Below are 60,948 nucleotides of genomic sequence, written 5' to 3'. Positions count from 1 at the left end.
AGTCAAAGCCAAAGTAAAAGCAAAGCAGAGAGCATACAAGGAAGCAAAAAATAGTGGGAAGACAGAGGATTGGGAAGTTTTTAAAAGCTTACAAAAGGAAAATAAGAAGGTCATTAAGAGGGAAAAGATGAACTATGAAAGGAAGCTAGCAAATAATATCAAAGAGGATACTAAAAGCTTTTTCAAGTATATAAAGAGCAAAAGACAGGTGAGAGTAGATATAGGACCAATAGAAAATGATGCTGGAGAAGTTGTAATGGGAGATAAGGAGATGGCGGAGGAACTGAATGAGTATTTTGCATCAGTCTTCACTGAGGAAGACATCAGCAATATACCGGACATTCAAGGGTGTCAGGGAAGAGAAATATGCGCAGTCACAATTATGACAGGAAAAATGTTTAATTTTCTGAGATCTACCTTCTTTACACAGAGGGAAGAGAGTACCTGGAATGAGCTGCGAGAGGAATCAGAGTCAGAATTAGGTTTAATATCACCAGTGTATGTCTTGAATGCAGCAAAATGCAGGTAAATCCTGGAGGGAAACCTGATGCAATCTGCAAGAAAGCTGCAACTTGGGAGAAGATTTGGGTTTCCAGTGAGACAATGGCCCCAAGCATAAATGGCTTAAAAACAACAAAGTTAATGTCCTGGACTGGTGAAGTCAGAGTCCAGACTAGAATCCAATTGAGAATTTATGGCTGGACTTGAAATGAGCTGTTCACTCACAATCACCATGCAATCTTACAGAGCATGACCGGTTTGTAAACAGTAATGTGGAAAAACTGCAGTCTCCAGATGTGCAAAGCTGATAAGAGACCTATCCACACAGACTCAAGGCTGTAATTGCTGCCAAAGGTGCATCTTCTAAATACTGACTTGAAGGGGGTGAATCCTTGTGCAATCAATTATAGAAACATAGAAAAACCTTAGCACAATACAGGCCCTTCGGTCCACCAAGTTGTGCCGAACATGTCCCTACCTCAGAAATTACTAGGCTTACCTATAGCCCTCTATTTTACTAAGCTCCATGTACCTATCTAAAAGTCTCTTAAAAGACCCTATCATATCCGCCTCCATCACCATTGCCGGAAGCCCATTCCACACACTCACCACTCTCTGAGTAAAACACTTACCCCTGACATCTCCTCTGTACCTACTCCCCAGCACCTTAAAACTGTGTCCTCTTGTGGCAACCATTTCAGCCCTGGGAAAAAGCCTCTGACTATCCACACGATCAATGCCTCTCATCATCTTATACACCTCTATCAGGTCACCTCTCATCCTCCCTCACTCCAAGGAGAAAAGGTGAAAATTAATTTGTGTTTTATATTTGTAATTAATTTAGATCACTTTGTAGAGATCTATTTTCACTTTTCTATTGATCAGCATTTAAAAAAAGCCAAATTAAATCCAATGTGACTCTATGTTGTAAAACAATAAAACATGACAACTTCTGGGGGAGGGGAATGAATAATTTTTATAAGCCCTGTACATGGAGGGGATGGGCTTGGCCTTGGAGGGTTGTGGGCCAAAAGTGGGCAACAGGGACTAACAGGGAAGAAGTTGTGGTTAGCAGGGACCAGTTAGGCTGAAGGATCTGTTTCTGTGCCTTATTACTCTATGACTCTAAGTTGTTTAAGATGAACAATTGAGGCCTCCCAAACTATCTACATTTCATCTTTCTGCAGAACCTCTGGCACCCGAAGGTGTTCAGGCCCTCAATTCCAAATGACATCAGAAAATACAATATTGGATAGTTAGGAGCCAAATGCAGGCAACTGGGGTGAGTAGGGAGGATGCTGTGGTCAGTATGGATCATTTGGGCCGAAAGGTTCCGTGATATCTGACTCTGTATCCAAAGAACAGTGAACATTCGAACAGTAAAGAGGTTTGAGGCTTTATGCACTGCACTGCTGCCGCAAAACAACAAACTTCACATCACACGCCAATAATAATAAAGCTGAATCTGATTCTGAAAAGTTGCAGTTGGGCTCCCAGCGATATCCTCCTGACCTTGCCTCAGAATCTAATCCAGTCCCGGTGGACTAAGTTAAGTTTTCTAATACCTCCATATTACAAATGTTCTTGTCAATAGGGGCATCACAGTAGCATATCAATTGGCTTAATGCTTCACAGCACCAGCTGTATGATCGGGATTCAATTTCTGCCACTGGCTGTAAAGAGGTTGTTTGTTGGCCCTGTGATCATGTAGCTTTCTTCCTAAATTCTCCTGTTTCCTCCCACAGCCCAAGGATCTACAGATCAGGGTCAGTAAATTGTGGGCGTGCTACGTTGCTGTCAGAAGCATAGCAACACATGTAGGCTAACCACAGCACAATCCTCAGACTGTGTTGTTTCAATGTATCTGTGACAAATAAAGCTAATCTTTTTTATCTTTAATCTAATTTTTAATGTATCGCGTATCTCAGTTATCTTCTTCTTTGCTATTATTTAAAACAGGGTTCCCAACCTGGGTCCACAGACCCCTTATTGGTCCATGGCATTAAAAAAGATTGGGAACCCCTGGTTTACGAGGGGTGATTGATAAGTTTTTGGCCTAAGGTAGAATCTCTTTTCTCTTCCTTGGTGAAGACAGATGCATAAAATCATTTAGGACCTAACTGTTGACTTTATCATCTGTGAACAAATTTTCAGTTTTGTCATTAATCAGCCCCAATTCTCCTTTGATTATCCTTTTACTATTTAAACACCCAATTAAATGAAACAATACTGCTGATGGCATAGTGGTTAATGTAACTCTATTGTTGCAGCAATGACCCAGGTTCAATTCTGCCACTGTGTGTAAGGAGTTTGTATGTTCACCCTGTGACCGTGCAGGATTTCTCTGGTTGTTCCGATTTCCTCCCGCATTCCAGAGATGCACGGTTACTGCCAATTACGCCACTGGTATTTAGGGCAGCAATGAAGGTCCTCCATCTCTGGCAGTGTTCAGGGCTTCCTTCATCATGTCAGTAGTTTCCTCTCAGTTTTTACTCTTGTCAGTTACGCAAGTTCCAGGTGCAGACTCAGGAATACCATCACACTCAGATGTAGAAGGATCCTTCACTGCTGTTTCCGTAGTAATTTTATTTGACCAGTCAGAGTTGTTAGCCCTGAGCTGAGCCCCTGAACCTGGAGGAAGGGTAGACCACTCTTAGCCTGTCCTCTACCCTTTGACCTGTTCAGCATGGCTGACCCTACCAAGAGTCAAAGCATAAACCCCTGACTCCAGCCAATGTAGCTCTCCAGATCATTGAGGCATGCAAGCCTCCAAACCCAATGACAAGGTTGTGGTCCTTCTGGAGGAAAGGTGCATGGGTTAGCAGGTTAATTGGTCACATGGATGTAATTAGCCAACGTGGGCTCATTGGGTCAGAAGGGACTGTGAAAGGTACTGTATCTGTAAGTAAAAATATAAATAAAAATGAAGCTTATGAAGACTGGGCAACTACACGGTATCTTCTTCATTTTCACATGTAAATGTACTTCTGCAGACTCAGGAAGTTGATAATTGCATCACTTAATCATGTAACTCATCCCTAATATTCTCAGTGTCACTATAAATGTACTTGTGATTCATATGAATACATTCTTATTTAACACAAGGCAGCTGTTTTTTCACAAAACAATCTGCATTTCCAACCCTGCTCCTCCTCTTCAACAATCATCACTAATCATACCTCTGCCTCCTTAGCTATAACTGTCAGTCCCTTAGACTTTGATCTGTTCTCCCACTATGACTTTGTTGGAATGTATGCACCAGTAGTAAAAATTTGGCAGAGAAAGGGATTAGTCATGAGGACTATATTGCATGCAGTTATGTAATAACACATGTTAAAAAAGGTTGATCAAGTAGGTAGGTTTTAAGCAGTGTGTTGTAGCAAAGAAGCAAAGAGGTCTGGGAAGGGAAATCAAAGATATGATTACCAGAGGTCTAGCAGAGAAAATTAGGGCAACACAGTGGTGTGGCATTAGTGCAGCTGTCACACAGTTCCAGCCAGATGGATGTTCTCCCCACGACCATTGAGTTTTATCCAGATTCTTTGCTTTCCTCCCATATTTGAAAGTCATGCTCACAGATTATTTGACTACTGGTAATATGTCCATAGTGTACAGCAAAAGAATCAAAGGAAAGTTGATGAGCATATGGTAGAAAATAGGTAAAATTAGTGGGAAGGGGAAGAATGCTGAGAATGCTCTGACAGCTATCATTGATTTTGATGGGCAGAAAGTCTTTCTTCACCGTTGTAAGGAATCAAGTGTGCAGAACTGGATGTACACAGAGTTCTCACAGAAGTGCAGAACTGAAGACATTTTGAGATGGAAAAGGGCATTACACCAGGGAACCAGGAGACTGAATAAACAAAAAAGTGGACTGACTGGGTAATGTTCATGTTTGAAACGACTGAGGGGAACTTGAACAGAAGGCATTGAAAGACAACATGTAGGAGTAGCTCCTAATTCAGAGGGTATATTATTGTGCAAGGTTGTGAGATGTCTTCATGAAATTACATTGGATATTGGTGCCTTCATACAATTATTTAGGACATTGGTGTGTTTTTTCTTAAGTCTCTAGTCTTGGTCCCTGAAAGGTAACCATTGGAGAATAACAGCAAAAAAAAATCAAATGACTGATTCCAGTGGTGATGCATTTGTAGTATGAGAAGAAACTCAGAAGATGAGGCATGTTGGTCCATGGCCTCCTCTTGTGCCAAGATTCTGTCTAGATAGCTTCCAACCTGATGTCATGAATATTGATAGATAGATAGATACTTTATTCATCCCCATGGGGAAATTCAACATTTTTTCCAATGTCCCATACACTTGTTGTAGCAAAACTAATTACATACAATACTTACATACAATACATACAAAACTAATTACATACAATACTTAACTCAGTAAAAATATGATATGCATCTAAATCACTCTCTCAAAAAGCATTAATAATAGCTTTAAAAAAGTTCTTAAGTAGTTCACTTAAATACATTAAATACAATCAACCCCGGCACTTTAACATATCTTACTCCTGGCGGTTGAATTGTAAAGCCTAATGGCATTGGGGAGTATTGACCTCTTCATCCTGTCTGAGGAGCATTGCATAGATAGCAACCTGTCACTGAAACTGCTTCTCTGTCTCTGGATGGTGCTATGTAGGGGATGTTCAGGGTTTTCCATAATTGACCGTAGCCTACTCAGCGCCCTTCGCTCAGCTACCGATGTTATACTCTCCAGTACTTTGCCCACGACAGAGCCCGCCTTCCTTACCAGCTTATTAAGACGTGAGGTGTCCCTCTTCTTAATGCTGCCTCCCCAACACGCCACCACAAAGAAGAGGGCGCTCTCCACAACTGACCTATAGAACATCTTCAGCATCTCACTACAGACATTGAATGACGCCAACCTTCTAAGGAAGTACAGTCGACTCTGTGCCTTCCTGCACAAGGCATCTGTGTTGGCAGTCCAGTCTAGCTTCTCGTCTAACTGTACTCCCAGATACTTGTAGGTCTTAACCTGCTCCACACATTCTCCATTAATGATCACTGGCTCCATATGAGGCCTAGATCTCCTAAAGTCCACCACCATCTCCTTGGTCTTGGTGATATTGAGACGCAGGTAGTTTGAGTTGCACCATATCACAAAGTCCTGTATCAGTTTCCTATACTCCTCCTCCTGTCCATTCCTGACACACCCCACTATGGCCGTGTCGTCAGCGAACTTCTGCACATGGCAGGACTCCGAGTTATATTGGAAGTCTGATGTGTACAGGGTGAACAGGACCGGAGAGAGCACGGTCCCCTGCGGCGCTCCTGTGCTGCTGACCACCGTGTCAGACCTACAGTCTCCCAACCGCACATACTGAGGTCTATCTGTCAAGTAGTCCACTATCCAATCCACCATGTGAGAGTCTACTCCCATCTCCGTTAGTTAGTGCCTTAAGATCTTGGGCTGGATGGTGTTAAAGGCACTAGAGAAGTCCAGGAATGTAATCCTCACAGCACCACTGACCCCATCTAGGTGAGAGAGGGATTTGTGCAGCAAATACGTGATAGCATCCTCCACTCCCACCTTCTCCTTATACGCAAACTGAAGAGGATCCCGGGCGTGCCTGGTTTGTGGCCTCAGATTCTGTATTATCAGCCGCTCCATGGTCTTCATCACGTGCGAAGTCATTCAACTCCTTTGGTTGTGGTTTCTTCGGTACCGGGACAATACAGGATGTTTTCCACTGTCTGGGTACTCTTCTCTGCTCCAGGCTCATGTTGAAGATGCGCTGTAGTGGTTCTCCCAGCTCAGTCGCACAGGCCCTCAGTAATCGTGGGGAAACTCCATCCGGTCCCGCCGCCTTGCTGGTACAGATCTTCCTCAGTTGACCTTCCACCTGTGCAGCTGTAATCCTGGGCGTGGGCAAGGTCTCCTGTGAGTGGCTATTTTCCTGTGAGGGAAGTAAGCCTGGTGTGGAGTTCTGCGGTGAGGATGAGATTGTGCTGTCGAACCTATTGAAGAAGTTGTTCAGCTGGTTCGCTTTCTCCACATCTCCACTTATGTTTGCCCCCCGCTTTGCACCGCATCCGGTGATGATCTTCATCCCATCCCACACCTCCTTCATGCTTTTTTCTGCAGCTTTTGTTCTAGCTTCCTCCTATACTGCTCCTTTGCCCCCCTTATCTGTACTCTGAGTTCCTTCTGAACTCTTTTAAGCTCCAACCGATCACCATCTTTACAGGCCCTCTTCTTCTGGTTTAGGAGGCCTTTGATGTGACTAGTGATCCAGGGCTTATTATTGGGATAGCAGCGAACAGCTCTAACAGGAACAACGGCATCCACACAAAAGTTAATATAGTCCGTTGTGCATTCAGTGACCTCCTCAACGCTCCCACAGAGCCCCCCTTGCAGTACATCCCAGTTAGTAGTACCGAAGCAGTCTCTCAGGGCCTGTTCAGCTTCAGGAGTCCACTTTCTAAAAGAGTGTGTGGTAGTGGGATGCCTCATCACAATTGATTTATATCTGGGCTGTAACAAAACCAGGTTGTGATCAGCTTTCCCCAGTGAAGGCAGCGGGGATGCACTATATGCATCCTCTACGTTTGCATACAGCAGGTCAATAGTCCTATTACCCCTGGTGTAACAATCCACGTACTGGGAGAAAGCAGGTAGTGTCTTGTCCAAAGTCACATGGTTGAAGTCCCCTGTAATTATCACCAGTGCCTCAGGGTGCTGTGTCTGAAGCCTAGCAACAGCGGAGCTGATGATTTCTTCTTCCTTTAATTCCCCCCTCCCCCTCAAACCCACCTTCTATCTTCTTCTATTCTCCACTTAGTACGTTTACCTGCCTAATCACTTCTCCGGGTCCCCTTCTCCTTCCCTTTCTCCTATGGTCCACACTCCTCTCCGATCAGATTCCATCTCCTTCAGCCCTTTACCTTTCCCACTCACATGGCTTCACCTATCACTTTCCAGCTGGCCTCCTTCCCCTCCCCCCTCCTTTTTATTCTGCCATCTTCCCCCTTCCATTTCAGTCCTGGGTCTCGGCCCGAAACACTGACTGTTTATTTATTTCCGCTGATGCTGCCTGACCTGCTGAAATTTTCCAGCATTCTTTGTGTGTTGCTTTGGATTTCCACCAGCTGCAGACTTTCTCATGTTTATGAGTATACAAGACCTTTATACACTAGACTTTAGAATAATGAGAGGAAACTGCATTAAAGCTTACGTGTTTCAAAAAGTTGGAAACAAGAAGTATGTTCCCCTTGGCTAAGGAGTCTGGGCCATGCCTTTTTCTAGCAGCTACCATTGAGCAGAAAGTACAAAAGCCTGACGTCCCACACCATCAACTTCAACAACAGCTACTTCCCATCAACCATTTAGTTCTTAAACCAACTTGCAAATTCTAATCACAGCACACTGCAATGGACTTTGTTTTCAGTTCTAATTGTTCAAAGTTCGAAGTATATTTTTTATCAAATTGCATATGTCAGCATATACAACCCTGAGACTCATTTTCTTGTGGGCATACTCAATAAATCCAAAACCATAATAGAATCAATGAAAGATCATACCAATAGGACACACAACCATTGTGCAAAAGACAACTGTGCAAATACAGAAAGAAAGAAATAATAATGACAATAAAAAATAAGCAATAAATATTAAGAGCATGAGATGAAGAGTCCTTGAAAATGAGTCCAAATGTTGTGGGAATATTTCAGTGATGGAGCAAGCGAAGTTGAGTGAAATTATTCTCCTTCATTCAAAAGCCTGATGGTTGAGGGGTAATAAGTGTTCCTGATCCTGGTGGTGTGGGTCCTGAGGCTCTTGTACCTTCTTTCTGATGGCAGCAGCGAGAGCAGAGCATGACCTGGGTGGTGGGGGTGCTGCTTTCCTGTGACAATGCTCCGTGTAGATGTGCTCAATGGCGGGGGAAGATGTACCCGTGATGTACTGGGCCGTATCAACTTCTTTTTGTAGGCCTTTCTGTGCAAGGGCATTGGAGTTTCCATATCAGCTGTGATGCAGCCAGTCAATATACTCTCCTATGAAGGTTTGTCAAAGTTTTAGATGTCATTACAATACTTTGCAAACGCCTAAAGAAGTAGAGGCGCTGCTGTTCTTTCTTTGTAATTGCATTTACGTGGTGGGCCCAGGACAGGTCCTCTGAAATTATAACACTGAGGAATTTAAAGTTTCTGACTTCCTCCTCCTGAAGTCAATAATTAGCTCCTTGGTCTTGTTGACAATGAGTAAGGGGTTGTTGTGGCACCATTCAGCCAGATCCCTCCTATTTGTTGATTTATCACCAGCTTTGATTCAACCTACGACAGTTGTGTCATCAACAAACTTGAATATGGCATTGGAGCTGTGCTTAGCCACACAGTCATAAATATAAAGCGACTAGAGCAGGGGCTAAGCACACCTGTCCTGATGGAGATTATGGAGACGATGATATTGCCAATTCAAACTGACTGGGATCTACAAGTGAAGAAATCAAGGATCCAGTTGCACAAGAATGTATTGAGGCCAAGATCTTGAAGCTTATTAATTAGTTTTGAGGAGATAATAGTATTGAATGCCAAGCTGTAGTCGATATGGAGCATCCTGATGTATGCATCTTTGCTGTCCAAATACTCCAGGGTTGAGTGAAAAGCCAATCAGATAGCTCAAATCTGCACAAACCTGTTGTGACGGTAGGCAAAATGGAGTAGATTCTCAAGTCACTTCTCAGGCAGGAGTTGATACGTTTCATAATCAACCTCTCAAAACTCTGTGGATGTAAGCGCAACTGGACAATAGTCATTCAGGCAGGTTACCACATTCTTCTTAGGCCTGGTATAAATGAAGCTTGCTTGAAGTTGGTGGACTGCTGAAGCAAGAGATTAAAGATCTTAGTGAATCCTGAGATGGGAAAATCTGCAGATACTAGAAATCCAAGCATCACACGCAAAATTCCTGGAGGAACTCAGCAGGCCAGGCAGCATCTATATGTCACCAGATTCAGATGTGGCCCAAATGTGGAGTAAGAGACACTGAAGCAGGTCGATAGTTCGCAAAACTTTAATGCGAACCGTGTTAAAGGGAAAATAAAACAATAAACACTAGGCCAAACAGGGCTGTTAACTAAAACTCTCAAAACAGGAAACGAAGCCTACGCTGCAGCTGAAAAGGATATCTAAAGATGGCACCTGCAGACAACACAATCGCATACAACATCCTCTGGATGGTTCATCAAACTACTTTCACTTCTTTCAAATGTGTTTCTGCTACCGCTGGAGCCAGTGATCTACACTTTGGTGGTGTATTTTCAGGTCGGTTGAGCAATCTGGTACTTCGCTGTCACCCAAGGGTGTTCAGTGAGGTTTCCAGTGAAGCATGCAGCCTCAAGGCCAAGAAGTATAGAGCAAACCCATAACTGACTCCATTTATCGCCAATCTCAGTGTCAATGAAGGTTGAAATCATCGAAGTGTGTGGGTATTCAGTGTTGTCTACCAGCCTCTTGCTCACTGCTGCCAGAGGAAGATGTCTGCATGTGATGGTCTTTCTCACTCTCACTCAATGCTACCAGAGTCCTGAGTATTGAGTAAGGTTTACTTGACACAGTTTGTGAATTGGACGCTGCAGTTCCTGGTTTCCAGTCACTCCCTTTTTTGTTGCTGTTTTGGGCAATTTTTATTAGGGCAGCCTGAAGATAACAAATGACGCAATGCTAGTTTGAACTGAGCTGAGCTGAACTGAATATGCCTGGACTCTTTTGATTTTGTGTTTTATAATCTGTGTTTACGTTTTTTTGCCATTTGCATTATTTGATTTTTTTTTGCACATGGGAGGGTGGTGTTTCATGTTTTTCTTTGAATGGTTTTCTTTGTTTTCTTTCTGTCTGTGGGAAGATAAATCATATGATTGTACACCACATACATACTCTGATGATAAACGTTCTTAGAATCTTTGACTAGAATAAGGGATCAGAATAAGGTGCAGGTTACTTGGGACTAAGATGAACAGAAATTTCTTTATGTTGGGGTTGGTGAATCTTTGGAATATTTTATATATGTCAGAGAGTTGTGGAGGCTCAGTTATTGAACTTATTCAAAAAAGAGATCATACATTTTCTGGATATTAAGGCAACCAAGTGATAAGGGAGAGAGTACGAGGGTGAAATTTTGGTAAATCATCCATGATCTTGATGAATTGCAGAGAATGCCTGAAGGCCCAAATGCAATGGCTCCTCCTGCTCCTAATTCTTATGTTCTTAAACCCATCACAGCAACCCTACAAAAGCATTTCTTATTCCTTCAAATTTTACAATGGGAAACAATTTATCTGAGCATTACACTGTGAAATTTCAACTTCCAAGGATCAACTTTATTCACCATATACATTTACAAAAAGAAAACCAGAGCACACTTCACCTGTTTTGGCATCATTACACTGGCTGCCTGTGTCCTTTTGGATCAATTTTGAATGCTCTTAATTGTGTATGAGGCTCTGAATAATCTAGCTCCTCCATGTATTTTGGAATGTCTATCCCCTTCCATCCCTAATCGTAATCTTAGATCCATGAATACCGGGTTGCGTAGAGTTTCTAGAGGCAAGCATATAAAAACTGGTGCTGCGTCCCCTTCCTCTTATGCACCAAAAATCTGGAATACTCCGCCGACTGAGATACACCAGGCCAGTACTGTGGAATGTTTCAAAACACTTTGAGGAACTTACTTTTTAAAAATTTGACTTACTTATAAGGATAACTGAATTCCTGTTGATATTGATTACACTTATATAGTTTTGTCTATTCAATGACATTTTATTCTATATAATGTTTGTCCTTACTTAAGATTTTTAATTTTGTCTCACATTTTATGACTATATTGATCTACGTAAAGCACTGTGAGCCTGCATCTTAATGGATGAAAGGCGCTATATAACTGAAGCTCTGGTGTGTTGGTCAGGGTGTAACATGCACCAAGACCAACATTCAACAATGAAAAAAGAATAAAGAATTAAATAAAAATAAAGTTTTAGGTTGAAATATGGACATCCAATAAATTGTGCAGAAATACAAAATAACAGCACATACTTATGACGTAAACAGCATTGTAAAAATGGTTTAACTTGCTTCAGTGCAATGCAGAGAGGGGTAATAGATAACATAATAATTTAGCATTACACTTAATTTCTCATCAGAGGTGAAGTGTAAGATGGCATGAGACAGATCGGTTTACTAATGCATACACAGTTATCATTAAACATTATTTGAGCTTTCTCGTGACATATCAAATGGGAAAACAGAATACTGGGGTATTTTTTTAACCATAACTAGGTGGATTAAACATGTTAATTTTGAATGTACCTTGCACTCTACATAGACCCTTCACAAATCTGGCCGGGCAGAGGCATCTCAGAAACTGGAGAACTGGTGGGTACCAGCATTGACAGGCCTGGTGCCAATGCAACTGCAGCCGCAGTAAAGAGACAGGAGTTCAAATCGCGCCATGTGGATGTGTAGTTTAAATTCAATACATAACCTGGAATTAAGAAGAAAGGAAACTAATAAGTAATAATGGTGACTACAAACTTGCTGTGCTGTTGGGGAGGGGAGGTACTCAATAAGTTCACAAGTGATCCAAATCTCACATTGCTTGATTGTGATCGGTCCCTGCATTTGGCCAAGAGTACCTCGGCGCATGCGCTGTTTGAATACGTGAGCGGTTCCCCGGGATTTCAGAGCATGCGCGGTGCCGGCAGTCGGCCGCGGAGCATGCGTGGTCTCGGGAGCCGGTCTCTGAGGTCTGGTGCCGGACTCTCCATCCGCTTCGAGCCTCCCGGTGGCGGAGGCGGCTCGGGTTTCCGCTCAGTGAGCGGTATCAGCACGCTTCCTCGGTTCCTTTATCTGCTCTGCAGCATGGGGAGGCGAAAGAACAGACCTAGAGACCGTGAAAACTCCGACCGCAAGCCTGTAGGTATTAAAGTGGTCGGGCGCGGCCCCGTCACTCTGTGCCCGTAAATGACCCTCAAACCCGGCCCTGCCGGCAATCCACAGGCTGTATTATATTATGCTTTGTTGAGTTTCTGCCACCTTTCAGATGGGCCACACCAGTTAATCTAAAACCTGGTTTGCTTTCACTGATGGTTTCGCGCTCTCTCACAGGCCTCTTGTAGTTTAAAATCCACGTTGCTGATGCCTACGTTGTGTAATAGTTTCTCTCCGGCCACAGCTTGAAGAACGGTTCGTCCCAAATCTCAGAACAAGTCAAAGTAGGATTGGGGAACGTGGGGACATAACTTCTGGGACAAAGTGTTTGGATTCAGAAATAGTGGTTTGAATTGGCCCCTGTTACAAGAGAGCATGTGCTTGGCCCAAGCCTTTTTTATTCCTCTCAAAACGCGTGTGTACGGGGCATCGATAGGCACGGGGGAGGGTAGGTAATGTTGACAATTTAAGGAAGGCGTAAGGACACGGGCTAGGGGGCTATATAGATCGGTGTGCCGAATGTCGGTGGTGGGAACTTTACTACAGAGGATTCTGAGAGACGGGATCTACCAACATTTTGGAAAAGCAACGACCAGCATAGCTTTGTGTATGGGACATCGTGCCTCTCAAATTTGACTTTTTCTGAGAGGTGACCAAAGATTGAGGGCATAGAGGTAGATATTACCCAGGTGGATTTTTAGCAAGGCTTTTGACAAGATCCTCCTGCATAGAAGGCTGATCTGGAAGGTTAGATCACAAGAAATCTAGGATGAGCGGGCCAACTGGGTATATAATTTTATGATGTATACTGTTGATGTTAAATCTGATTCTGAATTGGCTTGGTTGGTGGTTGAGAGTTGCTTTTCAGATTGCAGGCCAGTGATGAGCAGTGTGCTGTAAAGATCAGTGATGGGTGCACTGCTTGACATCTGTGTCAATGAGTATGTTGCTGGCACGGTTAATAAGTGTGTGGATGCCACTAAAATTGGTGGTATAGTGGACAATGAAATTGGAGGCTGCAGGTGCTGGAACCCAGAGGAACACTCAAGGTGTTGGTGGAACTCAACAGGTCAAGCAACATTTATGGAGAGAAAGGACAATCAGTGTGTCTGGAGGCTTCAGTCCAAATGAAGTGTCTCAACTGGGAACAGGATAGATAAAAGCAACATTTATGGAGAGAAAGGACAATCAGTGTGTCTGGAGGCTTCAGTCCAAATGAAGTGTCTCAACTGGGAACAGGATAGATAAAATGAATGGTCAACCCCCCCCCCCCCCCCCTGATTAGGGGAGTCTTAAATCTACAAGGTGAGAAGGAGACCTGAGGGGGAAGTTTTTCTACACAGATGGTGGGGGGGGGGGGGGGGGGCATGTGTAACAAGCTACTAGAGCAGGGCTTCCCAAGATTTTTTATGCCATGGACCTTTGCCGTTCCAGACTGGGAACCCCTGTACTAAAGGAATCGTAGAGTAATACAGCGCAGAAAAAGACCCTTCTACCGAACTGACCAATGCTAATCATGATGCTCACCTAAGCCCATGTTTGGCTTTTATTCTTCTAGATCTTTTCTGTCCATGTACACCCAAATGTCTTTAAGATTATTTTTAGCTGCCACAAATACTTTTTTTCTGGCAGCGCTTTCAGTATATGCATCAATTTCAGCAGAAAGAGCTGGCTTCTCAGGCCATTTGAAATCTCTCCCCTCTCACCTTGACCTTATATACACTAATTTTTGCTTTCTCTGCAGAAAAAAATTGGATGTATTCACCCTATCTACGCCCTCCTGTCTTCTTTGCAATCTTTCCAGCTTAATGACATCTATAATGGGTGACCAAAACTATACACACAACTCCCAGTGCAGACTTGCAAATGTGGAGGTGGATGCATTTACCATTTAAAACAAATATTTGGATAGAAATAAAGCAAAAGGTGTAGTGGAATACAGTTCCAGTTTAAGATGGCGCTACTGAAGTTGTGCAACAACTTTCTGGTAATCTGGTACTTATAGTATACAAGAAATATGACTAAAAACAACATTAATAACACCTTTTCTGAAGTAAATTGTGGTCAAATATCACCACAAACAATGAAGAAGCAAGCAGAGGCAAAACTGATTTGAAGGCTGAGTCGTACTGCTGTATCGCAAAGCCGAAACGCAGCGTGTTCGAGATGTGGTCACAGATGGAGTTGGTGTTGCTGCTGGAGTGAAGGATCTGGAGAGGAGTCAACGTGGAAGAGTTTCAATGCCCGTCCGTCTAACCTGGATGCAAATTTGGATTGCTTTAAGCGTCAAGCTGATTTGGTGAGATTGAGAACGGCTTCTGGCTCTGAGGTCAGTGTGTGTTGCTGCACCAGGGCCAGATCCTAGAGTGAGGCACTACTAGGTGCTTGGACAATTCAAGTGTCGGGCCAGATAGACTGGAAGGCCCAAGTGCAGAGGGGAGGGTGAGGCTGATTTCACTTGCTCTGCCATGATGTTCATTCCCCTCTCTGGTGGCTGTCATTTCTGCAAGTTTTGCAGCATTTTTGCCTATGAACTTGAGACTGAGGCTTGCACATTCTGCTCTGGCTGCTGCCGAGAGCAGATCTAAGGCTCAGTCTGGTACAGACTGCTGTTTGATTCTATTGTTTGCTTGATGTGTGTTATTTTTTCCTCTTTCTCTGGACAGTGGTTACGATCTTTTTTTAAATTGGGTTATTTGGGTGTATCATTTATACTTTGACAATAAATGTACTTTGGAAATGGGCCAAATGCAGTTAAATGGGACTGGCTCAGGTAGAGAACTTGGTCAGCATGAGTGGGATGGGCTGAAGGGCCTGTCTCTCTAATTCATGGCTGTATGTGTACAATATACTGATTGTCCATTGTGCCATGCAAAGGAATCTTTACATCATAACTACGGTAAAGATTGGAGTATTTGTGCTGTAGATGAAAGTATGGTGTTCCTGCCTTAAAGTTGTATGATTCTTTGTATTTTACAGGGTTGGGGAGCTGGCTACCAAGAAATTATTAAAGAAAATAAGCTCTATGAAGAATATTACCAAAGGCAAAAGATTGTTCCTGAGGGGGAGTGGGATCAGTTTATGACGACCATGAGAGAACCTTTGCCAGCTACTTTTCGGATAACTGGATACAAGAGGTAATTGAATTAGAAGATAAGTTTTGAATTTTTCTGTAGTGTTTGCAATAATGCTAATAATATGTACTGTTATGAAACTAAGCAAGATAACAATGTTTGTGTTCTTTGTACACTTTGTGAAAAACAGAACATTTACTTTCTTGTTGGCTTCTCTGTCCAAAGCAAAAGTACAGCAGATTCTGAAATAAAAACAAAATGTTCCAAGTGTTCATCAGGCCAGACAATATCTGTCAAGTATGATGCAGAATTAAGTTTTCCTTGACTTGAAATGTTAGTTAAGCTGATTTATGTAAATGCTTATGGAAATCATTTCATTTTGTATCCCTTTGTAACTAGAGCTTTGACTTGCTGATTCAGTAAGTCAATCAGTAGGAATTGTCAATGTTGCATCCAGAGATAATATTGTCATCTTCACAAGTCAAGAATAAGGTGAAGTTCTTTTCAGGAAACTGCTTAATCTACAAGGGGTACCCGTCCAGTAAACTTGACAGGGTCCATTTCAGCAGGCCACAGTCATTTTTGTCTTTTGACCTTATTGGGTGATTTATTAGTTCAGGTTTGAATAACTGCATCATGCTCCAGGCACCCTCCATGAGCTCAGTTCAGAAAGTTATCCATTCCAAGGAGAGGTTGAGATGTCTCCCATTCTCATAGATGAGGACGAAGGTCTGGATTTGGATAGGGTCATTTCCTGTCCCCCAGCCCCGTGTGCACATCCCTGAAAATACTGGTCAGTGGTATTTTGCCTTTTTGGGCAATAGTTTTGTTTATACATATTAGTATCTAATAAGAATTCAGTACGTTCATTTTCAATCAGTCGGGTAGAATAAAGACTGTTTTTCGCTTGATTAGGGTGAACGAGCTGGAGAGGAGTTTATCATTTTTAAAGTTTTGAAATTACATTGTTTATGTCAAAATGTTGTCTTTGTTGATCAGTAGTCATTTGCTGAAACAGTGCCATCAGGCCAGGGTCTTCCAGCATTGGTGCAGTGAATGGTTCAGCTCGGTCTCTGTTGACCACCTTGTTTTTTGGCCCAGCAACTTTTATCCAATGTAGCATTTTATCACAATGGTGACACGCTCCCTTAGTGATTTGGTCTTGCTTTTTTCATTGGTTAGTAGAGGCAGAAAACCAGCTCCGCAGTTTTGATGAGTACATTGATGTCCAATTGAGAACGGTAGTCTGTATGGCGACAAGCACAATGCTAAAAGATGTGATAAAATTGGGACCACGTTATTGACCAGAGTAGAAGTAAGAGACTGAATTGATGGTGTCATATATTTTGTGAGATTCTATAAGAACAGCCAAGGTAATAATAAGTATTACTTTAGGTTCTTAAAGTTTGATATTGCCCAACAAGGTTGTCAGCATGGATACTACCAACCTAAGTCCATGAGCTATATTATCTTAAAATAGTTTATTTAAATAGTCGTTAAATATTGACATTATTTTAAAAGAATATGTAAAATACGTGCCAGATGAACGCGGGTTGAACCAAGACAACAAAGTATGATGATAGTGTTACAGATGGAACCTTCGATGAAATGCAAGTGGTGTAGCCTGCAAGCACTCATGTCATGCTGACTCAGGCCCTGTGTCAATATACCTTTTGTCTGCTCTACAGATAGTTGGCCTTTCTCTTAGTATAACTTGTAGATAAATGTATTCAAAATTAAAGTTCTTTCCCAAAAGAGTTTTTTTTTTTAATTTAAAATGTATTTTCATAGGTTATTGAGCACGACTTTATTTTGTCGTACTTCCTGCAATATTTGTGTCATTTATTTTTGGAAGACATAAGGAGCAGAATTAGGGCATTCTGCCATTCCATCGTGTCTAATTTATTATCCTTCTCAGCATCATTTTCCTGCCTTCTCCCCATAACTTTTGATGCCTTGACTATTCAAGAACCTATCAACTTCTGTCTCAAACATACCCAATGGATTGGCCTGCATAGCCATCTGTGACAATTAATTCCACAGATTCAGTACCCACAGCTAAAGAAATTCCCACTTATTTCTCTTCTAAATGGACATCCATCTATTCCAAGGCCACGTCCTCTGGTCCCAGACAACCCCCACCGTAGGAAACTTCTTCTCCACTTCCACTCTATCTAGGCCTTTTAACATTCAATAGATTTCAATGAGAATCCAGCAAGTACAGGCTCAGAATCATCGTGTTCCTCATCTGTTAAACCTTTCACTCCTGGAATCATTCTCATAAACCACCTCTGGACTCTCTTCAAAGCCAGCACATCCTATCTTAAATAAGGGACCCAAAACTGCTCAAAATCTTCCAAGCACAGTCTGATTAATGCCTTACAAAGTCTCAGCAATACACCATTGCTAATTTTTTCTAGAAAAGTTGGGTTTTTTTTCCTTTCTTCTATCATTTCCTTTCTTCTGCCCCTCCCTCCCTTCCTAAAGAGGAGTGACGTGTGCAATTTTCCAGTCCTAAGTAAGAAGCAAGAAAGCAGGTTAGATGCTGGGATCTGGTACAAAAACAGAATTATTGGAAGAATTCAGCCAGTCAATCAGCATCTGAAATGAGAAAGCAGTTCACAGTTGAAGTTGAAGGCCCTTTATCAGAATCATGGATTTCTGACAGATAAGAAATTTTATTTTCTTGCATAAAATGTTGTAACTTTTTCCCCTCTCTCTATTTAAAGTCATGCAGAAGAAATCTTGCATTGTTTAAAAAACAAATACTTCCAAGAACTACAACATTTAGAGGTTGAAGGACAAAGGATTGAGGCTCCACAGCCCTTGAGCTGGTAAGAAATGTTCAATAACGTTAGTGCCACTGAGGTTATCCAGTTAAGAAGACTTGTAAAAATGATTTTTTCCATGCAGGTATCCAAGTGAATTGGCTTGGCAAATTAACATTAGCAGGAAGATGCTGAGGAAGTTACCAGTCTTGGAGAAGTTCCATCAATTCCTTATTAGTGAGACTGAGTCTGTAAGTATTCAGGAATGTTTCACTTAAAAAGTCAGCCTGCTAAGATGATAAGGGAACATCGCAAGTGTGCAAGGGACTAACATTATGTAATTTGGTTACAAGAGTTGCAACGATCTCAAACACACCTCTGGAAAAGTTAGATTACAAAGTAAATAAAAAGATTTGAAAGCAGCTGATACTGTGCTCACAGTATCGCAGATCATTGATTTGTTATGGCAATTCTGGTTCTGGAAGCTGAACAATCATCGGTATGTATCACCCCTCCCATCCCTTCCCTGACCATGAATTAGTTCAGAGTGAGTTGATAAAGTAATGAGACTCAGTGGTTTAGCCTGGCCAGTGTGGTGTCAAGGACTGGCAGCAACAAATCTGTGTGTTGCTGAATCTCCTGATCCTCTACCCTAATGGATGTGACAGAAGCTTTAGTTTCCCCCTCTCTGTTCGGCTGCATATCCCTCCCTGGCCCAAATATTTCTCGATGTTGAAAGAAGCTCGTGATAATGTTGACTGTTTCATGCTTTGGAAGTGTTGGCAAAGGGCTGACCCTCTGCTAACTTACTGGCCACGGTTTCAGTGTAATTGAACCACTGAAGTAATGTACAGTGGCTATCGGCGAGGGATGATGTTGGACAAGCTGCGGCAAATGGTGTAGCTATCTATTGCCATCTTGAGGTCTAAACGTTGCACTCTTGCTAGCACAATGACTAAGGCTATTGTCACAGACTGGTTGCATGTGCTACAAACGCGGACAGAACGTGTGGAAGAGTAGTTGTTGGTGCTAGTTTGTGCTTTTGCTTATTTTCATTTCTAAGAACGTGCCCTGGGTGCTAAGTGTGATAACAGTACATACACCTGAAGAGGAGGAAATGGCAGGGTTATAAAAAGAAACACAGGTGGAGGGCCATGTTGAATAATTATTTTAAAGAACTGGGCTGTTGTTTCCTATTGTGATTTTTATGATATTGCAAATTTTATTATGCATGGATTGAAGTTCAAGATGTCTACATTTTATCTAAAGTAGAATACTTTATAATACTTAGGTTCTTTATCCTCTGGATACTGTGCTCCTTCTCATTTTGTGTTGTACTGTCTTGAGGTTGTACTATGTTTTCATATAATTGCCCTTCCTCCAGGGAAATATCAGTCGTCAAGAGGCCGTCAGTATGATCCCTCCATTGCTTCTTGATGTCAAGCCTCATCACAAGGTACGTGGAATTGAGTTGTAGAGCTTAGAAACTGGCTGGCCCAATCTATCTGTGCTGACCATCTCACACCCATCCCATCTGCTATCCTGTTTCCTTTTTCTTTTGAATCTCTTTTAGCTACCATTCTTGGGCATTTTTAAGCACAAATTGAAATAGCCAATGAACCTGCTGATCAGAATGCTTTTGGAATTTGGGTGGAAAGTGAAGGACCCAGATCATACTTGGGGCTTTGGAGCTACGTGGCTGCAGTTCTAACCATAGCAATATTGTGTAGAGTCATAGGAAAGAACAGCACAAAAACAGGCCCATCTAATCTGTGCCGGACAATTTAAACTACCTATTCCCATCGACCTGCACTGGGGCCATAGTCTGTTTTTTATTTCTCACACCATTTTCAGTGAACTCTAGAGACTGTTATGTGTGGAATCCCAGGAGATCAGCAGTTTCTGAGATACTCAAATGACCCTGTCTGGCACCAACAATGGTTCCACAAAGTCACTTAGATCACATTTCTTCCCCATTCTGATGTTTGGTCTGAACAACAGCTGAACCTCTTGACCATCTTGCATGCTGTCATGCATTGAGTTACTGTCAGATGATTGGTTGATTAGATATTTACATTAAGGAGCAGATGTACAGGTGTGCCTAAGGAAGAGGCCACTGAATGTTTTGTGTGTGCACATTTTTTCCGGAATTGCATGGTATGGTAAATTCGTCCTGAATTTTGTTATGAAATGTTTCTTCCTCATTGTTAGATTCTTGATATGTGTGCCGCACCTGGATCAAAGACTGCTCAGCTGATTGAGATGTTACACTCTGACATGAATGTTGCTTTCCCAGGTAATTTTTTTTTTCTAGAGTTAATGCTTTAATTCACTCTCCTAACTGAAGAAAAGATAGAACAGAACAGGAAGAGGCCTTTTAGCTGTGCTGGCAATGGTGGCAACTTCAATTAATGTTATCTGCCTGTGCGTGGGCTATGTTGCTCTGCCCGCTACATGTTCATGTGCCATTTTCTAAAGGCCTCTTATATGTTGCAATTTTATCAGTTTCCACAATGTCCTCTGGTAGCACTTGCAACTCTGTGTATTAAATAATCAAGGAAAACTTTGCCATGCAAGTGTCTTTAAACTTCCTCTCTATCACCTTGCAGGTGACGGGGTTAAGATAAGTCTCAACCAAAGGAGGTGCAAGGCACTCCTTTCCTCTGCTAGCCTGCAGGTCACCTTTGGACAAGGTGAAGCACCTGCTCAGCCCCTGTCCCCTCCCCGATCAGGGTCATGTGAGGTCATGAGCAGCTGGTGCGTATCACAACTCCTAGTTATGCAACCACTGACACCAGGCAGACAATCTCTGAAGACAATTGATAATGGCTGGGGTCACTCATCTTGTAAAGACACTGTCCAAAAGAAAGCAAAGTGTATAGTAAAGTTTGCCAAAAACAGTCATAGTCAAGACCATGATTGCCCACATCATGCAACATGGCACATAATGATGATTTATCACCTTAAATCTATGTGCTCTGATATTTGACATTTTTATCCTGGGAAAAGACTAACCTACACTATCTAGGCTTCAAATTTTTATGTACCTCTATCAGGTTGTCCCTTGGCTCTGAGACATCTTAGATTCACTGGGGTTTTGCCTGTACTGGAGACTATTAGCCATGAGAAAGTTGGATCCACCAGTCAAGTGTCTCTAACCTCTTTATAGCTATTACTTTACAGTCTGGGCAATGTCCTGGTGTTGTATTCTGCTACCGTAGCAGAGCACTGCCTTTGCAATGGCCATAGGTCTGACTTTGGCCCAAAACTACTGTGCTGATTCAGTGGCTTTCAGGACCACCTAGTAAAGGAAGCCATTGAAATAAAGCTAGAGGAAAAGAATGTTGTCAAAGATGAAGGTCTCGCTCCAAGTAAGAACTGGAGTTCCATTGTAAGCAAGATGAGAGAGCAGAAACCTGATTGGATGAGAACTAACCAACTAGGAACGACGGACTATGAGGGTGTAAATACCACTGAACTGAACATGCCCAGGTATCATCCCTGAAGAAGAAGCTGACAGAGTTTGTCATTGAAACTTAAGTTATATTTGATACGTGTACTTGGCTGGAAGCCCGAAAAGAGTTTATTCATTGTATCTTAAGCAGTTGATTTAACATTTTACTATATTGTATTTGTCCAATTTTCCTCAGTGTGGCAAGTTTATACTAATTTTTTTTTTAAAGAGGGTTTTGTAATTGCGAATGATGTGGACAACAAGCGTTGTTACCTGCTGGTTCATCAATCAAAACGCTTGCACAGCCCTTGCGTTATGGTAGTTAATCATGATGCATCGAACATTCCAAGGTTGCAGATGGAAGATGGTGATGGCCAAAGGAACGTTCTCTTCTATGACCGCATTTTGTGTGATGTGCCATGCAGGTACTTTTATATAACGTGAATAATATAAATCGATTTCCTTCTTGCTGTCTTCGTGGCTGAGAAAAATACTTTCAGTGCAGCTAAAATTGTCGTCTGATCACTTGTTAGTTACCGTTCATGTATACTGATTCACAGTAATATAGGTTTATCTCTGCATAAATTGATTACTTCCCTGTTTATTATTTGGAGGAAATGAAGTTCAAGTAAATTTTAAATACTAATGATGTGTTAAAATTGGATGTGAGTCCTTTACAAATGCATGCTTTCTTTGGATGGCCAACCTGGAAATAAATTCATCTGAAGCAATGGTTTTTTTAAAAAAACCTCCCTAAATGTGCCTGTCTGTGCCTCAAACATTGGCCTTGAATTAAATTGAAGCAGCACAAGTAGGGAAAGTGGTTATTATATTAAAATAAGAATTACATGTTATTATCAATGGCATAGAATACAAGAACAGGGAGATTATGTTGTACTTGGCCAAGTTTGGTTTAAATCTGGTCACCATAACATGGGAAAGAAGTGATTTCGCTGGTGATGTTGAGAGATTTCTGATAATTGGAAGTTTTTAATTAGGAAAAATTGGATATGGAGGACTTTTCTTTTGAACAGGGGAGACTGGGATACAGAACTGAGATGCATAAAATTATGGGCAAACCTATAGGCAGTGCCTATTTCCCTTACAACTCTCAGAAGATGCTGGGGGAACAGTAGGTCAGGCAACATCTATGGAAATACATAAACAGTTGATGTTTTGGGCCAAGACACTTAAGTGAAATGAATTTATGTATATTTAAGGCAGGGGTTGATAGATCCTTGATTGGTCAGGGCATGAAGGGATACGGGGGAAGGCAGAAGATTGGGGCTGAGAGGAAAAATGGATCAGCATGATGAAATGGTAGAGCAGAATCGATGGGCAAGATGGCGTAACTCGGTTTCTATATCTTATGGTCTTATTACAAACTAGTGGCTATGGATAAAAAGCAGTGGGTAGAATGGGGTGAGTAACTTTCCATTCAGCTGATGGGGGGGTCTCAAACACTGCAGCCTGGAAAGTTGGTAGAGAGGGGAACCCTCTGCACAGTATTTAAAAGTGCAAGGACATGGAGCTGTGGACTATAAAATTGCAGGCATAATGCTAAAAGTTGGGTTTAGGTTGGTTATTCCCCCCCCCCAAAAAAAAAAATTTGGAAGTGATATGATGAGCCAAATGTCCTCTGAAACTTTCCATGAGTTTACAAATTTCTCAAATTCTTTATCTTTGTATAACTTGCTCAGTGAGTGGAAATCAAATAATGGCTTGTTCACTAGTCTTTCTGAGCTTTGAAAGCACTCTTAATGATTACAGTGGAGATGCAACCTTAAGAAAAAATATTGATGTGTGGAGAAAGTGGACAACTAGCAACAGTCTACAGTTACATGGGTAAGCATGTGAGGAGCAATTTGCTTCTATGTTTATTCTTAAAGGAGCTACTCTTGTTTTATAGGTAGGCAAAATTGTCCTTTGGTATGCAACAAGGTTTGACTTAAGAAGTCACTGGTAAAGTCTGTTTTTGATTTAAATTTGTTTGAATTTAAGGACCAGGAAAGCTTTGGTACTCTTCAGAAATTGCCATGCTTTGGCCAAGAATGGATAGAATTTCCTGAGGTCTGGCTAGGGTGTGATTCTGATAGTGATCAACAACATGCTATTTTCTGGTGAATTTTGAATCAGAATCAGGTTTCAAAACACTTGATGTGTTGTGAAATTTATACAGAATATAGAACAATCACTGTAAGTTACATTAAGAAATATATCTAAGAAAATGAAATTAAATAAGTAATGCAAAAATAGTGTTCATGGGTTGGTTCATTGTTCAGGAATTTGAGGCCGTGGGGAAAGGAGCTGTTTCTAAAAAGTTTTGGTCATCTTTGTTTTTGGCACTCGGCTATTACTCAGAAGTGTGATAAAGTGCAAATACACTTTTGGGGTATAATGTAAATAAACTTTTTGGTTGCTATGAATAAATCATCCAATATTTTTGAAATAATTAATTTAGAATTTCTATTATGCGAAGGGGGGGGGGAAGGGAAAACTGCCTTGTACTAATTTGTTTATCCGGCCTACGGGGATCTTGTCATTTCCTTTTCCTTGAGCCCCTTATCTGCAGTATAGAAGCATTCATCACATCAGTAGTAATAATCCCATTTGGAATTTGTTATTATGTTATACATTTGTCCTTAATTTGATTTTGATTAAATCTCATTTATTGAGGCAGTATATAAAGCAAATGTTAACATTCATATTGTCCAAGTCTGCAGCAGAGGATTGCAATCCGTGGTGTGGAACAGCTGACAGTTGGAGGAAGGATGGTCTACTCTACCTGTTCCTTGAATCCTATTGAAAACGAAGCTGTAATAGCAGCTATTCTTGAGAAGAGTGAAGGTGAGCCTTTCTGGTCTTTTATGCATTTTCATTAAACTACTAGTGAAATTTAGCTTTTCCTGGATTGGTCTTGTTACCTTAATCCAAATGCAGGCAGCCTAAAATTTATATTTGAGCTTAACTTGAACATGATTGTAATCAATGTGGGATATATTAAAGAATGCTTGCACGTTGAAGTGTTTTCATAATTCCACTTAAAATTTAAAAAAAGTCTTGTCTTTATTTAGTACTTTGCATCTAGATTTTGCTATTATTGCATTTTTCATTTTTTGTTTAAGATGAGGGATGAAAGGCTTTATGTTCCTTTATTTTGTTTTGTATTAATTTTGTTGGGGGATATCCAACTCTGCCCTCTGAAAATTTGTAATTTTTAAATGCTTAATACACATGCTTGAAGATGCTTAATCAAAGAACAACCTAGATGACTGGATGATTATTTGTTATAGGGGCTCTTGAGTTAGTTGATGTCTCATCTGAACTGCCGGGATTGAAGCGGATGCCTGGTTTAACAACATGGAAGGTAATTCTTTTGAACTGAAAATCTTCCATTTTCCCCTCCAAGATGCATTAAAGTAATACGGTATTTTCATTCTAAACCATAGGAGCTCAGTGATCATTGTTAAACGTAGAGTTCAATGAAAATTAGAAGGCATTGTCATCTAAGCTTACCACTTATGGGAAAGATTGAATTTGAATTCCACGGTTGACTGGCTGGTGCATGCACAGTCTTAACATTCTTTCTGTCCGTGCCAGCTGTTGGGTGTGGGGAGGGAAACTGATTGTGGAATATATGAACATGAGGAGATTGGAAGTTTTGGTTTTACTTTATTTTGTATTGGTACACAATTGAATGAGTGAGTTGATTTTTTTTTCTCTCCCTTCGAGTTGTATGATGATACAATCTATTTGCTGTCAGGTAATGACAAGAGAAGGTCATTGGTATGCTGACTGGTCAGATGTGCCTGAGAACAAACACACCCAGATCCGCCCAACAATGTTCCCAATCAAAGACCCTCAAAAGCTCAAAATAATGAATCTGGAAAGATGGTTAGTTATGGCCAGTTCTTATGCTAAGTGCAATTTATACAATACTTAAAATGGGAAGTAATATAACTGAAATTATGATACCTCCTAAATAGGAATGTAATTCATGCTGCAACTTCATTGGGCTTAAGACTAACCTTGGCCAAGTCCATGATTAACAAAATCATGATCCACTTTAAAATATTTGAGGGGTTTTCTTCCACTAGGTCCTGTGTTAATCATGTTGTTACTGTAAAATTAATGTCATATAATAATGAAGCAATTTAAAATAAAGCTACTCTGAAATACAGAACCGTTTGGGATTAATTTGTTAATTATTTTCAATAATCATGTTCAATTTATGTTAATTTAAATCCATATGTATACAAATAGCATTACAGTGGGCTCTAGGTTGACTAAAATACAATGTCAATTTTAATATTTTGATGCAGTGCATGAATTGGATTTTGGCTTTCATTGCTATATTGAAAGAAACATTGGGCAAACAGGAGAAATGCTTTGTGTCTGACAACATATTTAAAACTCTTGTTCCTTTCTTCTCTATTGGCATTTTGATTGCATGAAGTTCTTAAGCAGTTTTAAAAGACTAAATCTTAATAAGTACTTTAAGTCTTGCATTATTGTTGGCTCATGAAAGAAAACATGGTGCCATATTGAAATTTCTTATTATTTTATGCTTCAATTCAATTTTCTTATAGCATTAGGATCTTGCCTCATCATCAGAATACTGGAGGATTTTTTGTAGCTGTTATGGAGAAAAAAGCTCCAATGCCATGGAATAAGCGGGAACCTAAGGTAACTTTATCCCTTAGCTATTTTCTGTTCTTAGTGTTTTTGCTCCATAATCTACGTTTCACTGATCCACTAATAAAGTGGACTGAGGAAGTATGGAGAAGACCCATGCTTACTCTTTTTAAGCCCATCACCCCCACAAGGATATAGGTCATTGACATCAACTTAGTAGAATCCTCTATCCTTGGCCATTCTTTGAAGTTGTCCCCAAATGCAGACCATTTTGTTATCCTTCCTCTTCCATGGGTGAGGTCTTTTGAGCATCTGAAGGTGTTTTTATAGCTCTGGGTTTTTACAGGATGGTGTTGCTAGCTACTTGCCCAACCCTCCTCATTTTGCTGCCGGGCTTTGCACAGTCCGTTGCCTTTTGAATATTTTGCAACAATGAGGAAATTCCTGCTCGATCAGTGGTGCATGTATGGATAGGTTGAGTTCGTAGAGTACGAGAAATGGTGAGGCAGAAGTTTAAGAAGTGGGGCACCCTAGTCCCAGGGATTGTGAAATAGTAGTTTTGGAAGCTAAGAACAGTGATCAATAATGCGCTGTGGTCCAGTGTGATGTGATTTGGTAGCTAAGTCTGCTACATCCCTTGATGCCATAGGAGTGAGGATGAGGCCTTGTTAGTAAAGAATAATAGCCAATGTGAAAGAAAATATTGCTTTTAGTGGGAAGAAAGGCATCTTTGTTGTTGTCACATTACAAAAAGCCAAAGTCTATGGATTTGAGGTTCTGAATCTGAAAAAAGGTTTATAAAAAATCATATTCAGAAGGAAGTGGAGTTGGAAGAGGGAAAAGAGGAATTGAGTGGAATATATTAGAAAAAGTGTAGATGCTGTTCAGTAGGGCTGGTGATGAATTTCTGAATGCACTCATTTGGAAGTTGAAAGAAGAACATGAAATCTCTGGGTTTATCGACAGGGTAGAAGCTGCTTAGGCATATATTTGTGCTGAGTGTCATTTAAAAACAATTAATCATTCTAACATTTTTTACTCTTATTCAGTTAAGACACAAAGCAGCTGCAGTTAATCCTTTAGCTGAAGGTGCCGATGAAAAATCTGCAGCAGAGGATGAATCTAAAATAACTGATGGAGAGGAATCATTACCAAACAAAGATGGTATTCTTTGGTAAGTTGGACACTAATGTGTGAAACTTAGCAAGCATTTTCTTCCAGTGTTATGCTACTCTGTCAGTCTCAGTATTGATTAGAACAAACCTAGCACAATACCTTGGTCTTTTAAGGACCAGGCAATATGTGTACTGATGTAGTATGATGGGAACTTGTGTTCTTGAATATTTGTTTGTATGTGGTGGGGATGCAAATAGCAGATGCTCTTGCAGAGAGAGATGTTTAAATTTAAAGTTGCAGAGGCAATTTACAAGGATGTTGCCTGGATTGGAGGGCATGCCTAATGAGAATAGATTGTGTGTACTTGGCCTTTTCTCCTTGGAGCGATGGAAGGCGAGAGGTGACCTGAGAGGTGCATAAGATGATGAGGGGCATTGATCTTGTGGATAACCAGAGGCTTTTTCCCAGGGTTGAAATGGCTAACACAAGAGGGCATAATTTTAAGGTGCTTGGAAATAGGTACTAAGGGGATGTCAGGGGTAAGTTTTTCACACAGTGGTGGGTACATTGGATGCACTGCCAGTGGTGGTGGTGGTGGAAGCAGAAAAAATAGGGTCTTTTAAGAGCCCCTTAGATAGGTACATAGAACTTGGAAAAATAGAAGGCTATGCACTAGGGAAATTCTAGACGGTCTCTGAAGTGGTTTACATGGTTGGCACAACATTGTGGGCCAAGGACCTGTAATGTGCTGTAATTTTCTATGTGCCATGTCGTGTGATGTAGGCGATCATGGTCTTTCCATGACCATGATTATTGGCAAATTGTTCTACAGAAGTGGTTTGCCATTGCCTTCTTTTGGGCAGTGTCTTTAGAAGATGGGGACCACAGCCATTATCAATACTCTTGAGAGATCATCTGTATGGTTTCAGTGGTTGCATAATCAGAACTTGTGATATGCACCAGCTACTCAAACAACCGTCGACCATCTGCTCCCATGGCTTCCCATGGCCTTGATCAAAGGTGGGGGGAGGGGGGGCCTAAGTAAGTATTCCAAGGCTCACCTGCAGGCTAGTGGAGGGACGGAGTGTCTTGCACCTCCTTTGGTAGAGATGTATCTCCTCCTCTCAGATTATGTATCACACAAGGTTTCATTTAGGTTTTGGTATAAAAACTTATTTTTTCAAAATACTTTAAAATCCATATGCTAATTGAGTAATAAACATTTTAAATTGTTTTAATTTAATAGTGAAAAGTGATCCTTTGTTCAAGGTTGAAATGGAATGCATTAATCCTCTATAAATCTGTTATAAATCATTAAAGAAACACTTGCATTAAACCTTCTTTAAATTTCTACCTCAGTCCACCGCCATCAAAGAAAATGAAGTTGTTTGGATTCAAAGAAGATCCATTTGTGTTCCTGAATGAAGATGATCCTCTATTTCTCCCAATACAGTAAGAGCTATTTATTTTACTTAAAAGAATAGCCATGGCCACTGATAATAGTCAACAGTTTAGAGTTGCATTGTGTGTTTTGTTAATGCCAAAATTGATATTTTGGTAAAAGGTCATTAAATTGGAACATTTGGTTTCTGTTTCTCCCCAGTTGCGACCTTGACTATTATTCGCATTTTCTGTTGTATATGTCCATCATTCTCAGTAATTTACTGTAGAAATACTTCTTGAATCTACTGCACTTAGATCAGCTCTGTTCTGCTTCTCAACCCCTGTTTTATGCCTTTGCTTCATATCCCCTGACCATGCTGTCATGTACACGCAGCTCTTTAAAGTATCAGCAGCGTTGGAACACACCTGGAGTCTGGTTTTGCAGTTAACAAAACACTATTTTATTAGTAACTACGTCATATAGTAACTTAAACCAGGTAAATCAAGAGTTAACAGTGTTATGCATATATAGGTTTAAAAAAAATAAAAGTTATCAAACTTATTCAAGCTCAGGTGGCAAGAGTTAAAGTTTTACGATGGTATGTAAGAAAATTCAGTTCAGATGCACAGGTTAATTAATGCGAGATGTTTGTGATCCAAGGCAAATGTTGTGAGAAGGCAATTACATTGATTTTCCACAGAGTCCACGTATGGATTATCACCAACAGTAGCTTATCACAAAGGGGACCATCTTCAAGGGAACCACCACCCAGGCAAGGGTCAACACACCGGTAGACTCCATAAGGTTACCCCAATCATACACAACATGATAGCCACTTATCCAGTTCCACGACATACAAAATAACTCCCAACAATGATATACCACAGGGGTGCCTTATGAACTACCACACCCAGACAAAGGGTAAATGCACACGTCGTATTCACAAATGTTTTCCCCTCACCAGAGAACCCATTCCTGTGGATTGACTATGTGACAATCACTTTCGTATTCGAATGGAAACAAACTCACCCTCATGGGCTACTTGGGGAGAGAGTCCAAACAGTGATCTCTTTATCACTAGGTTTCTTCTGTTTCAAACCTTCCTCTCCTCTCTTCTCTGCTAACTTCTAGTTGCAGAAACTTGTGAGAGTCATTTATCAATACTCTGGATCGATCTCAACTCACCCCTTTTGAGCTACTGAAAGTTTAAACCAGCCACCGACTCACTGGTGCCTTCCATCAACCGAATCCATCTTGACTCTGAGCGTGTGTGTCTGTGTGTCCTTGTATGTCTGTCCCTCTCACCCCCCCCGCCCCAAACAGTGTCCAAAAGTCAGTCTCATTCTCCCAGCGTTTTAAAGTGACAGTCCACAGGGGAAAAATGAGCCCAATGGGTACATAACACTGCCTAACAAACATCAATCCTTGCATTTTAAAATTAGCATCCATCACTTTGTTTTAGGGGGGAAGATGGAGAATGAGGAAACTTTCAAATTTTTTGACTTGTTAAATGACTTAAAGCTCTGATTTTGGGCTTCTTGTTTGTTCAGGTAAACTTCAAGAAGGATGTAGTGCTTCTGATGTATGTATCCAAATTGCACAAGTTTTTGTTCACAAAAAATGGACTTTAGTGTTTCTTATCCTCAATTTATGATGACTAACAATAATTTGAAATAGATAAAAATATCATACTTCTGTGGTTTAATGAAGGAATGCTCATTGCTTTAAGTTTATTGTGTCAGTTGCATAAGGACATTAATCCACAAGTACTGTGCATTCTGGTCTGAGGTGTGCACAGGAAAACTCTCGCAGTGCCATTATGCAGTATTTCAAGTTTAGTGTTAAGTAGCTCAGTTTTGCTTATGGCACCTTGGCAATGCCCCATGCATATACAAAATACATGAGGTGAGAAAGTTGTTAGGGATAGACAAAGAATATTTGAATTGGGTTGATACAGTTGAACTATGTTAAGAATTAATGGCATTTAAATATTAGCTAGTGGTAGAGGATCAAGTTAGTAAATGGAGGTTCGTAGCTGGTGACGTTACAATGCTGTGACCATCAGCAAAGTTATGTATACTGTAGAAGTTAATGAGAGGTGGAAGTGGTGTTGCTGTTAGGGCAGTTCTGGAAGAAAAGAATATAGCATCATTTATGGAATCCAGATTCAAGGTCTGCAATGTCATGTATAGTGCCTTGTAAAGGTATTCAGCCCAGCCCCCACAACTTGTTTAATTTTCTATATGTAAAATGTATTGTAAGTAGGATTTTTTCAGCTAACCTACAAAACATTGTTCATTGTGTCAAATCTAAAGAAAAATTCCAAAACCTGTCAAAAATTTATTGAAAATTAAAAACTAAAATTATGAGACTGAGAAAGTATTTATCCTCTTTGTAATTACTATGATAACTTTCATTTCATACAATATAGTGTATTAAGTTACAAGCACAATTTGTTGATGTAGAGAATTGGAGAGTCACTTGTTTTCAATAAATAACTCCTCTCTCTGTGAGGTGCAACAGTATGGTAGATTTCTAATGGACCAAGCCAAAATGAAGCCAAAAAAGCTTTCAAGACAAGTTAGGGAAATATAAGAGAAGCACAAATCTGGGAAGGATACAAGACCATCTCAAAGGCACTGACCATAGCTCTGAGCTTAGTGCAGTCCATTTTGGAAAAAGTGGGAAAAACTATGAAACCACAGCCGTATTGCCTTGGTCAGGCCACCCCTCTAAACTTAGTTGCCAGAGAAGAATGGCGCTTGTAAGAAAGGCAACTGTAATGCCGACAGGCACTCAGTCAACTGCAGAAGTCAGTGGCTGCAACTGGAGATACAGTTCACAGTTCCACAATCTGAGGCCTTGCACAAAAAATAGGGCCCAAATCTTTGTGGACAGCTTTTGAATTTTTGTACAGCCACCTTAATGTCCTTCTAAAGTGAGCTTAATCAGCAAACTTGTCATATGTGACAGATCATTAGTAAGTAAATACAAATATTGAAAGTGGTAAGCACATTAATAGCCCCAAGTACGTAAAATCTATTTCAACTTTGCAACAAGTCACTTGAATGTGCCAGGAGTTGATTTGTAGGTATCTTGTTTATACTGGTTCCCAACCTGGGGTCCGTGTAACCCTTGGTTAATGGTAAGGCTCCATGGAATAAAAAATGTTGGGAACCCCTGCATGAGATCATCTACCATATGACAAACATAAAAGTAAGCTTTATCAAAATATTGTGATTTTTAAACAGGAACTTTTATCAATTGGATCCTTCATTTCCAAAGTTGAATGTCTTAACCAGGACACACGAGGGAAAGAAACGGCATCTGTATATGGTTTCAAAAGAATTAAGAAATGTGCTTCTTCATAACAGTGAACGAATGAAGGTTTGTCTGCAGTGTTTGTTTATTTTACATCTCAGCTTGTCACAAAGCCTTCCTGTTTTTTGTGTATTTAGTTGTCTGATATGACAGACATTTGACAAGAATGATCTTCATACTTGAAACTACATGTGCTAAAAACACACAGCAAATCAGATGGCATCTATGGAAAGAGAAATGGAGTTAATTTACCTGATAAGTTGAGCTTTTCTGTTCCGGTTTCTAATCTAGAATTTCTGGGGGGTTTTCCCTTCATGCTTGAAAATTTGTTTTTCAGTAATTTTCAGATGCTTAAAACCCATTGTGATGTATACTTAAAATATTAAATGGAATTTTAAAAATAATATAGTGCAGAATGGTAGTCTGCATCAATGAAAACAGTTTTCTAGTCCAAGCCTCCAACTTAGTCCAAATATGTTTTTAAAAAGAAATCTACTTTGCTGTTTGACAGAATCTCAATTCTACACTGCCACCAAGATTAAAAAGTAATTTTCCTTATTTATTCTAGTACTTCTAATAATTGTTTTTAAATCAGTGGCTCCTGGCCATTGACCTGTTGCTCAAGGAAAACGAGCTAATTTCAGGTAACCTCTCGGCATCCTTTATTCTAAAGAATACACTTTTTTCCCTCTTTAACACACTTTGTAAAGGTCTCTTATCACCTGTGTTCTCTTGATTCAGCCAACAAAGGATACTATCCCTGTGGACCTGCTTAACAGCTTATTTGTCTGACCTCTTCATTTTTTCATTTGAATATATTGAGCATGCTGTGTTTCTGTTAGGTGATCAACACTGGAATTAAAGTTTTGAGTCGCAATAATGACGGGGAAGAGTTTGGCTGTGCCTTCAGATTAGCACAAGAGGTAATGTTCATTTATCATCTTTTGTTCTTTTTAAATCTTTTTATTAATTTTAAACAAACATAAATGAAACATGGAATACAGAGAGTTTGAGAGTACATAATTAATAGGTTAAGTATACATTCAAATAGATGATAATCCATATATAATAACCTCCCAAACTCATAGTAATTACAAAAAAAGGAGTAAATAAGAAAAAAAATCCCCAAGAAAGAAAAGAAAAAAAAAACCTAACCAACATGGGCCATTGCGTTATGTCAAATATGCACAGTAGTGTCAATAACTCCGTACCTCCATCCAAATAATTAAGGATAATAGAAGCAGGGTTTAGGAAAAGTCAGTTTAACTCATATGAAAATGTTGAATAAATGGTCTCCAAGTTTCTTCAAATTTAACTGAAGGATCAAAGACAACATTTCTAATTTTTTCTAAGCTCAAGCAAGAGATAGTTTGAGAAAACCACTGAAATATAGTTGGAGGATTAATTTCTTTCCAGTTCAATAGGATAGATCTTCTAGCCATTAATGTAACAAATGCAATCATCCATCGAGCTGAGGGGGGATAAACAACTATTATCCACCATTGGTAAACCGAAAATTGCAGTAATAGGATGCGGTTGCAATTTGATATTCAGAACTGTTGAAATAATACGGAAAATATCTTTCCAATAATTTTGCAAACAAGGGCAAGACCAAAACATGTGGTCAATGAAGCAACTTCAGAATGATCTCTGTCACAGGTTGGATTAACATAAGAATCAAATCGAGCAAGTTTATCCTTGGACATGTGAGCCCTATGTACAACCTTAAATTGTATTAGGGCATGTTTAGCACATTGTCTTATACCCACTGAGCAGTGGGAGAAAATTTTACAATTAGTCAATTCTTCTATTTATGCTAAACATTTATCATCTTTTGAGTTGTTTCTGCTGATAACATTGCTGGCTCGAAAATTTTAATGTGTGGATAATTAAAATATTAAGATAATTGTAACTTTATACAGATTGCATTTAAATTTAATTATTTTTAGACTTTCTAAAGAAATAAATGAGCAGTACTTTTTTGTAAATTGAAATATTGTACATGTACAACATCTCTGATCTGTGTAATTGGTTGTACATTATCATTTTGCATTTGTTTACAATGCCTGTAAGTAGCACTGTTGATTATACTTTTATTTGCAGCTAATAAAGCGTTAACAACTTCATTAGCAATCCTTTTGTCTTCTCATCTAGCCTTTCCCCTAAACTTATTCTCTACACATTTTAAAGACTGGGGGAAATCAGGTTTATTGTCACTGACACACAAATTGTGAAATTAATTGTTTTGTGGCAGCAGTACAGTGCCGGCATAACAAATTACTATAAGTTACAATTAAAAATAAGTAGCATTAACTGGTAGCTTGTTGTGTAATGGTTACGATAACCCCTTACAGCAGTAGTGACAGGGATTCAGTTCCTCCCTCTATTTGTGCGTACTCCGCATGACCACAGGTACTCCAGTTCCCTCCCATATATATTCCAAAACCAGGGTCTAAGTTGTGCCAATGCTTTGTTGGCACCAAGACCATGGCGATGCTTGCAGGCTACACTCAGCACATCTGTGGACTGTTGGTCATTGACACAAATGACGCATTTCACTGTTTCAATATACACATGACAAATAAAGGTAATATTTAGAGATCTTTAGTGAAAAAGAGCAATAACAGTGGAGTGGTCATGGTTTCAGGGTTATTTGGAAATCTGAAGGCAGAGGAGACAAAGCTATTTCTAAAATATTGAGCGTTTTTGAGTCTTTCCTGGTGGTTCTATAAGAAGAGGCTTGGTGCTGGTCATTAATGATGAATGCCACCGTCTTGAGGCATTACCTTTTGAAGATGTCACCAATGGTGGGGAAGCTTGTGCTCATGGAGCTGGCTGAGTCCACAGCACTCTGCAGCCTGTGATGATGCTGTGCATTGGCGTCTCCCAGATGGTGATACAACCACTCAGAATACTCTCCATGGTACATCTGTAGAGATTTGCTGGAGTCTTTAGTAACGTACTGAATCTCCTCAAACTGCTAATAACACTGGCATACCTCTGTCATCATTGCATCAATACGTTGGGCCCAGGATAGATCATCTGAGATATTGATGCCCAGGAACTTGAAACTGCTTGCCCTTTCCACCGCTGACCCCTCAGTGAAGATTGGCGTGTGTTCTGATTTCCTTTCCCGAGGTCCACCATCAATTCTTTGGTCTTGCTGATGTTGACTGCAAAGTAGTTGTTGTGACACCACTTTCTCACTTCTATACTCCTCAGTGCCATCTGAGATCCCGCCAACAGCGGAGGTGTCATTGAATATAGCTCTTGAGCTGTGCCTAGCCACAAGGTCGTAAGTGCAGAGAGAGTGGAGCAGTGGGCTAAGCATGCATCCTTGAAGTGCGCCTATGTTGATCCTGAGCGAGGAAGCGGTGTTATTTCCAATCCACACTGATTGGTCTTTCAATGAGAAAGTCAAGGATCCAGTTGCAGAGAGAGGTATAGAGGCCCAGGTCTAGAAGCTTGTTAATTACTACTACGTGGATAATGTTGAATGCTGAGCTGTAATCATTAAACATCTACGTAATGGAACTATTGCTGTTGTCCAGGTGGCCCAAAGCCCAGTGGAGACCCAGTGAGATTCCATTCACTGTTAACCTATTATGGTGGTAGGCAGATTGCTAAGAGTCCAGGTCCTTGCTCAGGCAGAGTTGAAACTAGCCACGACAAACCTCTCAAAGCACTTTGTCACAGTAGGTTTGAGGAAGCAATTTTGGTTCTTTGACAAAAGAACTATTATATTTATCATCTGAATTGTCTTTTGGTCTTTATGCTCAACATTAAAACGTATTCCAAGAGAGAACATGGTATTTTGTCCAAATTATAATGCTTGCTGAATTTAAATGATCTTTATTGGTAAAACTGTTTGCTGTATTGATTTTCATGTAAATTTTAAGATAATGCCATTGAAGCTTCTATAATCTTCTAAATCAACCTAATCTTTTTCAAAGTTAATTATGCCCAGAGTGCAAACTCTCTTGTCTGTTTTTGGGATCTGTGATTTTTTTAATCCTATTATAGCATTTGGATTCTTGCCTGGTTTTGCAACTGTGTATAGATTTGTATTCTGGGCATGAACATAATGGCACCTGAACTGAGGTTGCTGGATATCCAGCAGGAAAACTTCCCATGTAATAAAGATGCTCAGGATTATGTGAAGACCATGCTAAAGAGTCATCAGTCAATATTAATCTTTTGGAAAGCTATGAACTCCAAGCCTGAATGCATGCAAACATAGACCCTATCACCTTAAATTTATGTTGCCACTACTTTGAATTGTATCCTAGAGAATGTTGTCTTGCTGAGTGCCTCTGTCTATGGTTTTGCAAGTTACTGATAAATTGACAGATGGCCTCTGGTGTATTAAGTTCAGTTTTAACAGGAGCTTAGTTGGTCAGTTGGATGGATGTTAGTATCACTTTGTTTTAAATCTCATTGATGTCATACGCTTTGTTGAGGAATCCCTACCAACCATCGGACAATCTCTGTGCACCCCCTTCCAAATGGTAGTGGGTCAACAGCATCAGGGCTGGGACTGAGTAACAGCTTTCCTCCGGCACTGAGACTAATGAATACCCTGCCACCACCGAGATCTCGTCACTAGGAGTTTACTGTGCACTACACACTTTTTGAGTTGCATTTTATTAACTTGTAATATTTTGTTTTGTATGTTGTGTGGGTGCATTGTGATCTGGAGGCACCTTTGCGTAGTTTGATGACAGTAAACTTGAACTTGGCCAGAAACACATTGAGAAGCCTTGTAACTGTCCAATTTGCAGTCCAAGACTTTAGCTGCTGAAACAGCCTGTTCTGTTCCATTTGCACATGTCATAGTCATAGATAACTACAGCACAGAGATAGGCCATTCAGCCCATCTAGTTCATGCTGCTTCGTCCCCTTGACTTGTATCCTGACCACAATAATTTATGAAAATGTATATTATTTAAAAACCGTCTTCCTTTTTTTAATATTCGGCGTTTATTTAACATTTTATATTCACCTTCAACTGGGATTCCTGAATGCTTTATTACCCTAGATGCGGAGAAAGCATTTGATCGTATAGAATGGAACTACCTCTTTGCAGTTTTAGAAAAATTTGACTTTGGTCAAAGTTTTATCTCTTGGATCAAATTGCTGTATCTGTGTCCCACTGCCTCTGTTTTGACTAATTTTCGGCAATCCCAGTTATTTAACCTCAAACGTGGCACCCGTCAAGGATGCCCCTTAAGTCCCTTTCTCTTTGATTTGGCTATAGAACCTCTGGCGATAGCATTCCGAAGCTGTCCTGAACTGACCGAGATCTGGAGGGGGGGCTGTTGAGCATAAAGTTTCTCTTTATGCTGATGACTTAATACTTTTTCTTTCAAATCCGTCCACATCCTTACCTCCAATGTTTTCACTTCTTGATCAGATTAGCCAGTTTTCTGGCTATAAACTTAATTTACATAAGAGTGAACGTTTCACAATTAATAAAGAAGCACAAGAATTAGCATTTCGTGATCTCCCTTTTAAAGTAGTTCATAATCAATTTACTTATCTTGGGATTACAGTTATAAGGAAGTTTAAAGATCTTTTTCTTGGAAATTTTGCCCATCTTTTATATACTACAAAACAGAGTCTGTCACAATGGTCACCTCTATCTATGTCCTTGGTAGGTCGTATTAATGTTGTTAAAATGTATGTTCTCCCTAAATTTTTATATTTATTCCAATCAATCCGAATTTTTATTCCTAAAACTTTTTTTGATTCCTTAGACTATTATTTTGTCATATCTGTGGAAGAATAAGCGTTCTAGAATTAATAAAGTTTATCTTCAAAAATCTAAAAAAGTGGGTGGCATGGCCTTACCTAACTTTAGTTTATATTATTGGGCAGCTAACATACGTTGTACTACCTTTTGGTCTTTTTTTCATAGCCAACCTGAGTGCCCTAATTGGATGGCAATGGAGTTGAGTTCCACTAAAGATTTATCTATTTCTGCACTTCTTGGTTCTGTACTCCCTAGTAGTTTGTCTAGACTAATTGTTAATCCTCTTGTTAGACACACTTTGCGAATATGGGCTCAGTTTAGGAAATTTTATGGTTTTTATGGTTTTTCCCTTTCTAGTCCTATCTTACATAATCACCTTTTTTTACCTACTATGTATGATTCAACATTCTATGATTGGTATAGGAAGGGCATTAGACATTTTGAAGATCTTTTTATCGATAATCGCTTCGCATCTTTTCAACAGCTCTCTGCTAGGTTCAATCTGCCTAATGCCCATTTTTTTAGATATCTCCAAATTAGACACTTTATTATAATTCCTAACTTCCCTGAAATGCCCGAGAAAAATGTTATGGATTTATTTCTTTCTATTAATCCACTGGGTAAAGGTTTAATATCATTTATTCATGATAAATTAGCATTCTTACAGCATGCCCCTGTGGATAAAATTAGAATGGCTTGGGAGCATGATTTAAATATCTCTTTATCTGATGAGATTTGGGACTCGATTCTCAAATCGGTTAATTCTCTTTGTGCTCGCCATTGCCTTTTACAGTTTAAGATTGTTCATAGAGCACATATGTCTAAATCTAAATTATCTCGATTTTACCCTAATATTAGTCCTCTTTGTGATAAATGCAAAAGGGGCGAGGCTTCTCTTATTCATATGTATTGGTCCTGTCCTGGCTTAGAGAAATTTTGGAAATACGTTTTTATAACTTTATCCTGTATTCTGAATCACCACGTAGAACCTAACCCTTTAACTGCTCTGTTTGGTTTTTTGGGTGAGACAGATATACGTTTGAGTTCGACTAAGTGTCGAATATTAACTTTTGCTTCTCTCCTGGCTAGACGTTTAATCCTCCTTGGATGGAGAGATGTTGCCCCGCCCACGCATGCTCAATGGCTTAATGATGTCCTGTTTAGACCTTGAAAAAATTCATTATTCAATTCTTAATTCGGATATAAAGTTTCATAAGGTCTGGGGACCTTTTATTGAGTACTTTCATAACCTTCCTCTTAATTAAGGTTTTTTTTTTCAGTCCCTTACTTTCAGCTCTTTTTTGGTAGTAGGCATTATTATCTTCTGTTTTCAAGTATATTTACAGTTTTGGGGGTTTGAATGTCCTGATTTATATTCTCTATATTGTGTTGTGGTTGGTCTGGAGTTTTTTTTGTTGTGGGGCTTGGGGAGGATACTAACTTTACATGACTTCAATTAGGGTGCTTTCTCAATTATCTTTTTTGTATTATATTATTATTGTATGTTTATTTTTGCACTGTATTAATTTTTTTATTTTGGTTTGGGTTTTTTTCTTATCAGTAGTGTTGTAGAAAATGAATTAAAAAACTAATAAAAAATGTATATTAGTTTCCATCGGGTTTATTTAAATCTTTTGTAGATGGAAGTTACAAAAGTACTCTTTGTAATGCTATAGCTCCTTTATAATGCATTCATTAAAACAACTGTTGACATCTGTAATCTGCCTTCCACTGTCCAGTGTTTTATGCAAAGGGAATGTATTGAAAAAATGCATTTTAATTAGAAGAGTTTCCCTTTGGAGCAAGGTAAAGCTAAATTGTAATTTTGTTTTACAGGGTATTTACACAATAAATCCATATATTAATGGAAGAATCATTAAGATTTCAATTGAAGATGTTATGGTACTGCTGACACAAGAAAATCCATTCATTGGTAAACTTACAAGTGATCCCCAAAAACAGGCCAAGAAGCTGAGTATGTCATAATGTTGATAACTTTTCTTTAAATGAGAGAGTATATTTTTAAGGTTCTATGGAATAATTGTTCTGGATTCATATGAAAGAAAAGAATGAATGGGCATGCTGCTTACATGTTAGTTCTTGGACCATTCACAGATGTATTTTTAATCATTCTCATGAAATGGACCTCTGCTCTCATTCGGTATTTATGGCCAGTTGCAAGCTGCCTGTGTTCATGATTGTCCTATCATAAAAAGCTTCAAACATACTCTCATGTTGTTCCCTCAATAGGAACCTGCTGAAAGAGGCATGAATGGTACTTCCATGAGGCTCTGCAAGGCAATATCACCATCAGTATGGGAGCTGGGAGAAAAGAACTAACTCTGCCTCTAAAATATTTTGTCTTGAGCTTGACAAGTCTCGATGTTTCTGATGTTCAAAAGCTACTGCTTTCAATGAGTTTTTCAATCTTCAAAAGTATTTAAACAGGAGTTTCTGTAGATTCTAGAAATCTTGAACACAATGCTGGAGGAACTCAGTAATCAGGCTATATCTATCTATAGAAGGGGATAAACAATTGATGCTTTGGGTCTCAACTCGAACCATTCACTATTTATCCCCCTTGACTTGCTGATTTCCTCCAGCGTTTTGTGGAGTATTTAAGTAATCCGTTTTTCAAAAAATCATGGAATGCCATGATTTATCTGCATTTTGCCAGAAGTTCCTCTCCATTGATTTTGATGGAGAGGGATACCTTGCATAAGATTATCAAAATAAATTCCCTACTGATCTCATCGGTCATGCACCCACAATGGACCTAAAGATTTCTCTGGAAAATCTGGCCCAAAATAAGTAAAATTCACAAATATAATGAAAAAATGTTGGGTGTTTAATTATGTTTACTCGCTGTATCCTACAAGTAAGCTCTGATAATTTAACTTGAAGAATATTATCAAAATCTTTAAGTAACCATGAGAATTCCCATAGTGCTACTCTTATTTGCATTTAACTAATGAAAAGGGAAGCCTGTATGCTCATGAATAATTAGCACACATGCTAAGACCTGCTGATGGCAATTTTGCATGTTTGCAATATGCTGCTCCCTGAACCATCTGAGATCTCTCATCAGCATATTTAAATGATGTATAACACTATTAAATGCTAATTGATGGTGTTTATTAAATTGTAATAATGCAAGCCAATGCATTATGGTGTGACACTGTGCTTATAAAGATTATATCACCAAAAGAAAATGTAACCTAATGAATTTGAAACGTCCTAACTATATGAATAATCAAATTTTTTTTTCTGTTTTATGAAACAGCCATGGGAAGCATTGTGCTGAAATATGAACCAGATCCTTTGTAAGTTCCTTTTCCTATTCGAGCTAAGTTGCATGCTTCTTTTAATAAGTTAAAATTATCCTTTCTTTTTAAAGTCTACTGAGGTAGTTTGTGCATACCTGCAGCATGAATGGTACCATGCCAAGCCCCAGTTAAGTAATGAGCCGAGGCTATTTTGCAGTGACAGTGCGATTGAAGAACCATATTCTCCTTATTCTGATGCACACACATCTTTTGTCAAACCAATTGGTGCTTGTCTGCTGTGTGCAGCTAACTAGGAAATTACTCAGCGGTGCAGTGTCTGGTTTTTAAAATGTCAAATCCTGACCATCTTTATCTTGCATGGTTTTTGCATTTTGTAAGAATAAATTGCAAGTAGTTCAGGTCAGAATGGCAGGTTGCACATGGACAAGTTAAATTTTTTTTTTACAAAATTCATTTCTTTATTTTATCATGTTAATTCATAATGGGAAATTCACAAACTTATGGTAGAATTTGAAGTCATAACATCTGCTTCACTGGTTCAGAATGCTAACCATATTGTCATAAATATTGAATGAATTGAGAAATCACTCAGCTGTGAAATATTGGTTGGCTTTACTAATACTCCTGTATGCATCCTTATTCCCCCCCTATTTAAAAAAAAATCATTGAGATTTTTGTCTTTTCCACTGAACATTTGGCTAACCTTTGTGGTTTTGACTTTTGCTGGTTTCTTTTTGATATTTTAGCTATTATACAGATTATACTTGATCCAAATGCCGCAGTTCATGTGTTTACCTGAATCAGTAACTCAAATTCTATCTTTGCTCTGATTTATTTCCAGTTTATAAATCTTTCCTTGACCTTATCTGCTTCAAAACTGTGTAATACAGATGTATCACCTTGTATATAGGACCTCCTGACAGCTGATACTTGTTAATAAGTGTGTTAAATCCCTTGGGAAATTGCTCCTTATTCCAACCAGGTTTCAGATATTTCCACTGCACCTTTTTTGCTTTGACGATCATTTTCATTTTCTATAACTCCTTCTTTCATTAAACTTTCTGTTAAATGATGAGTTTTCTTTTGTCTATTTATTGTGTGGACAGATCTTTTGGCAAAACTGTAGAAACTTAAAATAAATCTTCAGTGATATTTGGAAAGCTGAAACATTGTGCATTCACTCCAATTTGGTCATTTGGAGCAATATAGAAAACCAAGTCACGAGGGCAAAAATGTTTGATTGGCAAAACTTAAAACAAAAGATTCTGCAGATGCTGGAAATCCAGAGAAATGTTGGAGGAATCAGGTCAGGCAGCATCTATGGAGAGGAATAAATAGTCGCCATTTCGGGCTGAGACCTTTCATTGGGACCAGAAAGGAAGAAGGAAGAAACTAGAATATAAAGGTGGGGGAGAGGAAGGAGTACAAGCTGACAAGTGAGGGGGAAGGTAGCTGGGTGGGTGGGGCATGAAGTAAGAAGCTGGGAGTTGATAGGTGGAAAAGGTAGAGGACAAATCTGATAGGAGAGGAGAGTTGATCATGGGAGGAGGGGCACTAGAGGGAGGTGATAGGTAGAGGAGAAGGGTAGAGGGAAGCCAGAATGAGGAATGGGAAAAGCGAGGGGGAGGAGGGTGGAGCAATTACCAGAAGTTAGAGAAATCAATGTTAGACTAGCAAAACTCGTTACTCTTTAATGATTCATTTGGGACATGGAAGACTTTTTCTTTCCTTTTTCATTTTTTTTCTTCCCTAACTAGGAGCTCGTTTCTGGTCTTAATTACAGCTGACCAATTCTTAAGAAATTAGGTGTTCATTACAGCAAATCTCCTTTGAAATAAGTAATCAGGCTAATTCCCTTTATTTCCACCCGCCCCAGACCACCACAATGTAAAGTACAACTTGGCCTTCGGTCTGATTTATCACTTTCCCTTGTTTCTCCCTGAAAAAAATCTGCAGAAACACGGAAGGTCCAAAGTGCCCTATTGTATTGTGTGGCTGGAGGGGAAAGAATTCCATCCGAGCATTTGTCGCCAGGAATGAACGGTTCCATTACCTGCGCATGTTGGGAGTGGAGGTCTTCAGAGATGAGAATAAAGGCGAAGGATCTGATAAGGTAGTTGTAAATTCTGAGAAAAATGAAGAACCAATGGAAGAAGGCACGTTGAATGTTCCAAGAGAAGCTGAAATCTTACAACAGGACACTGAAGTTCTACAGGAACCTGATAAATGTGACAAGACCTTGGATACTACTACAGAACCTGAACAACTTCAAAAAGATGTACAGCATGCACAGAGAGAAATTAATAATTCAAAGCAAGTGGCAGAATCTACTAATTCGTGTTCAAGAATTGAGAAAACTGATCCTACTATGCCGTGTCCTGATACAAAACAGACTTGAGGTTGAGTCAAAGCAGGTGTGAAATGTGGACTGATGTAGGTTTCTGCAGAGGAATACTAGTCCTGCCAAATTGTTAAAAGAAGAACATATTCAGTTTAGTGTTCAACATGAATGTCCTGAATTGTAATAACTAGGCTTGAAAAAATATAGACACGAGAAAGTCTGCAGATGCTGGAAATCCAAAACAACACACACACAATGCTGGAGGAGCTCAGCAGCGGGTCAAGAAATGAAAAAAGTCGACATTTCTGAAAAAGGGACTTGGCCCAAAAGTTGATGCTGGAAATCCAAAGCAACACAATTGATTGCTTTTTCATTTCTGTAGATGCTGCATGACTTGCTGAGTTCCTCCAGCATTTTGTATGTGTTGCTTTGGAAATATAGTGACACATTATTGAGCAATCATTTCCTGACACGAATATCTTTGCTAAAGAGAGATTTTGGGTATTTTCCATGAATTTCTTTCATGGGGTAAAAGGGGAAGCAAGTACTTTCATGGGCAAAAAGAAAAGCCAGGTCGCTTTCATGAGGGGTAAAAATAATTTCAGCATCACTCAAGTCTTTCCAATTAGTTTGACAACCTATTGTCAGAAGATTATCCTTTTAAAATTAGGTTTTGTGATCTGTTTAATGCCATTTTTATTACTACTATTTCTGCTAAAGACTTAAGTGAATCCCATCTTTAAAATTTGTTACAAATTTTTATTGTTTGAATTTATAAATGAATTGCTATATTTATTTTAATGGATCCTCATAAGTTTTAGGACAATTTACCCATGACTGTTTAGATGGTAACTTGGATGAAATGGATTGCCTGCCCAAATGTTATTTTCTCTCTTGATTGCTCGGGCGTTGAAGGTGTTTATTTCTCCCTTAAATTCAGCAAATCTTTACTTGTACCTGAGGGAGCAGTTCCTTAGTTTTCTTAAATATGGTTACAAATATGAAGACAGCCAAGATAACATAATTTGCTCAATAAAATAAGTTGAATTTTCATTTTTTGGAGTGTTGAGCTTTTTGTTCCTCTGCAATCGCTGTAAAGTGTCCTATAATGAAGTGACCGGAACCGAGTATAACACTCCAAGTGTGGTCTAACTAGAGTTTTATAGAGCTGCAACATTACCTTGTTTCTCTTGAACCCAAGCTCCTGAGTAATGAAGGCCAACACACCATATGCCTTCTTAACCACCATGTCAACCTGTGTAGCTACTTCGAGAGATCTATAAATATGAAACCCAAAATCCTTCTGTTCCACCACACTGCTAAGAATCCTGCCATTAACCCTGTACTCTGCCTTGAAGCTCAACCTTCTAAAGTGTTTCACTTGACACTTTAGTTGCTGGATCATGCGTAGCAAATAATGGGTATGGTTAAAATCAAAATCGTAATTTTGGTTGTGTCATATTCTGTTCAACCACCGCTCTTGCTAATCAGTTACATTTATATATACTACAACAATCTACATTGGCTACAGGTTGATGAGTATTTCAAAATCACTAGTTCGCATCATTGTCTTAAAATCCCCCTCTTGTCCCTCTCTTCAAAATTCACTTCAACATCTTTGTGGTCTTCTAGTTGTGGCTTCTTGAAGTTCAAGTTTTATCATCATTCAACCATATACATGTATACATTAATTTCACATCCATCATTTAATATTTTCTGGCACTGGGCATAAATGCATTCAGCTGTCAATATCAAAAATTTTGCAATTCCTCTATTAAATACTCTATCACCTTCTAAAGCATTTGTTAAGGCTTATTCATGGCTTGTGGTCTCTGACCATACTTTTGCTCATTCTGCATGGTGTTTACTGAAAAGAGCATGCAATTTTGATCAAGTAACAATGGAGGAATAGTGTACTGCAAAGCAAGGATGGTATATCATTTGGAGATGGATGTTCCAATACACATGCTATCTCTATCCTTGTTGGTGGAGTTTGTAATTTGAGAGGTTTGTTGGAGAGAAATTAACCTGATAAATGAAGAGTGTCACACACCAGCAGGTGATGAAATTAGGAGCTGAGCCACATGCAAACCTCTGGTCCACCATATTTGTGACAGTCTAAATAATTTTCTAGAGACCTGTACTGAGATTGAAGTTTTTTTGTAGATCTAACAATCGTGATCACATTTAATATCATGGAAATTTCCATTCCCTTAAACCTGGTCGATGTGAATATTGATGGCAGTTCATTCTTGGTACTTGCAGACATAAGCTCAAGTTTTTTCTCTGTTATTGCCCCAAAGGAAAGTTTTGTTTTCATTCTGTTTTAGTTTAGGGATAGTGTAAGGTATCCTGAAAAGAGATATTTGGAATGAATAGCAGAGGTAGAAATGTGCTGAATGTAGGGTGTGAAAGATGGAAATACTCAGAAGTGATGAGGACTAATGCCTCATTCAGTAAAGCAAGGGGGTGATGGTTAGCTAAAGGATCAAATCTCCATCTGCCGAAAGTGGAATTATCCAGTGACCAAATACCGGTATTCCAGTTCCCATTCTGATGTTGATCCATGGCCTCCTCTGCTGCCACAATGAAGCCACCTTCAGGATGGAGAAGGAGCACCTTGTATTCTGTCAGTGTAGTCTCTAACCTGATGGCATGAATATCAATTTCTCCTTCCAGTTTAAAAAAAAAGTTCCCTCCCCCCTCCCTGCTTATTCCCTACTTTAGCCTCTTGCCTGCCTATCACCTGCCCTGGGTACCCTCCTCCTTCCCTTTCTCCTATACTCCACTCTCCTATCAGATTCCTGCCTCTCCAGCCCATTACCTTTCCTACCCTCTTGGTTCCATCTACACTTTCAATCCATCTTCCTTTCCTCCCCCTCCCCACCTTTTTATTCTGTCTTCTCGGCCCCCTTCCTTCCCAGTCCTGAAAATGGGACTCTGCCCGAAACGTTGACTGTTTATTCATTTCCGTAGATGCTGCTTGACTGCTGAGTTCCTCCAGCATTTTGTGTGTGTTGCTTTGGATTTCCAGCACCTGCAGCATTTCTCGTCTTTTAAATCTTGATCATTCTGTTTCACTTCTGACATTTGTCAGTACACTCCATTTATTTCATGTAGAAAGGTAGGACGTCACGATAGTATAGTGGTTGGCGTAACGCTATTACCGTGTCAATTATCGGGATTCAGTATTCATTGCTGTCTGTAAGGAACCCATGACCATGTGGGTTTCCTTCAAGTGCTCCGGTTTCCATCCAAATTCCAAAGACGTACAGTTAGGGTTAGTAAGTTGTGGGCACGCTACACTGATGCCAGAAGCATAGCAACACGTGCAGCCTACCCTCAGTCCATCCACAGACTGGTCATTGACGTGTTTCACTCTGTGTTTTGATATTTCAATGTACATGTGACAAATAAAGCTACTACAAAGAACTTCTTAAAAAAATTTTTATCTTAAAGCCAACTAACAAGACGTTTGAATGCAATTGCTATGTTTTCATGCCAGATTTATGCCCCAACTATTCTGTCGGATTAGTAAAACAGTGCAACAAGTTTTTTTGATTTCTCATAATTTTGCCTGTGAGTGCAAAATCATTTTTGTTGTTTTTATAGGTTTGGGGTTATTTGGGACTACTAGGACATATTGTGAGATCACAAAATCGTGCCCACATGCCATAAATTGCAGGAACACCTTTTAGGGAGTTGTAACATTGCAGTCAATTGGCAGCTTGTGTGATACTCTGCTGGAGTGTCGTGGAACCAGCTTCAGCGTTGAATGGTATCGGCAATTAATGAGACTTTATTCTTAATGTCAAAGGCAGTCAACTGAATAAATGGGCATTTCATTTCTATGCACAGCCTCATTTGATACAATGATGCCACTTCATTCTGTGTCAATCTGCAAAACAATTACAACTTCAACAGTTTAAATGTTGCAAAGTCAGTTGATAATATTTTGTGAAAGTAATATTACTCTTGTAGCATTGTATGTATGTGTCAAAAGAATATTGCAGGGCTGTTTGCCAATAGCTCTGATTTTAGCTACATTGTTTTAGCCAGAATTGAACTGTACTGAATAAAGTAGACCTAGTGATATTTTGCAGTGTCATGATGTATCCAGCTAAATTTGATACTCTACTGGACATTTTTTGGGGATGGGTGTTGGAGGCCTGACCGAAAGAGATGATTCTTTACTTCCACTTGTCAATTAATGTGAATGAGTATAACTGCAATAGGTTCAGAGTGCCCATTTACTTTTGTTAAGCATAAAATTCAGTGCTTTATTAACTTAGCAGGCTGAATATAAGGCCATAAGATGTAGAAGCAGAATATTGAGTGTGCTCTGCCATTTACCATGCTGATCCATTTTCCCTCTCAGCCCCAATCTCTTGCCTTCTCCCCCACCCCTTCCTACCCTAGCTACAACCTCTGCCTTAAATATACCCAATGATTTGGCCTCAAACAGCCACAGGTGGCAACGAATCCCACAGATTCACTGCCCTCTAGTTAAAGAAATTCCTCCTCATCTCAGTTCTAAAAGGACGCTCCTCTCGTCTTAGGCTCCCCCACAATAGGAAACACGCTTTCCGCCTCCACTCTATCAAGGCTTTTCAACATTTGACAAATGTCGACGGTTTTGGCCAAGTGGGGTCGGGTTAATAAATACCTTTGCGAGATTACAGAATTGTGTGTTTGTATTGCTTAAGGCCCGGATCAGCAAATAATTGTGAAGCAGCCCTGCTCTACTACTGTAGACATGGTGGTGGCATCTATCGGTCTCGAGAGACCATGGATCTGCACCTGGAGTTTCCAGGGCGCAGGCCTGGGCAAGGTTGTATGGGAGACCGGCAGTTGCCCAAGCTGCAGGCCTTCCCCTCTCCACGCCACCGATGTCCAAGGGAAGGACACTAGGACCCATGCAGCTTGGCACCGGTGTCGTCGCAGAGCAATGTGTTGTTAAGTGCCTTGCTCAAGGACACAAACACGCTGCCTCAGCTGAGGCTTGAACCAGTGATCTTCAGGTTACTAGTCTGATGCCTTATCCACTGGGGCACGCGCCAACACTGTAGACATAAGACTACATGATGTAACCTAGCCTACAGTTGTCTGTCATGAGGCCACATGACTTAAGACAACACCAAATATGAAAACGTTGAACAAACCATACCGGTTGGAAGGAACCATAAAGAGGGTGTGTGTGCTGATTGTAAGTGGAGTCATTGCGTTCCAGAGTGACGTCTCTCCATGTCACGTAAATAAAGAGTCTCCTAATAAATACCTGGGTCTGAGTCGTGTGTGGAAAAGGAAATTCCCTAACAATAAGTTTCAATCAGGTCACCCTTATTCTTCTGAATTTCAGTGTAGCACAATTCAGGCCCTTCATTTTTGTGAACCTTCTCCAATGTCAGTACATTCTTTCCTGGATAAGGGGCCTAAAACTGCTCAGCATACTCCAAGTGAGGCTTCACTAGTGCTTTATAAAGCCTCAACGTTACATCCTTGCTTTTATATTCTAGTCCTCTTGAACTGACTGCTAATATCTTATTTCCCTTCCTCACCACAGACTCAACCTGCAAATTAACTTTCAGGGAATCCTGCACAAGGGCTCCCAAGTCCCTTTGCACCTCAGATGTTTGAATTTTCTCTCCATTTAGAAAATAGTTTACCCTTTTATTTCTTTGATCAAAGTGCATGACCATGTACTTCCTGACACTATGTTCTGTCAGCCAATTCTTTGCCCATTCTCCTAATCTGTCTGTCCTTCTGTAGCCTTTCTACTTCCTTAAAACTGCCTGCCCTTCCATCTATCTTTGTTTCGTATGCAAGCATTGCCATAAACCATTCCTTCATCCAAGTCATTGACATACAACATAAAAAGAGGCAATTTTAACACAGACCCCTGTGGAATACCACTAGTTACTGGCAGCTAACCAGATAAAGGCTCCCTTTATTCCCACTCTTTGCCCTCCAAATTCAACCCCCTGCCGAACAGCTCTTGCAAACTTGCCTGCAAGAATATTGGTCCCTCTCAGGTGTAACCTGTCCCTTTTGTAAGGTGATAACTTACATGGAAGAGATCCCAATGTTCCATAAAGTTGAATATCATCCTTTAGCAAACAATTAGTATTCAAATTTTGTGTCCACTGGTTAAGTAACTATTTTGATGCTTGAACAAAACAGGTTCCAGTTTATTGTCATTCAACTGTATACATGTACACTGCTAAACTAAACGTTCCTCTGGACCAAGGTGCACAATACATAAAGTACTATTACCACAAATAATAAGGTGCTATAAGTTTAAAAAGTTAACAGTATAATACCTCTGCTGCTTCATGCATGATAAGAACTGGGTGGTGGCAGGGAGCTCAATTGTTTATGGCCTGAGGGAAGAAACTGTTTCTCATACTAACAGTTCTTGACCCAGTCTCCTGCCTGATGGTCTGTGTCTCTACAACTCCAAGTAGCTCTTGTAAAGCGCTAGAAAGCCCAAGTGCTTCCAAGTTCAGGGTTAGCTTATTGTCATTCAACTGTACACTTGTATACCACCAAACAAAAACAATGTTCCTCCGGACCAAGGTGCACAACACACGTCTATTTAATTCACATACAACACATAAAGTAATATTACCACAAATAGAGTAACAGATAATAAGGTGCATTTACTACACAAGTTCAAGTAAACAACTTAATGTTAATGAAGAAAAAGAATTTCAGGATGTATATTGTATACAATTCTCTGACATTAAATGTACCTATTAAAACCTAATGCTATTTGCGTTTCTTATGTGATGAGACCTGCATGGTAGCTGGAAGTTCAGTAGTTTTACAGCCTGGGGGAAGAAGCTGTATCCCATCCTAACAGTTCTTGTCTTCATGCGATAGCAACATCCTCTGTTATGGTGGGGGGGGGGGGGGGTGGCAGAGGTCATCGATAATGCTAAGGGCCCCATATCGCAGCGGGTGGAAGAGAAACCACCCTGAGACAATCCTCTCAGATTAAATCATACTCCAGATGTTACTTGGTAAACGGTGACTTCTCGGGAGGTACTCAACTGGAGATGACACACTTCACTTGAAGATTAGATTTACTTGTCACATGTACTTCGAAGTGTGCAATGAACTGTGTCGTTTGCATCAATGACCAACACTTATTCTATTACGTGGGAGAGATTTCCTTTGCCCACCAGCGAGCCCCTGGTGGGCAAATAAAAAGCTTTAAAGATAGCATCAAAATTAGCCTGAAGAAATTCAACATTACACCTATAAACTGGGAAGACGTTGCACTCGGTAGTTACACCAGGAGGAAATCTGTTCAAGAGGGAGCTGTGTTACATGAGGGCAATCTCCAATGTGTCGCAGAGAGATTGAACAAACTCAAAGCCCCGATCTCTAACCATAGTCACCACCTACTGCAGCAAGAATATGAGGATTGTGGATTGACGTCTGCAAACCCTGAGGAGAACTTCTTGCTCGACTTGAATGATCACACTACTACCATTATGTGGGATGTAGGGCAGGACACTGGTTTCTGGTGCTGTACAAATATGGTTATGGTCATGTAGTAAAAGACCATACAGCCTCAAGAAGCTTGTTGGAGATCCTGCTGTGGTTAAGGCATCCCTCCAGCAGGGGTCAGCAGATAACAACCAGAGATGCAGTTGATTTTTTTTGCCTTTATCCTACCATTCGAAGGCTGTGGTAGCTGTCTGCCATTTCAGATTTGAAATCTCCTTCAAACAAAGCCACACAATGTACTTCCTTCTAGAATAAAATACATCAATAGACATTATGACTAAGCTTAAATTGGGCTCCATATAAATTTATGTAATTCTGCATTGACACATTTATCTATTGATTGATTGAGATACAGCATGAAATAGGCCCCTCCAGCCCTTTGTGCCCCCCCCCAGCAACCCTAGCCTAATCATAGGACAATGACCAATTAACCTACCAACTGGTATGCCTTTGGACAGTGGGCGGAAACTGGAGCACCCGGGGGTAGCCCATATGATCACAGGGAGAACATACCATCTCCTTACAGGCTGCTGCAATGGTTGAACCTGGGTCACTGGTACTGTAAAGTGTTGTACTAACCACTATCATGCTGCACCATTTAAAATTTAAAACCTCATTGTTGGAAATTGCTCTTTACAATGTCTACTGACTATTTGGATTAAACATAAATGGCACAATCAATAAAACAAGGCTCTGATATGTAATGGCACACCTTGACTTTAATATTCCCCAAAGTTAGGATTTACTGGCATATGTGTACCTCCAAGCTATGACTCTCTATCTCAATCTTTCTGAGGCTGTTACCGCCCTAATAGCTTTTCAAACCTATCATCTTTTCTACAGACCTACAGAATCTGTTGTTCTCAGTATTATTTTTATTTGTGCAGTTTGTCTTCTACACATTAGTGTTGGTCAGTCTTTGGTCACGTATGGATGTGTGGTGAACTGCATATACCTGTCTGGACACGCCCCCCCCCCCCCCCCCCGCTGACTGCTCCTGTGGCTCCTCCCACTGACCGTGGCTCCTCCCACGGACCCCGGTATAAAGGCGATTGGAGACACCGGCCCGGCCTCAGTCTCCAGGATGCAGTGTGGTGGTCAATTGCTGCTTGTTCTTTCTTCCAGCCAATAAAAGCCTGTATCTCCGAGAGTTATTGATGGTGCATTAGGATGTTCATAAAATTCTGTTGTATTTCCTTTCTCCCTGTAAATGCCTGCAAGGAAATGGATCTCAAGATAGTGTGTGGTGACATATACACACTTTAATAAAGCATTTACTTTGAAATCTGGGCTGGGCTGAGAAAGTGACAAATGCTAGCAGGTTAGGCAGCACAGAGAGGAATGTTTCATGTCAATATCCTTTCATTTGAACTGGAAGATATTTTGATGAGAAATCATTGGCCTGAGTTACTGTCACTCCTGAGATGCTGATTAACCCATGTGTTTCTACTTTGCTGCTTACAAATCTCGCACAGGCCTCTGTCATTTCCATTTTACCCCTGACTCGTTTTCCAACCAACCCAAAATTATTTCAGTTCCTCATCTTCATCAGCAAGTTCGTTGCTAGACTGCTCTACTATACAGTTCACAATCCAGTTTTAGAATAAATCTCAGTCTTACTGCTGCAGTCGATGGTTCCCACCTGCTCCAAAAGAGCGTCAATCATACTGATATCCAAGAAGAGCAGCCTGATCTGCTTCCATGACTATCAGCCAGCAGCACTCACATCTATGCTGGTGAAGTGCTTTGAGAGTTTGTTCAAGGCTAGAGCTAACTCCTGCCTAAGCGAGGATCTGGAACCATGCAATCTGCCTATACATTGCCTACACTACAATGGGTCTACAGCAGGTGCAATCTCACTGGGCCTCCACTCGACCTTGGACTACCAGGGCATCATCAATGCCTACTGTACATATGGCTGCTGTTGACTGATTACAGCTCTGCGCTCAACACCATCATCCCCCCAGTACTAATCAACAAGCTTCAAAACCTGCCCTCTTCCTGCTACCCCAAACAACACCTTTCATGACATTTCAGTGATAATAAATCTGATTCTGAACTTCATTGACTTCGAATGGATATATAAAATACTTTTCTTACCCAGCTCGTGGTGAACAGTGGATGCAAGAAGTTACTTCTGGCATTAAATATATTAATTTATTAAAATCTTACTTAAGATAATTGCAGTTTCTATTTGACAGGTGACAGTTTGCATTACCCTTTCAAAATCCACAACTCTTATTATTAACGGTTGTGCCTTCATTTTAAAGCAGGACCATTAGCCTTCAACTAACCTCCAGCTACAGCCTCTCTTCTCTTTGGCTAAGCTCTAATAAAGTTGACACACTTTCTACTGCTATTACAACCTGTTTATTTAAACTCGGACTACGCAACTGTAATTACAGATGGTACCTAATGAAGAGTCGTACTTTGTTTTAAGCTGAGGAATGTTTCAAACTTCTAAATCTTTTCCAAAATTTAGTTAAGTTAATTGCTGGGACAATATGATGTTTCATTCATCTAGACTGGAGCATGTTGCATGAAACTTCAGTCTCCGCTGGCATTCTCATTCAAGTTTCTGCACAACAAAGAGGTTGGCTGGTTTTGGACGAGTTGTCTTAATTTGGGAAAGGAAAACTTGGCTGAAACCGCCAACCATGGAAGCTCCAAGACCTCGGCCCCAATACCTCCTTGTGCAACTGGATCGCTGATTTGCTTACTTGCTGAATGTCGTGGCCTTGCCACGTTGGTGCTGAAATGTGTGGCGACACCTGTGAACTGCCCGCAGCACGGCCTTAGGTTGTGTTGCTTGTTAATGCCAGCGACGCGTCTCACTGCATGTGCCAATGTGCGTGTGATAAATAAATTAATCCGAATCAGAAATTCAGAACGATCAATGTGTTTTCGGATGACGTGAAGGTTGGTCGTGGTGTGGATAGTGGGGAAGGTTGTTGAAAGCTCCAGCAAGATACAGTTTTTCACTAACTTGTGTCCCCCTTCATCTCCAAATCCTTTGTTGTAATATCAGTTGAGGTCAATTGGGTCTATCCTGGCACAGTACCCGAGAGGTACCTGGGCCCAAGTCAGAGCTTTCCTGCCAGGTTCCAGAGTCTGCCTTCCGAGTAGGTAACCAACTTGCATTTTTAACAGTGGACGCTTGGGGCTCTCTGACATCACCAGCTCCCGTGATAATGTGAAACAAGGGCTTTCTCTTTATTAGCCGCGCCTCCCTTGCTGTGACACGTACACTAGGTCCAGAATTTATGAATTTCTCAGTGAGAAATCCACTACTACTACTACTACGTCGACTCAGGCCTAGGAGGGTGGCGTCGGGCACAATGACAGACTCTCCACTCCTCCCTCTCCCTCATCAGTGTGTTCAGTTCATCTACATTAGCCGCGCCGCTATCTTCTAGAAGCGTGTTGACCATAGTCTTGGGAGGGTGCCCAGGGTTCATCCTCCCATGCTTGGGCTCCCATGTGATGATTAGGCTGGCAGGTAGCTCAGGGTGGCATAGACAGTGCCCCGCTAGTTGCAGTCTTCTCGCCTCGATTTTAATAGTGAGCATCGGTAAGTCGCCACAGAGCTCGACGTTCGTCATGTGCTGTTGCCAACTCACGTCAAGAGGCATCTGGACCTCTTAATCAATTATAATAAATCATAAGAAAGGTCAGCAGTACAGTGGTTAGTGCAATGCTCTACACCAGCAGTGATTGGAAGGTGGGGGTGCAATTCCCTCTGCTGCCTGTAAGGAGTTTGGACATTCTCATCGTGACAGCATAGGTTTCCTTCAGGTGCTCTGGTTTCCTCCCACATTCCAAAGACGTATGGGCTAGTTAGAGTTGGTAAATTGGGGATGCTATGTTGATGCTAGAAGCATGGCAATACTTGCGGGCTGCCCCTGGGGCATCCTCATACTGCGCTGGCGCAAATGACATACAGTATGTTTTGATCTACATACGACAAATTAATCCGGTCTAACTTTGTATATGTTTGCCAACGTACCAATCACATGGACAGAATATTGAGAGATTGAAACACAACTGATTACTCAGACGCTGCTGATTAAAGGCACGCCAGTCACTTTGCTCAGCAAGTTCGACGGTGCAGCAACTGTGAATTGAATCAGATGGATCCAAATCACCTGCTGTGCGTAACCTTTCGCTGCAGATGTAAACCAAAAACTTAGCATATGTAGCAGACTGGTAATTTAACATGTCTCACTTATGTATGAACTGGATTGGTGGGCAGGTGCACATATAAATCTCAGGGGATTGCAGGCAGCTTGAAGCTATTCTAACAGTTTCTGCACAGAATAATCTCCATTTCACTTACCGTTTGACAGAGCACACCCTGGTTTTTATTATTTCACTCCAGCATCTTGATAAGTTTTATAATACTTAAATTATAACATGCAGGCTCCAGACTTCCTTTTATTAATGACACAGATTGTGCCGAATAATAAATTGTACAAACAGGCATATATTGTTTAATCAGATTTATCAGTCCAGCTGGTGTGGAGGTTTCATAAATAATCAAATAGTGACAAATTATCATTTTCAGCTTTCTTTTGCTTTTACCTCTCCATCAAATTGTGGGACTTCCTCTATATGTATGGTTTTTGTTGTGTGACTATGTTTTTTGCTCGCTATTTTGAATGTGTTGTATATGTTTTGCGCCTTGGCCCCCACAAAAAGTGCTGTTTCATTCAGCTGTATGGTTGAATAATAACTAAACTTGATTTGATTTGATTTTGAATTTGATTTATTCTTTGGCTTTTCTGTGTGTGAGTCACTTTACTGATGGTGAATTTTTAAAAATAATTTTTTATAGACACACTTACCTTTCCGGCCTAACGAGCCCGCATCACCAGAGTACACCTACGTGACCAATTAGCCTACCAACCTGTCCTGTACGTCTGTGGAGTGTGAGAGGAAATCAGAGCATCCGGAGGAAAACCCACACCGTCACGGACAGAACAAGTAAAGTCCTCACAGTTACTGGCAGGATCCGCTGGACCTGTAGTAACGTTACTCCAACCACTACGCTATGCTACCACACCGCACCATGAATCTATGAAGGCAGCTGCTGTGTTCTGCTTGTCTTCACTGGCTGCAAGTTCCATCCAACAATTCAGATCAGTATTGAGTTTATCCAGAATCACAAGCGCATTATGGGTCCTTTTTATTCCTACTCGATATTTATGGTTCACATGCTCCAACAGACAGAAGAAATTGAAAACTTAACAAAGAAAACACCATACGGCACAGGAGCAAAATTAGGCCGCTCGGCCCATCAAGTTTGCTCTGCCATTCCATCATGGCTGTTGAATTTTCCCTCTCAACCGCATTCTCCCGCCTTTATTTATTTACTTTATTTAGAGATACAGCATGGAACAAGCCCTTTTGGCTCAATGAGGCGAGCCACCCTGTATACCACTAGCCTAATCACAGGTTAGTTAGCTCAGCCCTGATCTTATCGAATGGCAGAGCAGGCTCGACAGGCCAGATGGCCTACTCCTGGTCCTATTTCTTATGTTCTTTACTATAACCAATTAACCAACTAACTGAAACATCTTTAGACTGTGGGAGGAAACCGGAGCACCTGGAGGAAACCCAAGCATTCACGGGGAGAACATACAAACTCCTTACAGATGGCACTGAAATTGAACTCTGAACTCCTGAGCAGTAATAGCGTCGTATTAATCGCTATGCTACTATGACACCTTCTCCCATAATCTTTGATGCCCTTACTAATTAAATACATATCAACTTCTGCTTTAAATATATCCAATGATTTGATCTCCACAGCCATCTGTGGCAATGAATGCCACAGATTTACCACCCTCTGGCTAAAGAAATTCCTCCTCATCTCTGTTCTAAATGGATCTCCTTGTACTCTGAGGCTGTGCCTTCTGGCCCTAGACTCTCCCCACTATAGGAAACATCCTCTGAACATCCACTCTATCCAGGCCTTTCAATATTTGGTAGGTTTCAATAAGGTCTCCCATCATTTTCCTGAACTTCAGTACAGGCCAAGAGCCATCAAATGTTAACCCTTCCATTCTCAAGATCATTCTAATAAAGCCCTTCTGCACCCTCTGCAATGTCAGCACATCCTTTCTTAGATAAGGGGCCCAAAACTGTTCACAATAATCCAAATGACAGGTGATCGAAGATGGTTCAAAACTCGACTGGATTGCTTGAAACAGCTCAACTTTTCCATCTGGATATTTTTCATCTTTTGGTGATTAACCTCCAAATCTTTCTATTGCTGAACGTTTGTAAATCTTGCAAAGGAACCAAAAGTGCAAATTATGTAAATAGTTAATCTGCATGGTCGCCCTCAGTAAGTACTGCAGTCTTTGCATATTAATGCTATTAATTATGATCTTGTCCAATCTGCTATGACCATGGCTGATTGACATCGTCCTTCAGTGCTAATTCCATGATCTTTCAAAGACTTATCTCCCTCTTCTTCACATATCTTCAATGCTGGAGGCCTCCAAAACACTCTGGGATAGAAAATTTTTAGAAATTAACCAGCCTGTATGCTAAATTTCTACACAGCTCTGTTTAAGATGACCAGGCCCTTTACCTTGCAAATCGTTCAAGATTCTCCCAATGGTGGAAACAGTTGGAAACAGTTTGGCATCCATCCGGTCTTATCCCACCACAATTCCAGTAATATTCCGCTTATTTTAAAGAGTGGGAATAAGGGAGGTCTATTCTGGTTGGCTGTTGGTGACGAGTGGTGTTTCGCTGGGCTTGGTATTGGGAGCAGTTTTTTCACTTTATATGGCAACGATTTGGTGATTGAATTGATACCTTTGTGGCCAAGCTTGCAGACAATATGAAGAAAGGTGGAGTGTTGAGGAAGCAGAGAGTCTGCAGAAGGACTTAGACAGGTTGGGAGAATGGGCAATGAAATTGGCAGATGGAATATAGCCTAGGGAAGTGTATGGCTATGCACTTTGATAGAAGGAATAAAAGCATAAGCTATTTTCTAAACAGTGAGAAAATTCAAAAATCAGAGGTGCAAAGGGACTCGGAAGTCCTCGTGCAGGATTCCTTAATTTGCAGGTTGAGCTGGTGGTAAGGAAAGCAAATGCAATGTTAGTATTCATTTTGAGAGGAGTAGAATATAAAAGCAAGGATGTGATGCCAAGGCATTTTTTTAGGCATTGGTCAGACCGTACTTGGAGTATTGCGAGCAGTTTTGGGCCCCTTATCTAAGAAAAGATGTGCTGGCATTGGAGAGGTTCCAGAGGAGGTGAATGAGAACGATTCCACGAATGAAATGGTTAACGTATGAGGAGCCTTTCATGGATCTGGGCCTTAACTCGCTGGAGCTCAGAGGAATGAGGGCACGTCTCATTGAAACCTATTGAATATCGAGAGGCCTAGATAGGATGGATGTGGAGAGGATGTATAAACAGCATTTTCTGTAGTGGGTGAGTCTAGAACCAGAGGGTATAGCCTCAAAATTGAAGGATGCCCCTTTAGAATGGAGATGAAGAGGAATTCTTTTAGCCAGCATGGTGGATCCATGGAATTCATGGCCTTGGGTGGCTGTGGAGGCCAAGTCATGGGTACAGTTAAAGCAGAGATTGATGGTTTCTTGATTAGTCAGGAGTCAAAGGTTACGAGGAGAAGGCGGGACGATGGGTTTGAGAGGGATAATAAATCAGCCATGATGGAATGGCAGAACAGACTAAATGGGCCAAGTGGCCTAATTCTGCTTCTTTGTCTTATGGTCTAAATCTAATGTCTTCAGCAACTTGTTATAGGATGACCCTTTCATCCCGGGATTTAACCTAGTGAATTTTGGACTGCCTCTAAATGCTATCTGCTTCACATCTGTTCAGGCTAATAATGAATATGAGAGACCTCTTCCACAGAACTGAGGCAATACAGATGTTGCTGCTGCGAAACAGAGTCATAGAGCACCACACCAGAGAAACAGGCCCTTCAACCCATCTAGTCCATGCCAGCTCAGAGCCATCAACCTGCACCTTGACCATAGCCCTCCATAACTCTCCCATCCATGTACCTATCCAAATTTCTCTTAAACGTTGCTGTCGTGTATTTAATATTTCAGTAATATTTGAGTAACCTTGTACAAATGTATTGGTTGATTATGCATTGTTGTTTGTTTAAATAATTCATTACGGGTTATATGTAAAAATACGTGAATTGCTCATGTCATTACACTACCGCGTGACAAGTGCGCGCATCACTTAAAGTAAACATGAAGTTAGACTCACATTTTGGACTCTTGTGTCTTCCTTTGAATTAGTTTAATGTTTTGAAGTTATATAAAAAGACTTAACAGTTGCGATTGAGCCTCCATCCATCACTTCCACTAACAAACGAGAGAAAATCAGCAGATGCTGGAAATCTGAGCAATACACACAAAATGCTGGAGGAACTCAGCAGGCCAGGCGGCATCGATGGGAAAAAGCACAGTCGACATGTTGGGCTGAAACCTGTCAGCAGGACTGGAGGGCAAAAGCTTTTTCAAAAAAAATTTGAAAGGTGGGGGAGGGAGAGAGAATCACCAGGTGATAGGTGAATCCTGGAGGGGGAGGAATGAAGTAAAGAGCTGGGAGGTTGATTGGTGAAAGAGACAGAAGGCTATAGAAGAAAGAGAAAAGGGGAAGGGTACCGGAGGGAGGCAATGGGTGGGCAAGGAGATAAGGTGGGAGAGGGAAAAGGGGATGGGAAACAGAGAAGGAGAGGCATTACCAGAAGTTTGAGTAATTGATATTCATGCAATCAGGTTGGAGGCTACCCAAAGGGAATATAAGGTGTTGTTCCTCCATCCTAAGTGTGGCCTTATCCTGCCAGTGGAGGAGGCCATGGGTGGACATATTGGAATATGAATGTGAAGTTGAACTAAAATGGATGGCCACTGGGAGATCCCAGTTCTGGCAGACAGAGCGTAGATGCTTGGTGACGCGATCTCCCCCTCTATGTCCGGTCTCATAGATGTACAGGAGGCCACACCGGGAGCACCGAACACAGTAAATGACCCCAACAGACTCACAGGTGAAGTCTCACCTCACCTGGAAGGACTGTTTGGGGCCCTGGATGGTAGTGAGGGAGGAGGTGTAGGGACAGGTGTAGCACTTGTTCTGCTTGCAAGGATAAGTGACAGGAGGGAGATCGGTGGAGAGGGACAAGAGGACAAGGGAGTCGTGTAAGGAATGATCCCTGCAGAAAGCAGAAGGGTGAGGAGGGGAGGGGAGGAAAAGACGTGCTTGGTGGTGGGATCCCTTTGGAGGTGGCAGAAGTTTTGGAGAATTATGTGTTGGAAGCGGAGGCTGGTGGGGTGGTGGGTGAGGACAAGAGGAACCCTATCCCCTGATAGGGTGCGGGAGGATGGGGTAAGAGCAGTCATGCATGAAATGGAAGAGATGAACTGGCAGCTCATTCCACACCCAAACTATCGTCTGAGTGAAGAATTTCCTCCTCGTGTTCCTTAAATATTTCACCTTTCACCCTAAACTTCTAGTTCGAGTCTCTCCAAACCTGACAGGAAAAAGCTTGCATGTATTTTCTCTATCCAGACCCCTCATAAATGTGTATACGATATTAAACACATGTATACAAAATTATGTGCATGGCTAATTATGTGGGGCTAACTGACCCAGCTGGTGTTCTCCCGGAAGTAATGAATGCAATGTGAGCACCTGACTTTAATGTACTGCCTGGTTAAGATGTTTACTGTTGTGCTGTAGGTATTCCATTTTAGCAGTTCTGTAAGAGCAGTCTGTTCTTTCTGCATATTTGGGTTTGAGCTGAAGACAAGGGATTGTGATGTTCATGCCTAGG

General features: G+C 40.5%; 1 protein-coding gene across 1 annotated transcript; it reads left to right on the top strand.

Annotated features, from left to right (window-relative positions):
* The first annotated feature begins 12,206 nt into the window (after positions 1-12,206).
* nsun2 (NOP2/Sun RNA methyltransferase 2) lies at positions 12,207-44,649 on the top strand. The gene is made up of 19 exons (XM_073024366.1): positions 12,207-12,449; positions 15,444-15,601; positions 18,268-18,372; positions 18,452-18,557; positions 19,691-19,762; positions 20,518-20,602; positions 21,990-22,185; positions 23,531-23,605; positions 24,477-24,607; positions 25,054-25,127; positions 25,524-25,654; positions 26,350-26,446; positions 27,445-27,569; positions 28,871-28,963; positions 32,147-32,282; positions 33,059-33,139; positions 39,805-39,943; positions 41,252-41,291; positions 43,212-44,649. Exons 1-19 carry the CDS (start codon positions 12,222-12,224, stop codon positions 43,651-43,653), a joined length of 2,514 nt encoding a protein of 837 aa, XP_072880467.1. The 5' UTR covers positions 12,207-12,221; the 3' UTR covers positions 43,654-44,649.
* The last annotated feature ends 16,299 nt before the right edge of the window (positions 44,650-60,948 follow it).

Source organism: Hemitrygon akajei, chromosome 20 (assembly GCF_048418815.1).
Source record: "Hemitrygon akajei chromosome 20, sHemAka1.3, whole genome shotgun sequence".
NCBI lineage: Eukaryota > Metazoa > Chordata > Chondrichthyes > Myliobatiformes > Dasyatidae > Hemitrygon > Hemitrygon akajei.
The sequence above is the reverse complement of the archived record's forward strand: the minus strand, read 5'-3'. Positions and strand labels throughout refer to the sequence as shown.

Excerpts from the sequence above, each read along its gene's own strand:
- nsun2 (XM_073024366.1), top strand. The coding sequence starts at position 12,222 with ATGCGCGGTGCCGGCAGTCGGCCGCGGAGCATGCGTGGTCTCGGGAGC. Across the intron at positions 20,603-21,989 it reads CATGAATGTTGCTTTCCCAG|AGGGTTTTGTAATTGCGAAT; the intron begins GTAATTTTTTTT and ends TTTTTTTTAAAG. Across the intron at positions 22,186-23,530 it reads TTGTGTGATGTGCCATGCAG|TGGAGATGCAACCTTAAGAA; the intron begins GTACTTTTATAT and ends TAATGATTACAG.